This window comes from Echinococcus granulosus (assembly GCF_000524195.1).
Source record: "Echinococcus granulosus chromosome Unknown EG_S00008, whole genome shotgun sequence".
Classification (NCBI taxonomy): domain Eukaryota; kingdom Metazoa; phylum Platyhelminthes; class Cestoda; order Cyclophyllidea; family Taeniidae; genus Echinococcus; species Echinococcus granulosus.
In genome coordinates this window covers 366367-436954 of record NW_020170388.1, presented here as the reverse complement: position 1 = coordinate 436954, position 70588 = coordinate 366367, and the positions used below count along the sequence as shown (strand labels likewise).

Sequence of the window (70588 nt, the reverse complement as noted above, 5' to 3'; positions counted from 1 at the left end):
AGTTGAGTGGCGATACAACTTTCCTCACTCACTGAACAAGCAGCTAGTGATTCATTGCACCGGTTTACAATCCACCTGAAGAGCATTTGATAGATGAGTTTGGCAAGGGCATCTCTTGCTGAATTGGCCTCTGGAACAGTTAAAGGCTTGTGCATTTCACCCTCGACGGTGTGAATAATGCGAAAGCATAGGCAGTCGTAGGCTGGTCCTCCGGAGTTTGACTGGACAGTGCACTGGAGCAGCTGAAAGGCTTCTTGCAGTGATCGCTCTCCAGCATCCTGTGCAAATCAAGGAAGTATTTTGGTAGGGTTTTCCAGTAAATTAAGCAAATTTGTGACAGTCAGTCCAGACACCGTTCATCAAGTCACCGGCAATGGTGCCCTTCACCATGCAACACCCCATGTTCATGAAGTCGTGAAAGTTATAAATAAAGACGTGGATTCAAAACAAACAGATGTCTACTGGCACCCCCAGAAGACTGTGGGTACAGTAATGGATGATGTTTGGACAGGCATTTACTCGGTGGTCAAGCACTTCAATAGTGCGTACGTTTCAAATATACCTGCGTGTGTGTATACGTCTATCACTGACGATCTCGATCTCCGTAGTCATTCAGGGTTGAGAGTGTTCAATCAGCCCGTACAGCATCTGTCTTAAGACAGAAGTCGTCTGACTCAGGCTTAGCTTATAGTGGGGCTAAACTACACAAGAGGGGTGTTACCATGGTAGTAGTGAATGCATTCATTTAGAATAGCCCCATTTTGAGAAGCTAGTCTAAATTTTGCAATAGATTGACTTTTGCACGATCTCAGATAGCTAACCTCATGTATTACATAGTGTAACAATTCGGTTTTGAAGTTTTGACGCGTCCCCTTTACAGCCTGGAAGTAGTTCCGAATAAGATCCGCCCGTATAAGTTTCTAAAAGCGTTTCTCGGAGATTAGATCCTCACCAATGGTGAAAAAATGCAGTCAGGTGTCCCTTCTGTTGGAGTCTTCAAGACGGTGTTTGACCCTATGTAGGAGGACCCGATAGTGAAAAGCAATTCGTGTAACTAAACTTTCTTAAAGAGCGATGTATTCCTTTAAAACCATTCTGGTTACAAATTTGACGATGAAATTCAATAATCCACAGACTCAGAGTTATTCGTGAGCCCTATCGTGGATGTCATGAAGTACTCTAGAGAAGTGGGCATGTCTGTGCTAATCAAATTACCTTTCATGTATAACTCAAGGCCATTTTCATAATTCTGTGAGGATTTCCAATGCAAAAAATTTCAAAAGGAGATCAGCTTCTAATGAAGCATCATGGGCTGAGAAAAAACTTATTTGGAGGCGTATACTACATGACCGTTACAACGTACAGTTATTTGAGAACCGCCTTGTGAAATCCCCGAGTACGTGACGTTGCCCAGATGCAGAATAGCCGCCAAGATCGTGAAAACTGTATTCACCTCATCATCACTAAAGCCTAAAACAAGGAAAAGAGGAAAGGACGTTTCACGGAGGCATTGGGAGGGGGAGACTTCGAGTACTCACCCAAATCCTGCAGTGACTGCAAAGTGGTCGTAAAGTTCTCCAAATCACCCAACTCTATCTCCTCCCATTTGGCATAATGGTAGGTGGTAGAACGATCAAGAGCCATTTCATTGAGAAAGGAATGGGAGCTCTTTGATCTGGGATCACTGACAGCCGCAAGAAGTTGGTAAAAAATGTGGTAATTTCGCTCATTTTTGTCCTTAAGAGACAAGAAAACAACGCTCAAGTGAAGAATAGGGGTTGCCTTATGAGTCGCACACGAAGCTAGAGGTCTAACGGCTGTAATAATCAACTGTGCACAACACGTTTCCTGCTAGAGTTGCAAAGGAACAAGTCAGCACAAAGCCAAGGTAACATCAACACAAACAACTTCATCTGGTCAAGTTGATGGAGGCTCAAGGACTCAAAACATGTAAGTAACATCGGTTCAAGTGCCTCTCACTTGACAAGATTCACGATTTTATGTTAATAGATGCCATAAATGGAGAGGGAATACGTTCCACATATTTGCAGTGAGTCAATGAGGACATTCCTTGTTAGTTAAAGTGTTAACCGTCCTTCAAATTATTTAAATTACATTTTCTTTTCGGTATTTTGACCACGGCGAAAATTGGCCGAGAGGTCACTTTCTGCCTTAGGGTGAGCAAGATTACATGCCACGTAAAAAGTAAAAAAGTAAATTAGTTGTAATGGTTGTGTCTGTGGAGAAGTACTTCAACAACCAAGCTGACGGTATATTGCCCAGCACTTGCTGCTTTTAAGTACCCTTGTGCAATTGGGTGAACTTGCGATTCTGTGGGGTTCGAAGACATTAACGTATTGTTTATGTTATCTTTGAAAATGGTGGTGACTTTTCTGCTATTTCGCAAATAGCGGAATAAGAAACGCTGAAAGACTAGTCAGGAAGTTTCGGAAATCATTAATTTTATTCACCTATGGATTGTAGCAAATAAATTAGATGAGTATTTTGTAACGCTTCGATTGTTTGTTCAACTCTGCGTTTTGTTTACATAGATACTTAAGTCTTCGCAATTGTATTTCCACTCGTTAACACGACCAGTAGTTCCCCGACATTTTTATGTTTGTTTGGAATTCACGTATTTACTCATAATCTTCAAGACTTTACAATCATGGGCTGTTGCATGGTGGAGAGCACTGGAGGCCACCATTTCCTGGTGTCTTGGTTAATGATGTTTAAAACTGACTGAGTGACTGGCTGACTGACGGTGTGACGGTGTGTGTTGGCTATCAGGATTGGAAGATTTCTCACTTACATCTTCGTCATTGTTTGAAATGAACTCTTCTCACATTAACAGTGGTGAAGTTTTTTGCCTAGACGGAAGGTCAAAGTTGCGAAGGCTTAAGAGTAAACATGTCATTGACAACACTCAAACAATAAGAGCCAATTCTTCTCTCACTAACCTGTAGCACGACTCTAGATTTCTCCAGAAGGTACGTCTTTATACAAGCTCGCACAAGACGATATCCTACTTGACTGAAAGCGACCTCCAAAAACTTGCCGAAACGACTACTATTGTCGTTGTGGGTAGTCCTCGCGTTGCCCAAACTCTCCAGTAAGGGTGAGCTGGCCAAAACCCGTATTGGCATGGAGACTGTGTCCTTCTTCAAACTCAAACCTCTATAACGTCTCGTTGTTGTCATTGCTGTTAGGTACTTCAGTACGTGTCTTGCAGAAACCGTTTTTCCAGCACCGGATTCTCCTGATATTATGATGGACTGGTTCTGTTGCAGTCTGTAATAAATATCCGTACTGTTTATGAGATCAAACTACATTTTAAAGGGGAGAGCGAGGAGCGGCAGACCAGGTGAAATAACTAGCAGGTATTCAAGAAATCCAAACAATACCATAATTGCACTACACGCTCAATTAAGTGAGAAGTGTATCACATTGGTGACAGCCACCACACACTACCACACTGTCAGTCAGTCAGTCACAGGGGTAGCGTTTCGCACTACGTTCAGGCATGACAGCATGTTGCTCCTTTCATCTGCAACATTTCCTCAAAATGTGTTAAAAGCTCGTGATTATTCACGGTTTTTTAACCTCTCCGTTGGAACAATCGTTAAGAGAAAACGAGTCGCACAAATCAAACTTAAAGTTGCTTTTGCGTAGCTGGAAGTTCATACGACTGCAGACAAATACTTACCGCGACTAAACCAATAGAGATTCGAAAATGAGTCCACGAAATAACTACAAAGAACAGGTAAACGTGTGCACTTCCTTTAACATTTGGCATAAGATAGTTCCCTAGCACTAGGCTTGCATTGGAATTGGACAAGCGAACAAAGCACTCAAACACTTACAGCTTCATTCTACTGAGTGCCTCATCTGCAATCGCAAAAATGTGAGGATCTCGTCGGGTCTCGCTCTCGACGTCATTCTGGTTGTAGGCATTCATGAACTCCATGCCGTAAATTGGTAGATCTTCATAGGGATTTAGAACTATGAGAAGTAGTCCTAAAGTGTAAATGCGTATTAAATTCAACTGCGGCTAGAAATCGACAAATATGATGGCCAAAAGTAGTGTTGCTTTGACACAATGCGATGCAGCTGTTTCCCATTAAATGATGAAGTGCATACGCACAGCCTCTGCTATTTACTATGCAAACGTCATGCTTACATTGTTATGGTACTAATAGTTTGCAGTATGAGTTTTGTCTACAGACTGTTTGCTTCAAATGACATTTGAGACGCTTCTGATGTCTTAAAACCGAGAGATAATGTTGGAAAAACATAAAAATCATACAGACATTAATATCATACCACAGTAGGTGTAGATCTCGTGCTGATCGCAGAAACGGGTCCTCAAATTATGAAGTACTATCAAGTATAAAATAGAGTATTAATGGCTTAAGAAGATAGTTTTTGATAAGTGACTCTTGTCGTATGACTGGGCACGACGAAAGCAACTTTTGTGCACAAGAACCTGACACTTGCGCATAGGTTTCATTTTATGTACTTTAAGCATTATTGGGTAAGGATCAGGCTAGACAGGAAACCTAGGCACTACCAACTAAGCGGTTACTTACTAACGTATGTATCTCACTTAGATGCATTTCATAAACAAGAGGAAATAGACAAATTCTTCCCTAGCGAAATGTACTATACCTTCTGGTTCGTTGATGAAATCAAGACCAGACAAATCTATTTGAGGAATACATCCATATCCACAATCAAACAGTGACGAATTTTTGTTGCAAAGTGTGGTCAAATCAACGGCTTCTTGCTCATTTGAATCGAGCCACCGCACAGTTGCACTTTTTCTTTCCGACAAAATCCTCAAAATGGTAGCCGGCCTCCAGGTAAATTCGGATTGCGGTACCCACAGCAATGCACCTTCCTGTACAGACATTAGCAATGCGCAAAATAATCATAAGTAAACGACCTAAAGCGATTAAAAGTAGTGATTGTAAGTGAAAGCGGAACAGTGGAAGTTTTAGTCAGTTACAAATGTAGGAAAGTAACTTGTAGATTTGCGCAGTGTATATTTTCAGGCGAAGCTAGTATTAGGGGCAATGCTGCTTTCTGCGAATTCAGTAAATATTGGTGAAAGGATGAAAGACGTTATTTTGTACCACGTCACTCACAGAACACCATCACTAAAAGCGTACTGGGCTACCATAAAACAGAAGTGTCATATCTAGAAAACATGACCTTTCTCTTTCTGCAGCTTTTTACCTTACTGGGTGCGTTATTGACGTGCCAACATAAAAGCAACAACTCGCAGTAACCACCTTATGAGAAACAGGCATTTGAGGGCAGCTTCAATGACCTACACATGAAGTTATGCAATAGAGGCATGAAACATGCAAAGGTTCGACTGGGACTGGGCAATACTCCTCCCAGCAAAAGGTTTGACAATGGTTTTTGATTTCCATCTCTATTCTGGTAGTTACGCGCGCATTATAAAATAAAATAGCTAAAGGAAAAGAAAATATGTGACCACATTGCAAATGACTAATATTTGCATGCAAAGGCTCCGTTATATTAAGCAAAATATTGATGCAGATGTGAGGGTGCAGAGAATGGCACTGCATTCAAGCACTTAGCACCCACTTATATACATTTATTGATATTATTTGCTGAATCATAATGTGTCCTAACTTCCGGTTATGAGTTATCTGTTACGAATATCTTATCTAGTAAGTAAGTTACATCCGAGTAATGATAAGTCAGAAATGCATGAGACCTTATTCAAATATTTTGTTGGGTGCTTGACGTTAAGTACAGGGTGATGGCTCAGAGACTTTTGTGTCGATTTCTTTGAAACCCCTCTGTGATATTCTTTTTCGATTGTTTTGCTCCACTAATCTTACTATCTACGCCGTTGATTCAATTCGCGACCTTGCAGCATGTTTAGCTTTATTCCGTTCAAAACAACGTCAACGATTGAACAAACAAGTGAGTCTTCTTTAGTTTTTAGTCGCCACTTGCCTAGTAAGCGTCTTTTCGATCCCCTCATATCCAGTGAAACAGGTTATGCGGTGAGCGCATCCTGTGATTCAGGTATTCACCCCATACGTCATTGAGACTGAGTGCATCGTTCTTTCTGTATGTTAGGTGTTTCCTTGAGAGTTTTTTTTTGTTTTTAAACAAGTCAGCTGCGCCTCCGGTCTTAAAGGGGAAGTGGATACGAAATCGTAGTATTTGGTATATCCTGTAGTATAGTTTCACTAATCTGCAGTGGTTAGCATGTAACTTTGTTCCTTTTAGTTGAGAAGGCGGTTGGCGAAAAGGCTTCTAGGCGTATATTCTACTTCAATGAAATACGGGAACGTTTTCTTGCTTGGGAGGTGCCTCCTGAACGACAGGCGGAAATTTTGAGAAAAAAGCTGTTTGTTGCCGCTAAAACCCCAAAGCAGATCCTTCACCTAGTTGACCTCATTCTCATGCTCTTCAACCACTGTCAATCTGGTTTCTCCGATACCTTAATGGAATCGAAGTCGATAGAGCAGTTGATAACATCGCTTGTTCTGCTTAAAAGTTGTTCGAATGCGGCCAAAAAGCTTGCATGGTTAATTAAGGTAAAATTTTGCTCCATAAGTTTCACACTTTATCTAGCTCTTAATTTCCTCTTCTGAGAGCCTAAGCAAAATACCTGTTTATACAGAAGAAGTCAGTAAGGTGGAGATGGATGCATTTCGTCGTGACTCATGGGTTCCAGAAATGGTACGTATTTCATACTTTGCAGGATTGGCCTAATCCTTTGCTACCCATAAAATATAGGAAATTAAGTTAAAAGCAGGAGGTTAAGCACACCTTTGCATCCCTGCTACTATCCTTATTAGCTTGTGCCCGTTAGCGCGTGCCTGGGTAGGTAAACACTACACATTCAAATCATCATTAGGAAGTATTTCTTTGCTCATTCTCTCCTTTGTATAGATAATTTAAAATTTTGAGTTACTTTGCATGCTGTATCCTGCAGTCTTTTTTATTACCGATGGCAAGATTGGGGTCGGGACTATTCCTCTTACATTCTTTTATAGTCTTTGCATGATTACCACGAGCTGGAAAATTCGATCATCGAGAAATATGGAAATGCAGATAAGATTGCTCATATCATAGAAACCGTCGATAAATCCGATGATATAAAGGTAAGCTCACAGATGTGTGGCCTCAGTTATTGTTCTTTTGCGGCTTATTCTCTGCGTTTCCATAGATGATAGAGAAACAACGAAGTGAAGTAAAAGAAGTGGAGTGCTGCCTTATGCGCGATGGGAATTTTCTACAGGAAATTAGAAACTCGTTCTATATATCTGAATGGCCCAAATACCAACTAACAAGAATGTTAGATCAGATTCGCCGTGCGTTGTCCACCATCGACTGCCTACTGGTATGCTCTTCATCCAAGTCATTTTTTCCTCTTCCCTTCCGTGTAGTGCTGGAGAATGTGAGATTTGCCAGAATTTCCTTTATATTGTTCAGACTGACTGAAGAGGCTCCGTAGTAAATGTTTGCAATTGTTCTATCATACAGGCCTTCCTCTCCTCGCCCTTATAAGCGTCATCCCCTGCACTCACCTTTGTCGCTCATCTGTGCAGCCGATCTTTTTGGAGAAACCACTCACTTAACAGAATAGGGCTATGCATTTATTTTTTTTGCAGTGGGAGAGATGGTGCTTGAACCCACCGTCACAGATGCATCCTGTATACTACAAAAAATCCATTGCTTCACCTACTTTGTGAATTGAGTTGCAGGGTGGTAAATGGCCTAGCAAGAGTGTATTCCGTAAATCAATTTCCATTCATAGGAGCGTTTGGCATGGTTGACACTGTTCCTATTTTGTACTCTTTCTCCTGCCACTCCCCATCTTAGTGATGCATGTTCTTTTACCTGTGTTCATTTGCCCAAGAGAAGCGTAAACTAGAGCACATTCTTCAAATTGTTGGCTTATGTTCACAAAAATATTGCAAGCGGCTCCAAAATGGACGTCTTTTGGAACATTAACGTCTAATGTGGCTTCAATCTTTGATTGTCTTCTCGAAAAGCAGGAGATTGGAGTGATTGCAAGAAGTGGACGTGGTCCCGACAGCCATACTGTTGTGTGTCCACGAAGTCAACCATCTGCAAAATAGGCCTCCATATGTGAGGATTGCATTCCATATTCAGTTACTAAAATCACTACCCTTACTCATATGGATTTAATTCACTTAACGCTGGCCTCAGTGAAGCGCTGGAGTCTTCCCTAAACCTGTTGAAAGATGTAGGGGCCTGAATGGTGAGCTGTCGACCAAAATTACGTGCAATGAGTACCATAGCATCAAGACGGTAGCCGAAACCTCAGAGATTGAAGGCATCGTACAGCTAAGAATACAAGTAGACTCAGGACCGTTTGGTTATTCCTTGAGTTGTGTACGACTTGCGTTCCTTCTTTACAGGCTGCGTTGAGGAGTACCAGTATGTCGGTGACTTCATCGCCCTCCATGTCTTACGGAAGAAGTTATTTTAACAGTGTAGGTTATTGCGACACTTGAAGGCCAATATTCTACATAGTCGCTTCCCTTCAAAAATAAGTGATTTTTTGAAACGAATTGGGAAAGTCTAACAATACTTGCTGACAATCTATGAGGTGGTCATTAATCCACTTGTTTTTCTTTTCTGTTGAATAGGATGAGGCACGGCGGACAGGTAGCTATGGCTATTCCTCGGTGAGTATCTGATGTCCACAAATACCTATGAACTTCAACTTACTTCATCTCTGCAGACGAGTTTTTTGCTCGACACCGTATGCTTACGTTCATTTCCGCCTTGCGATTCAAAATGAAACTTCGACTTTGTTGAAATAGAGAGAAGGGGATTTGTCAGACAAATCCCAGCAATTCTAGGTTGGTTTGCGTTTTGTTAGACTTTCATCTATTGCTTAAAGTACAAATCCTGAACAGTTGGCTCCCTTCACTTGATTTCATCTTTCCGAAAGGTAGTGGCGTAGCAGCGTTTTCATCCAGCTACTTAAGATGTTTGATGCGCAGAATGCCACCATATGAAGCTCTTCTTTCCATGCCACTGCAATTCACCTTCTTTTGAATGTGTCCAAGTGTAGTGCATTCATTTCAACCGTTTGTGGGTCGTTCGTTCACTGTTAGTCTGCAGTTTAAATAACTCGAGAATGGTGATAGTTGTCTCGAATTCCTGTAGGGATTGGAGGCGTACGAAGCGAAGAAAAGGGAAGTCGTTGAGAAGTACACAACGACACGTGAACTTGAACAAATTATCTCGGTTATCGACACCACTGCTGATGTAGAGGTAAGCTTTTCAGTGGGGGCGACTTATGTTGCTCTTTATCACTGCTGCTTAACTCCACTGTTCTCTTTTTTCCTTCTCGCAGGTATTGCAGCAACAATATGCTGCCGCTCAAGAACTCCAACAGCGCCTCATCGAAGATGCGGCTGTTTTAAGGGATTTCCAAAGGCAACTTTGTCCCACGGCATCACCCGAGAATCCGTTAGAAAGTCTTCAAACTCAGACAAACACCACATTCACTGCTATCGAAAACTTGATGGTAGGTCATCTTACCACCCACAGTGTCCTCTGCATCCTCTTTCCTCTGCTCAACTTCTGCCCTGCTTTTCACAGAAAACACTAGAAGAAAGTAGTCAGCAAAGGAGGCCTTTGATGGCACCGCAGTACTCGGTAAGCGTTGTCGATCTTGAAAGTGTTCATACTATTACCCCACATAAGAAGCAAAGCTGTCAATGCAGATGCCATTTCAAACTCTTCTTCACTAGACCGGTGGATGTGCATTCAATGGTTGTGAAGGCGCCATGGTTGGTGTTGGTTTTTTTGTGTTTGGCTCAATAGCTTCATCATAGGTCCTAATCAGTGGTCTGTCACCCCTTAAAAACCACCTGAAATGCGTGCCATAGCATCAAGGTGGTAACAGAAGCCTCAGAAATTAAGGGCATCGTACGCCTAAGTGTGCGAGTGGAATCAGGTCTGTTTTGTTTTGCTTTGAGTTGTGTAAGACTCGCGTTCCTTCTTTACAGGCTGCGTTGAGGAGTACCAGTGTGTTGGTGGCTTTGGCGAAACGAATTGGAAAAGTCTAAAAATACTTGCTGACAACCTATGGGGTGGTCATTAATCCACTTGTTTTTCTTTTGTGTTAAATAGGATGAGGCACCGCGGGGAGGTAGCTATGGTTATTCCTCAGTGAGTATCTGTTGTCTTTTTTAGTGGTTTTTTTTTACTTTTTATATCTACATCATCTATGTAGAGGACGAAATTCTGTCTACATGTCCACTTTTTATGGCCTTCCCTTATTGCCTCTGTTTACATTACCGTGTCCATGTGGGTTACCACCCTTCACTCCTTTCACGCATCGTTTCAGTGTTGATAAGTCACTTTTTTTGCAATATAGGTGTGAAAAAATGTATTGTAAGCGTTGTTTTCATATTCCTGTACCATTCAGGCACAGTGCACACTCTTAACTGATAGGTGGATAATTGCTATTCTCGCCCTCATGAGGTTTGTTTCTCACCCTTATTACCACTTTTAGAAGATAGCCTAATTGGCTTGGCTTGTGGATATATGTGCTCATTTTATTGCCTACTTTATCATATGGTTTAATGCAAATCAACTTCTGACATAGCCGAAGTGCTGAATGTGTGACATTCTCATCCTTTCGACCCGTTGATGATTCTTCATAGCGTTGTCGTGTTCTCAAATTACTCCTAACTTTTCTGCTTCTTCAACACTATCCCGTCGTCCAGCTAAGTTGTTTGCAGCTTCTTGCAGCATGAAGAAGTATCATGTCTGTTGTAAATCAGTGTTTTGACATCAGTATCTAATTCACACACTTCCTGGTCCCTTTTGGTTTCTTTGTGTCTGGGAGTCTGGATACACCTTTATTATCGTTTTGTAGAAGGACTGGCAGAGTTCACAGTTCTCCATATCATCCAATCTTGGAAGGCCACCTGAAACCTGCTATTTTGTCATGTCATTTTAGGAACGACCCAACTCCGGTTGTGAATTGTCCGAGTACAAAATGAATACTGAGGTATGTTTGGGTGATTTCAGTGCTATTGCATTTGTAAGTGCTTTAAAAAGAGTTTTTTCCCACCACCAAAGCCAATTGGACACAATATGGGGAAATGAGTTTGTTCTGTCTGAGTGTACCCTACTATTTCACTTTTAGCCAATAGACATGAATACCTATCTCTGTCCTTTGTGTCAGCGTATTTTCCACTCCCAACGCTTACTTAACACCCACACGAGGCTAGAACACGTATGTCGAGGAGCACTTTTCCTCTTGTCTGCATTAATTAACTGTGCACCGCTGCTGGGCGACAGTATTTAGTAAAGTAATTTCATCTTCTTTGTAGCCGAACTGACGTGCGCACGCATTCCTTCATTCATACTTGTCGCGGTATGAAGAAAAAATTAGGACTGTAATTCTATATTGCTTTATTTTCACTTTCATATTTGACCATGGTAACACTTCCATCTAGCAGCTGCTCGACTCTTGTGCTATTAATATACTTTCTTCTAAAGTCCCATGCCTTCGACTGTGGTAATTATGGTGTTGCGTTGACAGTGGGATTGCTGAGCTCACTTGAAAATAAAAAAGACCTCAAGTTTGCTGCGCAGATTTGTGGCAGAGGTGTCATTGAAACGCCATTGGCTGTCGCGATCATCTCAGCTCCGAGTCCTGCGAAATGAGTGGAGTGTAATCGAATCATGCAAGAAAAACAAATAGCGTGTCAAATTTTAAGACACGGCCACCTTTTATGAGAATCGACACGTAGCTGAAGTATCGAATAGGTATGTTGTATTATGTATTTGGTTAAGTAGTCTTGCCTCCTCAAAAGTAGTTGACAGCCTAGGCACGCAGGTTGAAGAAGGTTGTCCATTCTTGAATGACATGAGATAGCCAAAAAGGGTCGTAGTGACTTGCAGTACCAATTGATGCAATGACTTGAACTGCTTAGGGACGCTTAGGATAAATACGGTTTTGTGTATTCATCGTGAAACATGGTATACGCCAGTCCACCGTATTCCATGCTACTTGCCTGGCTACTTTGATCTCGCATTGCACAAACTGCTGGTCGAACCTGCTGGACGTGACTTGATGTCGTCTACTGCTGTACGAGAACCGAGTTGAACGCATTTGCCGATCGTTGACTGCAGAAGCTTCTTGTCATACTTTTGTTCCCTACAGAAAGTGTGGTAGAAGAACATACTGCTCTAATTATGATTTATTCGAAGGTGGGTATGTGGCGTTTGGGAGGACCCTGCATTCTTAACAAAAGTGACGGATTGCGTGTTGTTGCTAGTTGCAACAGTTACTAAGTATCGTAGTGGGGGACGCAAAGGTTCGTGGTGGAACCTAGCAGGTAAACAGGTCCCACCCATATACCATGCCTCGAATGAATGCAGATGAGGTGTTGCCCTCCACCTCCTTCTCGTTGATTTTAATGGTTTTCGTGTAATTTGTGATGAAAAGGGATTTTTAGTCTCTACCATCCGTCACAATCTTATCGATAGGCGACTATGCATACTTTGTGCACGTCCATCACAACGACCGATTACGTTGGCGGTTTGTCTACCTGGCACACGATACACCTGGAATGTGTGTGTGTGTGTGTGGTGGAAAAGTAGTTTGAAAAAATGTCAGGGTGAGTCAATCAAGTGGCACAAAGTCCTGTTCTTGCAAGACAACTCAAGAGCTTACTTGTGCGCAGACCTTGCACTACACCTTAACATGGAGGGAGATAATGTCTCATTCTTCCGCCTCTGCATTTCTTCAGTACTTCTTCAAGTAAGGTTTATTATCTTGCCAATACACTGCGAGGCAATTTGCGATCGCGATATGGTAGGTGGAACTACGGGAGAGTGGAAAATTCTTGCGGTTATTGCTAACTATCCAATGGTGTCTCCTCCCTTCCTCGTAGGTAATTTTGGCACGCTCAGAGCTCTTTTATCCCCACAGCTAAAGCGAATTGAAACTGGGTGGATATTTGGCTGGCCGATGTTTGTCGTAATTACACGCACTGTTACGCAAACCCTCCCAATCCTCGCAAATCGTTTCAGTGCCCACTGCGGTGACATGAGGACACATACCCTAATACCTCCTCATCTCTGTGGCACGTTGCTACAGCACCTGATTAGAAGGTCGTATAAATGACGGGTCATTGCTGCAGAAACTGGAATGCTGGGCAGACAGTGTTATTTGCAAGGGACTTCTTCGGCATTTGCCAGTCTTCATCTTGATCATTTAAAATAGCCAGCTACAAGAAACTGTATCGCTTTCATTACCTGACAACGCGTAGATCTACGTCACTTCTGTGTAGTACATTCAACCCCTGTCAAGAACACTCGCCTCCTTAGATTCTCTTCAGGCAGATCAATGGGGTTGGAATCTCAGCCGTCATCGTTCCCTTGCGTCTCATTTAAACGTGAAATTTGTCTGCCACCCAACACTAATATCCCATCTTGAAGTTAAATCTACTCCAGTATATGACCCGTCGATGGTTTTATCGTAAGAGCATCATAGGATTCGCTGACCAGCTGATTCCCCTGAGCAACCGATGTGAACGGTTGAATGTAGCGAAATTGGGAATTGAATAGCTCCTCCGACGACAACAAGGCATAGGAAAGGCTGATGCGTTGCAGGCATGCAATGAAGGTCTCGTTCACAATACGGTGCTGGAAGCTCTGGAGACTGCAGAATCAGAAGTCGGAAAAGAAAATTGGGACTTCGATGATAGCGAACGTGTTGGATACCCAGTCAGCCACAGCTACTTCATCTGATCATCGCCACTGGCATTTCGCGTGGCCATCTTACTGTTTCGGCCGCATTGAATCTTTTTGGAAATTGAAAATGACCACAATGAATAAAAGACAATGATGGAAGGCAACATTAATGGGAAAGCTAATGTACAGTGGTGGTATCACACCTCATATGTTTGGCTGGAACTGCTGACCAAAGCAGCCTCCTATAGGCAAGACTTAAATGTAGTGGAACTTGTGCGAAACTCGTGTATAGAAGTGGGAATCGTGTTTCGACAATGATAAACATTTTTGAGTTTATCAGCGGAAAGTATTCATTTAGGGTCGGTGGAACTGCTACTTGGAAGACTGTTTCGTTCAGCAACACCTGCCACAGTCCCACCACCTAGAGTTTATGGTGAAGGTAGATAGCGAAATCGAGGATAAAAACAGATCAAGTCTAGTCAGGAACTGCAATTGATCAAAATATGCTATATAGTGATTCAAATTGTGCAGAAATGCCATGGGAACATAAAACTCACAGCTGCGTGAACAATCCGTTCTACAGGCAATGGCAATGCCAGCAGCCTACTGCGAGGGTGCCTCTAGTGATGGTGTCAACGTGGAGGTGGCTCGTGCCTGTGTCATGGCTACACTTTATCCGTCCAGTCGTTTGTGAGCCACCCGTAATTTTAATCGCGTTGACTGCCGCTTAGGACCTCGGTCACGTTCAACCCTCGTGCTTGCATGAAGACGACAAGGCACTAATGGTTCAAACAGGAGTACTAAGCAACCCAAATTTTACGACAATTACAAACAGTAATTAACAGGTAATCTCAACTCTCTGAGGCCAGGTCTCATTTTCGTTACTGGCCATTATGCAGAACTCGAAATTTGAACCTTGCCAAATGCCAAAATCGTCTTGATAGTAATTCCGTGGTAAGTCTCCTCGGATTACTTTTAGTAATCTACGTGGATAACTTGCTTCTCCAGTGTCTAGACAACCAGCCAACACCTTCAATACAATGGCAGAATTGGCGGGACATGAAGAGCCTGTGTAGTTAAGCAATACAACCCAATTATGATAATATGTTCAAGTATTGGGTGGTACTATTTTGGTCATCTGCTTAAGTGCTAAACCTTCCTATTAAGTATTGTGGATTCATTCATCCAAATCAAGGAATAGTTGCATTAGTGGTTAGTTAAACACAACTGGCGATTGCACAACCTCTCTTATATGTAAATTGACAGGTAAACCTCCTGCTTACCGCCCCCGCACAAGGTACCCACTTAATTCGCTGCGCTGATAGATGTGCGCGTTTGTTTTCTCACCTAGGAGTGGTTCATAGGCCCCATTTTTACGCCAACAACATCGTGTGCCGGAGTTACTTGCTGCACCTCAAGACTAATGGTAGGTTGCTTTCCATGTCATGCTCCAACTACTACAAATAGTTGGAAAGTTATGGTGACCAACTAACTGTCCTTTAATGTGGATTTGTGCCTTAGTACTACTTATTTTAGACTGATTTAATGTAGAAAAGGTAAACGAAGGGATTCTCCCATCTTTAGCGAAGAAATCTAAAAGTTGAGGCGCAGATGAATAGCTTCATACAGGGGAGTCGGTTGACTTTTTCCAACCGATAAGTGTTGTTGATGAGCGGATCCGTTTTATAACTCTATTTTGATCCTCTCATGTGTAGATGTTGTCTTTTTTGAGGAAATAAGATTACTTACTGTGCAATATTAATCAGTGTGATTCCCACAGAACTTTCAGTGAGGAAGTCAAACAAATGTGAGTGAATATTATTACATTGTAGACATTCATGAATCTAACTAGGCGAACAAATTAGTAATTTTAAGTGGAAGGTTATCCAAAGCAATCACTACTAAGTCTATTCCAAATCCACTTCACGACAACATTACTCATTTAGGATAATGCAGTATCAGTGCTGCCCAGTTCATCTAGTAATTGGACTGGTTGACAATGTTCTCCCCTAACACGCTATACCTAAACGAATGTGGGCAAAATAACCCTGTTTCTTCCATAAAATAGCCTTTATTTATCACGAGGGACGAGGAGTTTAACACTGAAGCCAGTATCAATGCGTTGAGCAGTAGGGGCGCAAAAGGGACTCCAAGCAGCAGAGAATCGGTTGCAATTGTTAAGGTGAGAGGTCTCTTGAGTAAGTTAACTGTGCCTAGCGGCCTCAACCGGTGGCGCCGAAACCTAAGAACGTGGAAGAACGCTCAGGATTAATAAAAAAGAGAAGCGTTAAACTGGTGAGCTTTCCACTCTACTCCTTACCTATGCAACCAATTATTTGCTTGCGTTCTTAAACTTACTTTCATTAAAGCTGTTAGTAACATTGTAATTTTATGAAGAAGCATACGTATTTGCTACAGGTTCGTACAGATCTTCTTTCTAAGGCATGTTTTAATCAAAGGTTGATTCACCCAAAGAGCCGTCAGCTCCTACAAAAATGGAGAGCAAACCAAATGAAGGAGTCGAAGATACGGAACTGCGAAAAGACTTCGTTTGAATCTGCGGTGAAATTTAGTTAACATATACACAACTGCATGTTTTACACCAACAAATAGATTTCTTTCCCATTCCACTTTGTTAATGGCCTACTGGGGTAGAAGGACTTCGCCACTTTCTTTGTGGTACTCAAAATCATTTAAAGCGTAAGAATCGGCCGTCACTTTTGCTGCATTGAAATTGCGTTAAACTGGTTTAACTAAAGTACTGTTGTTATGCCAATTGCGCCCAGTTTTCCCACAAAAACACCTACAGGAGAATTAACATTTTGAATATTCAACACAAAGGAGGATACCCATAGGGAGCATTTTGGATTTTCATGCAAAAGTTATATCTTCCCGAGTCTTTGTAGGGAATTTTTCTCATTACAGTGGATCACGATGTTCCAGATTAGCTTGCTTTTTAAGTGTTACAAAATATGTTGCAATGCTCGAGTTGGTTGGCTAACGGTCGGTTTCGGCAGAGGACCACTTTGTCTTGGCCATTGTACCTCGCTGGGTGGGCTGGCCTCCGGGCCATATTGGTAGCCCCAATACCTTTTGTGTGTCGAATACATGGGAATCTTGGGGCCCTGCATAATGCGTCATCTTTTGAAGCCATATTTCCGCGGATTGCATACATTAGAAATAATGCATTTACATTTGTACTAAGCAAAAGCTGATAGCTACATAACTAAAAGTGGGTAAAATATGGAATTATGAATTATTCAAATAATTTAAAAGTAATTGGAAACCCTAATACTATCATAAACAACTGCATCACTAAGTAGAAAATCTTGCACAGAAAGCCCAAAAACTCGCCTTTTCCATCTACATCGAGTGCATGTTTTCAATCTAATTGGAGTAATATAAATGGCCTTCCGAGATTATAGGTACTAATGTATTTTAACGCATTATTGCGTCCCCTGCCTTTTGATTAACCACTTCATTGACGTACTTTTGTATGTTATGCCGACCTAAATGGTGATTACAGTGTCAAATTAGCCCGTAAATGTAACTGTCATCTGGTCGTTGATTCCAACGTCAGTTGCATGTTTCCACATGTGATGTGTACATCTCAGTTACATTAGCACAATATCATTTACGCGGTCTTCTCAAATTACTAATCTTTGTTGTTCTACTTACAAACAACTGACCAACTGAGTGGTACTGTATTTGGCTCTAGTTACCCGTACATCTTTTTATTTTCCGATTGTAGTCTCCTTCACAAGTGTAAATCGTCCAACCTTCGGTTCAGTGGCAAATTCTGGCATTTTTCTCCGGATTTACCCTCGAATACCATGGAAATCATCTCCGGTCTCGAAAATAGCATTTCGCTTGTATTAATATTATCATCGATTATTGTCGCCGTGTTTTTAGTTTCACTCATCCGTCGCTTCATGTCCCCTTCCGAGTAAATTTTGTTCTTCTTGTCCCTGCTGATTATTTGTTTTCATGCCTTTTACTAATTCTTTTGGCTTTAAATAGCTCATTAATTCTTCTTAAATTCCAAAAACCCACACCTTTGCATCTTATGTGGTTCTACCATATTTACATTTAACTTTAAACCTTACTGAGGCCTTTAAATTCACTTTTCCTCCCTGCATTAGAATATCACAAATCCACCCCGAAAGTGAACAGACCGTTAACGAAGTTCGTCAGTCTCGAGCCACACGAAATCGTTGTACCTCTAACGGTGATTCCGCACCTTCTTCCAATATCGCAGAAGTGGATGACTGTCCCATCTGTCTGGAAGATCTCAAGTTCGCAGTCGAGACCAACTGCCGACATCGGTTCTGTGGTAAGTTACCCACACACGACTGGACAATCCCCTTTTTGATGCGTAACACTTCTTGGGCTTCCTTGCAGGTGAGTGTTTTTACGCTTATTGGCAGAGGTTTCCCCCATTATCTCAGCCGAATTGTCCCGTCTGTCGAAGTCAGGTAAGCCCTTGTTCAGTTCCTCCTTTTTCGACTTTTCGGCCCACAAAATGTTGTCTTTTTTCGTGCATCTCCCATTACTAAACTTGAATGCTTAATGGTACGGGCGCGTTTCAGTCAAGGCAGAACTTTTGGGCTATTAAAATATAAAAACATTTGCCAAGGGGTGAAAAATACACGTGTAATTTTCACAGCTTGACTTTATGTCTATACGCTCATTCCAGAGACCAATACTCAGAGAGCTTTGGTCTGGAAACACTTATCAGTGTGGCTGAATTGTCGCTAGACGACTTGCTACACTGTTGCTCTATTCATCATGCGCTAATTTTTCGGAGGTGTAATCATTCGTTTGTTCAGCACTCTCGCTGAACTATTCGCTTCTCGTGCAATTTTGTTGCATGACGGGTAGCTATGCGTCGTTCAGGTGATCAGAACCACACCCTGAATGTTCGCCCTACTTAATGACTGCTGGTTTGGGTTCGTCGCTAGCAGCCGTGTCACCACTCTTGCAACATTTGCACCTTCTAGCTACCTTACCGTTGAACGGCTGTGTTCTGTCATTTGACTCTGATTGAAGCCATATTTGGGTTCGGGTTTTGTGCCTTCGTTGATAAGAAGCATCACTTACCACCACGCGCTACTTTATGCGCGCATTGTTAATATCAACCACCATTGCGATTAACTGTCTTGACTAGACCGGCTGACGACATATGTGCTATCTAGCACGATCACTAACGTGACCAACCTCCTCTTTATCGCCATGGCAGTGCCCTTTTTCTGTATCTATGACCGTATAAATTTTGCCTTGAAGTAAAAGTCCCTCGCGAATTGCTAAAGTCGTATATTTCGTGTCAATTTTAGTTGCGATTCCTGCTCAAACGTTTCACACCCACTGATCTGGATACTGGTGACCCGGCAGAACGGTCCGAGGTGGAGTCGAGAGTTGCCGTTTTCAATCGTCGTTTCTCAGGAAATCCGGTTTCTGTAAGCGCTTTGGACGTGCCTACTTTTTCTTGTCTGTGTACAAACCCCTCAGTTCATCCTTCTTATTTAATTGAGTGGTATCTTACTATTTCATTAATGATATTTAGGCGTATTTGTATTGCTATCGCATTAATCCATAGTACTTTCAAGTACAACCTTCCGAAATTCTTTTCTTAAATCATGGGATTTTGCACTTTGAACTCGCTGTAAAAGGGGATAATTTGGCTCATTTAGAGCCTGCTATGCGGCTCTTTCGTCTTGTTTCTGAGTTCTTTGTTCATCCTAAAACGTTGGCGGTCGAAGAACAGCGTTTTTACGACTTCGTGCCCTATGAAGGTTGCTTGAGTTGGTGGTTTTGGAGATGCTGGTTTAGGCGTATTCACTAGAAGTTGGCTTGCCTTTGTGAGTTTAACCACATCGGTGCCATTCAGTAACACTCCTAACCTCTAGTAAGATGCACTTTTTAGAGCTTTAAGTATTTGCAGCCCAAATTTTAAATATGCTTTCGACGCAATATTAAAACTATCGTCATTTGGAGTGACGTTCTGAATTGGTTTGTGTCCTCAGAACTCGTAAAATCTGTTCTATGCTGTAAAATATGGTAATTTTGCACATTTTTCTCAATCTATGTAAAAACCAAGCACTAAGAATTTGATTCTGTAATAGGTAATTTCATTGCATACCTGTGTGGAACGAAAAGTAGTGGGCGGGTGCTCTTTACCAACTAAAACAAGTAGTGGAAGTTTCGACATCGGATAATGCCGTAGCGATGCATTGTCTGAGCCACTGGGCATTATCAGTAGCCTATTCCTTGCTCACGTCTAAAATTTTAAATCTGCACCGAGTAACGTTTTTATTCCCTCTATTGTGAATGTAATTCTCTATCCCTTTCTCCGTACAGCTTATGGACCAAATACGCGACCTTCCAGTTTTGCTGCGCTACTGCTGGCGTGTAATGTTTGAGGGGGAGGCAGGGATCTCGTGCCTCCTGAGACTACGTCTTATTGTTCTTTTCCTCTTTGTCTTCTTCTACGTCATCTCGCCACTGGATATCTTCCCCGAGTCCATAGTGGGTGTCTTTGGTCTCCTAGATGACTGTCTCGTCTGTCTTGTCTTCTTCATCTACGTAGCTGCCCTGTTCAGAGGACACCTGATCGCCGATGCTTGACCTATATAGATTTGTCTGGCTTTTTCCGCATCTATTCAGGCGTTCCTTATTATCAGTATAATTATTACTGCTTATGTTGCTATTATTGTTATTCGTTTTTTTTTTCATGGTTTCGCTACAGAATAGAGGCATTTATTCGTGGGTATTTTTAATTTTGTGGCTACATCCATAGTTTTGATTCCTGATTCGGCACCTCGATTTGTGGACAAAGTTCGTTGGTTCCTGGTTGATTGGGATTGTTTTGTAGCAACCATTCTGCCAAAAATATCTTTTAGGACGAAAAAAAATCTCATTAGTTAGATTGGATGTAGTGCATCCTCTTTTATCCAAGAAAACTCGGGAACTAACCACAGGGTCTTTGGGTTTCTTTCTACACACTTCTGTGAGTCCAGTTAACAGGGTTGGAATCACGTTTTTCGAGAGGTAGTCTTTAGCGTATTGTTTCGTTGGAATTGGTTCCATAATGGCTAAGTCGGATTTTCTACTGCATATGGTACTTACTGTTTGGAAAGAAGAATCGGATTTCCCTTACAGCACTCGCTTTTGACTCACTAGCATGAAATGGATTCTTCATCTCCACTCCACCGAATTCGTTCCAGAACCTTAAAATTAGCATTTAGCATATACAGTACATTTGTGCCAGTCTGTTTTCTGTATCTTTTGATGTTGGAAAATTAACGATATCTTTCCATGTTTTAGTGATGCCATTTTTGACATAAACCATTACGAGAATTAGGCCACAACTGAGGTCCTCCACCAATTGGATGTAGTCCTCCTGATTCTTTCTATCTTGGTAAAATTCCATAGCCTGCTCTAAAGAAAGCTTAACAAATCGCCTCTGTATATGTTGTAAATGGTCAGCAATTTTTCTGCCTTACGTTGGTCACAGTAATGCCATCCTTCATTAAGATATCAACTAGAGGGACTTCTTTTTTCCATGCGGCGGTTTTAAATATAGCCAAAGTTCTCTCTAAAATAATCTCTGGATAGTTCTTATTCTCCTCAAGCAACTCATTATTTAATGCGCTCAATTTTCCAGCCGTCATTACAATTTGCGCGTTAGTAACTAACCTTCGTCACCATAACTGCTGGTATTTTAGACTGTAGAAACACTTGTAATGTGTAAATAAGTTTGGCCTCCCATTATAATATCCTCCCTTTGTGCCCATTTGGTAAAGTTTGTGTTCTTAGCCCACTATGTAATTCGTAATTAACGAAATTACAAAAACGGTGAACGATTAGGGACGTTGTCATCATGGCAACTAACTGATCAATTGTGTCTATTTTATGACTTTGTGGCGTTTATTTACCGGTCGCATATGTCTTACTTTTTTGGCTTAAATTCTTCAAATCACATATTTGGTACAACCATGTGTCTTAACTATTTGTCCATTTATGATTTAATCTTGCACATTTAGTGACAACTCCCGAGAGCCACATTTTCTTCAGCTACTAATTAGTGCAATAGCACAGGTCGCATTTATCTGAAAGCAAGCCTAAAAATTGCGGTAACATTGGTGCACCGATTTTACTGCAATAGTTTTACATAGACGTAGGCATGCGCGCTTACGACCAAGCTTTAAGGTACGCCAACAATAAACATTTATTACCTGTCCAGCTTTTTACAACTACAGGGGTGATTCAGGTACTATATTAATGCTAGTGGTAAGTGGGCCCGGACTACAAAGATGACTATCATCTTTGTCGTAGCTACTTATTAGGCCCCCATTTTACATAAAAACAGCATTTGATGTTTATGGTTGGATGCAAACACCCTTAACAGATTAGTTAAAATGGTAATTGCTTTTACTAATTGCTTTCAATCTCATGTTCTGCAAGACGACCATTAAGATCCGAAGCGAAATTTGGCTGGAATTACTAGGAAAAGTTTAACCTGGAGCTGTTTACTGTTTTCATTTAAGAATACTAATTACATGTATAAAAGAAATGGTCACCTCTTTTAAAACCTAGATAGACGGCCAGGCAGCCTAAAAATAAGAACAAAGATGCCAAACAATGGCTCACAAAGCTACTTTAAATTAAGTCTTTTCTTGAATGGTTCTGTTCTTTGGCAAATGTTCCAATAAATAGCGAATGAATTACAAATACCTTCACTGACTTCCCCTCTTCATCCCAATTCACAGGTAGGACGAAACTGTAAATACAATGATTTCGGCACGACCCATTACTGACGTCGGGACCAGACGTCCTTTCACCTACATAAAAAGCTAGCAGCTGTAGTTTTTGACTCATAAATTGTTTTTGAATCGCGAAATACGTCGAGGATGGTGCTCAAAAAATGTTTAACTCTGCAGGCTTTCAGTCTGCGCCAAGTTTAGTACCACTTGGCGACAAAGTCTGCCGCCTATGTCTTTAAGCCTCCCCACCCTTCTATACTTTAACAATAACCAATCTTCCATCTTAGTGGTATGATTTATGATGAATTTTAGGGACACTCCGGGTATTACGTCACAAATTTCGCCGCAAAGCTTTGTTACGTAATAAAAAGATGCGCGATTATGATGAGGCACTTTTCACAGGTAAAAGCAATTTCAGTCACGTAAAACTGCAAGTAAGAGATTCACTTTCATCGTCTTTATTGTGCCGCCATCTCATTGCATTAACAACTTCCGTATCTTCATTTCACTGATCTGAAAGTTGATAGGTGTTAGTTTAAACAAATCAAACTGATGGAAAAAATATAACCCAGGCCATTAATTGCTTTTACCTGGTTTTCTTCAGCCAAATGCATCAATTCCCAGATTTTCTGACGAATATTTCCTTCACTGCAATGCTTCAAGTTAGTTCCATTTGCATCCGGCGCTACTGTTAATCCAGACTGGCGTTCACCGCTGTAATTGCATCTTAAAAGACTCATAAATTCTGCGTATTCTTCTTCATCAACTTCAGGGATGCCGAAATTAGTATTTCCTAACATTCGGAGCACGAAATATCAGGAAGTTTGTTTAGAGTCACGACAAAATGGAAGATTAGGCAGCTCTTGTCATTAAATAAATTTCTAACTAGGCACCTGTCCCACCCTCAACGGGGTCTGCTGTTTTGTTCGGGTCCCCCGGACTCTTGTTGACAATGTAGGCCTGGCGCAACTTCCTAGCCTCCTCCAATCGGAGACATGCATTTTCACCAAGCCACGACCTCTGTACTTCTCTCAGCTCCGCTGGTGTCAGCCCATAGGGCTTGAGGACAACTGACTCCTTCAAAAAGCCAATTTAATTGTCAGTGAAATACGGGGAGTAGAATAGTGGGATAAAGATATGCAATACAATAAAAGATCGAGTTAAGTCATGATCTTAAAGGTTACATCACTCCTTGCTGTAGCGTTCTACCATCATATCCTACTGCCAGTCCCAAAGACCACATACATGTCGTGAACCTGTCCGGGCCTGTTAAGTTTGTTCCACTCCACTCCAGCCCTACCCAATCTAGTTCAATCAAACTCTAACACCCTTCATCATAAACGCAGTCACCTGCAGTTGTGATTGTATGCGTGTATGCTATACCACGTGGTGTTGAACCAAATTCCACCTTAAAGGAGACGCCAAACCCATATCCGAACATTTCTACTAGAATCCACAGCATGCCAAGGTACGATACAGCATTTCCGTGGCGCTAACCTTCCAGAATTAGGCGACCATACGTCTGTTTGTCTATGACAGTCAAGATCATGATACTTTGTGTCCTACTCACAGTACACCTATCCGTGAGTGCTGTGATCACTCATTGGAAAAGTAAAACACCCGCCTCATTTTGGAAGTACGACTAACTCAAAATTGTACAAGAGATGAGTCTTTTGCTGGAATGTTGAACACAATACAAGCGCTCACAAACAATTGGTAGTTCGGACTGATGGATACAAAGACGCCTTTTCCTCCGGTTCAGTCTTACCGCCACATAAATGTTAAATGCTTGCATAGCTGACTAGATGAGGAGGGTAACCATGTCAAAGTAAAAGAAATTCGTTCTCCTTAAAATCTGCTATTTTTACTTGGGCTTACAACTAGGAAATGGGAATAACTTACTGGATTCGCTGCATTAAAGTAGACTCTGCAACTCCAACTGGGAAGCGTTGGGTGCTCCGGTGTGTGAACCCTCCTGACTGAACCGATTCTAGTCCTCGCTTTGCACGAGTCCATGTCACTTGAAACACGTGGTTTCTCCTCATAGTCCACTAAGTATGAATTTTACAAATGGCTTTGTCTTGTAATAACAGGACATAATACTTGACCTTTAGCCCAATACTTTTCTCGTTCCCACTATTCCTTTGTTATTAGAAATACGGCTTTGTGCTGAAACCTTGCGTCAAACTGTTTCTAACGGCCAGAAATTGCTACTTATTTAACTTTCTTGATCGCCCAAGAATGATGAAAATGAATTTTATTTCGTGCCATTTTTAATTGCTGAAATAACTTCCGGAATGGCACGTAGCTGCTAGTCAAACGTGCCATTCACTTTACCATTGCGGTCTACTTTAACCCTTTGTGTGACTGGAAAACTGGTGCTTTACCATACATAAATTGTCCAACTACTACTTCCTATGATGACAAACTTTAACTTAAACTTACTCCTCTTTGAAAATCGTGAAATTTGTGTTTTTTGTGCAAAACTATGCATCATAATTTAGCTATTTTCGGAGTCAAAAATGGTCATCGCTATCTCACACATGAATGCACAGATATGTGGAAGATTTGTCATACTGGTTCACTTGAAAACCCATATTCGTATGCAATATTTTGATTGTTTGTCTAACTCTTTGTTTTGGTTACGCGAGCAGAGGAGGCTCGTTGATTGTGCTTTTTCTCGGCGGCATGGTACCTAGGCCACGCCAGCAACCCCTCAACCCTAGTATTATGACTTCTGTCGTCTTCAGAAAAGTCTCGGAGCCCTATATTAGTGACAGCGATCAGCGAATCTGATCCTAAAGGCCAGCTATCCCAAATCATGTCATTAAAATAGTAAACCTTATAGTGGCAGAAGAAGAATAGCTGCCACTTATGGGGGGATGTGTGATGACCAAGAACAGAAGAGTTGAAAATGATGCCTTCCTTCGGCAACTACCTCTCTCCCGTATTCTGCAGGAATGCTATGAACAGATGAGGCAAAACTAGCCGTGAACCACATGGAAAAAGCGATTTAGATTTGTCTACAGTATGAAGGTGCCAATTAAGTGAACATGCGGTACCCCCTCCACCTCTCTGGTAGATGGATAGAACCCAGATACCAAAGTGAGAATAGAGCGGCTAGGTGGAATAAACGCAAAACCTCATCGCCAAGGAACAATTTTAAACCCTCCTTCTTACTAAATGCCTCTGCTTTGAGGCCAATGTTCCTATGTCAAGCGAAGAACATACGGGATGGCCATCACATTCACTCATCCTTAATACAGTTTCTAAAGAGGGCAGAGCTCCAGATCCTGTGAAACTGTCGAGAGGAATTAGTAGCATTGCATTCAAATATTCCCTTAGTAGTATACAAATTCAATGATTGGGGCGGTTTGTTGGTGGGTGGTTTTCTGACAGCATCAATCACGTTTTGATTGCTGACGTGAGAGGTTGACCATGGGGAGCGCCCGATGGGCGACGCTCAAAAGGGGGAAGGGAGGCTACATAATACTTTGATTGCTTGTTTAACTTTTTTTTGTTTACGCGGGCATTCAAGACTTGTCTCTTTTACTTTCACTGGGCAACATCGCCCCCTGGCCATGACAGGAGCCCCTCTCTCTAACCCTTCGGTACGTCGGTAATAAATAGTCTCTCCTTCTACTAAGTCCTCCCGTGTATTCAGGGAAGTCTCTTGGCTAATGTATAAACCAAACGATTGGAAGTTCATTTTAAGGGTTTTTTTATTTTGCCTCCAAACATTTTTTAAATTTAAAATGCCAATTCGAAGGCATACGCTTTTGTCAAAACATGGTTGCTCCTGAACTTCAAGCCCTGAAACATGATTTTGGAATCTTCAGATCGTGTAAATTGTCGACAAATTTTACATAATTTACTATATTGCTTATTTAGTCTTGGGGTTTTAAAGGCAAAATTATTTGATTGGGTTAAGGCCTTTCAGTCAATGGGAAATCCTCTTCTAACCAAGTTTTATAATGATGTTTTTTTAATTTAGCATTTAAATATGGACCAGATACCTCTCATTTCGTTCATTCTTGTCTCCTTTATTTTCGCAATCATTGTCCTTTCTTCCTCTGAAAGGTGCAGTTCATCCACCCTTACGTAGGCTTCGAGAATGTAGTGACACAGGGAATCGGTCTTCCGCGTGTTTGAATCAACTCCTTCAATGGGAGGTGGTTTCTACAAAATGATTTCATTGTAATTATACTCTAAATCTGTTTAAGAAAGGAAAATGGGTACTTTTTAAAATAGTGGGAATATATTTTCTAGAGCGACACCAGTGTAACACTTCATTTTCTCACGAAAATGTTGGTGCATTAGATTAGTTCAAGGCAAACCGGGACTTTGGATTTTACTTCTTAAATCATTCAAAGGTATTATGCTCCTCTTTGTCATCAATGCCTTAATTCCGGTCTCCTAAGTGCCTTTTAATGAATTTGAACAGGTGGATGTCATTTTTTCTACCCGATGAAGCAATTAAAGATTCTGCTATGGTCAAAAGTGGTAAGTTATCTTGATATCCAGTGCGCACCGTCGCTAAAAAATTGTATTGGTTTGTGATTGATTGCATTTTGTTCATCTTTTCCACGGCTATACTTGTCTCTTATACAATTCTGCCTCAGAACAGGTGGTTATGCTTTGATCAGGCGTCCGGGATGAGGCAGGCACAGCACTGCAGAACAGTTGTACTTCAATCTGTATTATCGCCTACCTCTAGAAAGTTTGCATTCTTGAACTGTTCTACTGATAAGCTATTAAGCGTGTTATCACCATATCGCGCCATGTCACGTTATGTAATGCTATTGTGCGCAATGGTGCCCTTAAAGTCGTCCGTAGTTTCCAATAGAAATGTGTGGATTCAGGTTACGTGACTCTCTTGAAAAAGGATTTGGTTCATCTGCACACGGTGTTGCATGCACGCACATATTCAACCTCAGTTAACTAGAGCTATGAAAAAAGGTGTATGAATTGGACTGGATTGAATTGGGTTGTTTGGAATTGGACTGGAGCCTGGTATGTGGGCTGGCTGTTAGGAGTAGTAATGGGATAGAGTAACAGGCAGGCTGATGGAAGGACCGATGGGTGGATGGTTGGATGGATACGGGATGGATGGGTGGATGGATGAATGGATACCTTTCACGTTTGCACTCACTTCTTGGCATTTCTTGTGATTATGCGACTCTTCCAATGCTTTTGAAGCATCTGCGTTTTGATATTCTGGCAGTCCTACATCCAAGATGTCGCTTTTCGTTGTGCCACCTACTTCTGAATTCATGTCCGGTCCAAGAAGGAGAGCTGGCATCAAGTGCACTCCTTCCGGCTCTTCTTGTGAAGCCGCAAGCTCACTTCCTTCACTGGAGCGCAGAATGAGCCGTGCACGGACGGTAGAGTTGCCGATCTTCAAGATCACGCTTACAATTTGCCGCAGCGAAACCTAGATCATGGATGAAGTTCATTCAGGCATGAATTTAGTCAGAACCCTGTAAAAGTTGGGGTGGTAATTCAGCAGGCTTAAATGTCATTAAGGCCGTCCAAGTACTTATTCTGTAAACACGGTTGGCATTGTCCGAAATGGCTGAGTTAGATCCAATTTAAGTCCGTGCCTATTTTTTACCCTAATTTCATGGTGTTCCATTTGTGTCACTTCTGGACATTTATCCAGACTCATGAATGTTCTGATGACTGATGACTTTCCTAATGTTATCGTTCATTCTTCCTTTTCTACAAAAGTTTTATAGATTCCTTTGTTTTTATAACCATTTCAAGACCAAGCTAAGCATTTGGCGCATACAATCTAATCTGCTGCACCTCTGCCACGTTTAAACTATGGGTCTAATTCAAGCTTCAAACACTAACTAAACATCCTTCTCAAGCTGGTAAAAACGGGCATTTGTAAATACAAGTATGATAGTGAAGGACATTCCGACTTGACTTCAGTGATTCCAGAAGCTTGATATCAGCGAGGGGGATTTTTTAAACTCAAGTTTGTTATTTTTAGTCATCAACGGCTTTTCAAAGAAAAATTAGTATAAAATAAGCAGTGATTTTGGAACCAAGTGACCTTTTGGTGATTGGTTCCCGTTCTCCTTTCAAATAGGTAATCTACTGGCCAATAAAAACTAGGAATCGCTCTGCCAGACTAGGCTGATTGGTAGATCGAAGTAGAACTTACATCCAATGAGAACCGAAAGAGTAGACCTTCTTCATTCACTTCCAGCACGCCATTGGCCTCCCAGAATGCAAAATTGGAATAAATTTTAGAAAAATTCAAGTCCCTCCAACCCTCGTAAAGGTAGGTGAATTGCCAGTTCGAGTTCGAGTTGACTTCGTTCCCCGATAAGACGTAGGCGAGCAGGGAATAGCCGAGTCTATTTACCTCAAGGGTTAAATAACCGCCTTTCTTCGATTTAATTTTTCCTCCTAGAATGCTAAATGAGAGGACATGCATTTTACCCACCTGAATCGTTATCAATAACAATGACACGGGCGAAACCTTCATCGCTTTTTAAATTAATTCTGATTCGTGCCGATTCTTCAGAAATATTAATCTTTTGATGGAAAAGTAGATTTAAATGCTGCTTCCTGACGCCTGATTGAACGTAATTTGCAGGTGCAGACCATATACATCCAACAGATTTAAATGAGACATAGGACATGGTGCCGGATTGCAATCTCCGTGTGAAGAAATTCGCATCATCGGAAAAATGGCGACAACCAAGTTGGCTTTGAATGCTTCTAAGGAGACCTGTTTTCTCCGATTCTGTTGTCTCATTGAGACAATCTAGAAGGTACCTCAATCCCTTGACTGAACGTTGAATGTCTGGTGATATCACTCTGTCTAGAATTTAATTTCCTCGTATCAGAATTTCATCAAGTAGTTGAAAAGAAGCAAACACAATAATGGATGTTAGACATCAATTCAGCACGTAGTCAAAGCACCGGGATCAAGTGAATTCGCCAGCAACAAAATACTTCCAAAAAATTGCATCAGTTGGTAAAGCAGCAGCTGGTCTAGTTTAGACAAATATGAATTTGTTCTAGTGGACTTTCTACCTTACCGTGCCACTATCTACAGGGAGTTTCGTAGGGGTCAGGAGAAGAAATTGCGAAATCGGTCGCTAAGGGTGTTCTCTTTCTCCAGACTGATTCACCAGGTCTCACTGCTCACTGTACTGCGTGCATGTCGCAGAAACTAGGCTGAAAGGCGGGACCACGTCCCTCCGACGATTCGGACCACGATCTCAGTAATTTCTACCTCTTTGGTTCGCAGGAGTTTGCCAGGTACTAGTTAAGCGCTCCTTTTATGAACAAAAAGCGTGTGGTCTAATCGAAAAATTCCTTACATTCATCTGTTCTCCGTTTCGATATAAGTAGCATCAACTGAATTTGTAGACTAATTTAAGGATACAAGACAAAGATGGAAATTCATGGGTGGAAAATTCTAAAGTCCCAAGATGCGTTTGAGCCCGATAATGCTGGTAATATGGAACAAGCATGGATAAACCAAGTAGTACCTTCTGAGAGGGGAAACTTGGCACTTCTCAAAATCCGTCTAGTAAAGTGGCCTCGGAATAGGGCTTGACAGCCAATGATTCCCCTTACCGCTGAACATTTTAATTCATTGCCATCTTGGAGGCTAAGAAATTATTGTTTTAAAAACAAATGAAAGATTTTTGCTTACCCAAACATCTCAGTAGGTGGAGATTTGTCTTCAACTAAAAATATTGGCAAAGGTGATATCAAGTGGGTAAGAAAATGTCGTCTAAGTTTCAATAAAGTTGGGTGAAATAGCCTGTTGTGAATTGTGAGAATATGCAACCTGGTTGCACGTCATTCCATTAGTACAGTCCTAGTTCCTTTGCTCTGCTCTACTCCCCTGTTATTTTAAAACCTTTGTTCGGAGAAATGTGATTGAAGATTGTCTACTGTTTTAGGGAGTGACTTGAACACGGCTTCAAAGCTGTACCCGTGGAAGCTAATCGTCACCTAGAGAAGGTGAAGTATCCGAGTGTGACACTCTTGGGTAAAATAAGTGGAGGCGAGTATGTAGATGACGGATTTAAACAATGTTCAAATTAATAATTAAAACAATTTGCTGATACTCAAAAGAATTCAGGTATTGGGAAAGGGGTGGAAATTAATAACCAGATGTAATTTACGAGGGAACTCTATAAATACCTTTAGCTTCTTTTAATTTCAATTCACCACTTGGGTCGATGATCAGGACTTTCCAACCAAGCTTTGCATCTGAAATTCCTATCGAGTCTTTATTTCTATTGTGTTTTGAAATCAACTCTGCTATATTTTCGTAAATCACCTACGAAAAATAGAAGACATTACTTTTTTCACGAAAAAATTATGCATTATGTCCTTTTTATGACTGATTCACCCATTCTTACTTTTTCTAGAATCCGAATTGGCTTAGGGGTAAAAATTTTCCCCAAAAAATTCAAAAATGAATCTCTAGCGTTTCCATAGCGGCTTGCTGTAGAATCGATCTTTTCAGCAGCTTCAATGAAGCTCCGTGCAATTTCACAAAATTTGTCAAGAAATCGACATCCATTATGGACGTTTTGCAGGGGTTCTTTTACTGCCTCCTGCATGCAGGTTTCCATTGGTCCAAGTACAAAAATCGTTCTTTCAGGATTGGTACATGGAGTGAAGAGGGTTAGGGAAACAGCCATTGGTGTTTCAAGGATGATGCGATAGCAGTGGCGTCCTCGTGGTAATCTTAAGCTCACCGATTGGCGATTCTCCATAGACAGCGTTGTGATTGGTGGCTGGCGGCATGGTGATAGCCAATCAGTAGGCTCCATTCTCACCATTGTACGGGACTCATCTTTTCGTAGGATAAATACGCATTTTAGCAAATAAATTCATTTCCGCTACTAAAGCCTTTCCACCTAAATGCGACACCAAAAATCCTGGTAATTATACCATAATTAAAATGGCTACCCATTTAACGAATAAAAATATTTACTATTTTCATTATTTCCATCAATTATTTCATATCTCATTCGCTATTTCATAACTGTTAGTAATGACAACCATTTGTTTCACTTGGCTTTGGATGCAGAAGAGCCTAAGTGGGGACATTTAAAGGAGGTAGAATTTAAGGCTAGCTAAGAGAAAAAGATAAAAGTGTTGTCAACAAATAATTAGGTATGCAAATGAACTGTCATTTGCATACCTAATTCACCTCTCGTGTTTGGTCTTTGTTTACGAAAGCGCAGTTTTAGTGTAAACAGAAGGCCATGGATCCTAACCGCTTCATCGTTAATGTAATGGTTAGCGGGGTCACAGAGGGCAATCGCCTGTCACTGCCCTATTACCTATGGTTCTAATGTGACAAAAGTTACTTTTCTGTCCATACTAAGTGCGTTGTCCCATAGCTTTGCTTTTTAAATCGCAGTCAATGATTTGAATGCATGAGCTGATGTGATCAGTCATTTAAAGACCATAAAAACACTTGTCACACATTTGTGACGCTGGGACTAAGTGGAAAAAAATAATGTGCATGTGATGCGGAAGGTAAATAGGCCACAAATCTGACTCCTAGCTTCAACATTTCAAAAATGGTCTCGTTAATTCGAGAAAAAGTTATAATGTACGGATTTAGGTTCTTTTGATGCATATCAATAAATTTTCTCTAAATGGAATAAAAGTGGCCCTGATTTTGCTACTTTTCTGTTATATTCAAAAATTACAACTACACATCCAGGATATGATCAGTTGGAGGTTTTAAATTAGCAAACTTTGATAATCAGTCCATTTTGACACTTCAAATGACCGATTTAGGGCTTTTCTATGATCAACAGTCTGACCATTACACTGATTCTCCCTAAATAAGGAGAAATCCAGCGATTTCTACTCCTAAATCCTAGTAAAACCTAACAGATAACCGCAGTAAACCTTTCAAGTAGACACAAATAAACAAAAATAAATAAAAAAATATGGCAATATTAGCCTTATTAAATATTTAATTTAATTTTAGACTTTATTCGTATGTTACGCCCCAATTTGCCTATTTAGACCAAGCGTCACAAATACGTAACACGCGATCTTCGCCAGTTTAGGACGGCTTATTACCCTGAATCGCGCAACAAACAGATTTAAAAATTTGAAGACAATGAAAGACATCAAAGATGTTCTTACTTTAAGAATGATCACCTCCTTATTTAAAGTTCCAGCTAAATTCTTCAATTTGGTCTAGCAAATGTTGGTTTTGTGTCAGCAGAATGAAACAAAGTGGCTGTGATAGTCACTTCTTTGTCACTTCTCTGACAAGACGTGAGTTTAATTATTTATTGTGTAAATAAGTGTTTATTTATGCACAGCCTTTGAAAATGCCCTTCTTACCCGAGTTCCTACACACCGTGGTGTGGAAGTCGATGATCACCTCAATGTCGTCTAAACTGTCCACGAAGAGGTAACTCTCTTTAGACGCCACAGACTCCTCCGTAGCATTCTTTAGAGAGCTTGTCAAGCAAACCACTTTGTTGAGCTTACCTTAACCACTGTTAATGTTTCGATAAATGCCAAATCTTTAGGGTTGTAGAAAATCTGGAGTTCGCTAGAAAAAAAGTAAAATTGGTGGTTAGGTTGGGCAAAAAAGTGTTGGGAGTCTCAAATCAACATGACAGTTACTTGAAGAATTTGCACACATCTTCAATGTCAAACCAGCCATCTAAAGTGACAGTAAAAATAAGTAAAATGGCGCGCAAATTCACGTCAACAAGACTAGAGATTCAAGACTCACTCATTTTTGAGGTTTCATGACCCTCCTACAACAAAACCAAGTCTTTACGTGAATGGACAAGTCTGTTACACAATTGACAAGTTTGTTGCAAGTGCCACAGACATATGTTATGTCTCCTTCAACCCTTTTATGATAGCTGGATGCACTGACTGCAGACCCTATTGGTAGATTTATTTTCCCTATGATCCTGAACGCCTAGCTTTGAATGAAAATAAAGAATTTTTCAACACATGGCAAAACATTATCAATTCAAAATGAGGAGATTCCGAGGTTTCCAGTTCTAGTAGACGTGGAGTATTAGCTATAGAATACACCCTCCTTTCACCGTCATTTCTTAATGAATGCCAATGTAACCTAAGGACAAAAAAACTGCTGAAACTTACATTTTCTTGAGTAATGTCAGGTTTCTTCTCTGTGCTTAATCCTGCCGCTTCATTTCTATTACTGAAAATGCAAATAGTCATCAGTCGTTTGGTTGATGCAAAAAGCTGTCATTGTCAACGTAACCACCCGCTCTCTTTATAGTAGATTATGCCTTCCCCTTAAAAATGCCCTTTTAAGCACTAAAATCTGTCTGGTGCGCTCTCTGATATAGAACAACTCTTGGCGTTATACCAAGGCTGTTCAAGTCGTCCAGGAACTTTACACCCAATCCTCATTTGTCATGGTACTGCGACGCCACTATCTACCCGCTTATCTGTCTGTCTGTGCGCCTGATTACTACACTTAATGGCCGGTGCCATGTCCTGCACCGGTCCATTCCAGACACCGCTCATTAAGACGACTTGCGACTGGGTCAGCGAGGTCGTGTATACAACACTGTGTAGAGATTACCCTGCAAAATAGGGCAAAAAATCCATGCGGATGATTTCATGTATGGTATAGGACTTTCAGCCGCTCAGCAGTGAAACTCTGCCATCCTGGACATAGTGGCTCGGGCTGAACCCACAACACATCAGTCAATTAGGGATCGGAAAATTCAGCCGAAGAGTGGAATGTGTGCCTCATCCTAGACGTGTTACTAACGCGCAATCACTGCCGGTGATGGAAGTGTACGGGAGACGAATCTTGCGGTGAGAAGGGTTACCAGACTGCATTCATTCGCAAATCTCCGCAATTTCGAAAAAAATTGGTGAATGTTGTGTGCCAGGACAGGCAGACTGCCCTTGGCGGGTTGAGCCGTACCGACAAAGCTTTCTATACCGTACTCGCCCAAGTATTTGTCAGATGATGGAGAGTAAGCAAATGTGGCAGGAGACAATGACAAAAAAATGAAAACAAATTTCCACCCCAAAATTTCTAATCTGACCTGAACTCTACCTTGAATAACCCTTAAAGTCCACCAAACGATATGCTTCATTTTAATAGCTCTATAATCCCAAAATTTTCAGACACTCTTACCCAGAGTTCTCATTCCTTAGCAGCCGCAAAAGAACAGATCTTATTGGTTCGTGTTCTTCGTCCTGCTTCAAACTTTTAGGAGGTCCACGTATCTTCTTCCACGCTGGAACAGGTGGGAGGTCTTCTGAACTAACGAGAGGCTGCTGTCGTCGAAACTGCAGCAGAACCTTCTGTGATTTTGCCTCCAAATTGGCCATGAAGTCTGCCTCCATTACGCTTCTCTGTGTAGACGGGAAGGTAACATCTCAACGCATCCAACCACAAGGATTCTGACAGTAAATACACATCTGGCTGAACTATCGAGCGCTTGAATTATTTGCATTTTGTTTTCATATAGAAGGAAGTTATTTTGCGCCTAAGGTTGCCATCACCTTTAAAAGGGCTGTATAAGTTGATCTTCAAAAGAATTAGACAGATTTGACCTGATTACTCACCGCCCTCAATATCTTGAGTAAACAAGGGAAACTTTGCACAAAAATACGTGAGATTTTCTCTTTTGGTTGAAATTTACGACTACGAAGTTTGACCAGTCTTTGTTACTGCCACTGCTACTGTTGCCATTTAAGTGGTGCTGACATTCATGTTGCTCCTCCAGACCTACTGTGAAATTCTGCTCAACGGAAACACTAACACCCATTTTCTACATTCAACTCCCTATAAAAAAGCAGTTTTTCGAATAAAGTTTACCGTGTTTTCACTAAGCAACACGTCTTTTGCTTTTTTTCCTCCGACGAATACAAATGGAGCAGAATTGACTGATCTTTCAGACTCGGCTGCATCAAGTTTATTTTCCTTGTTAAGCCTCTGCCATTCCGGTAAAAGGGGTTTCAAAAGGATCCATGTCTCCTTAACCAGATGATGGCTATATGAAGTAAATATACAACAGCTTTCCCTACCTAAGTCTTATTCTCTGAGATGGCCATCCGGTTAAACAAGTGAAAGCAGAAAAACTTTGTTGGGACCTGAGATAGAGATGAAGCAGAGGTGCGTTAAATTTACTCGATGGCAGCGACTTTTAAAAGAGCTTTGCAGAGAAGCGGTAGCCACAACTCGTTAGACTTGAGCCATGGCAGTATTGGTTGTGAATTTTCGTCTACCATGATGCGATCATCAATGTTTATTCGTCTCCATGCTCCCATTATGTATAATCTGAATGAATATTTTCCATTCGGATTGTATAAACAAGTTATTTTCCCTTTCTTATTTTTGGCTTGGGGATAAATGCACAGCCAGGGTGAAAGTGGCGGTCTGTGAAATTATTATTCCTGGAGTATAAACTCACTCGTTTCGTAAAATTAGCGTCAAAATATCCTCATATATTTGGTTAAAGGTACATCTTAATGTTTTTGGCACGGAATCAAAAGCTTCGGCCAATTCATTTTCCGCTGTAGATTTCGAAAATACAACTGGATTTTTAATAATTTCGCTGGGACGTAATTGTTGTTTGGAATAAGGAATCCTCATAGCAATGGTGTGCTCTTCAGCATCTTCGAACAGTTTCTTCCCTTTCTTTATCTACAACAGGATAGAGGGAATGCCAGAATTAGATAAGTTATCAAGGCTTACCAACGATAGAAAGCACAAATTCACAAAGCTAAAGGCATTACTACGTCAGGGTACCTAACAAACTAGCTATTTCATCCAATTATTATGCAGAGAAGCTAGGATTGTGTTTTAATTTGAGTACAATCATGGCAGTTGCCTTGGCCAGCAATGAAACGCATAATTCACATTAACTCAGTTAGCCGCATTAACTTTACTATTCAAGTGATATTAACAAGGTCTGCAGTTCTGTCATAATATATGTAAGTGACACACAAATAAGAGGATTTAATACCACCAAAAAACACTATAAATGAATTTGTAAAATTCCCTTTTTGGGTTGCTGAAATCCTTTCGTAGATTTCCAGAAATCGTGCGAATTTTCGTCGACGGCCCAGGTTTCACTTTCTATTTCTTTTTCAGACCAAACACTCCACATCCTCCCTCCACTGCCATTTAAAATAGTATATCCATGAGGTGTGTTTACATCAACCTTCAAGTAGTAAATATAAACGATATGAATTTTTAGTTTAGTTGATTAAAAATGTAGTTGCTATTATTGAAACCAAAACCTCTATCCACCAATAAATTTTGCATTTTAGGCAAATAAAGACGGGCTCTGATTGGTGGTGATTCACGTAAGATTATACAAATTGGGTTAATTTTACCCATAAATTAACAATGTAGCATAGTTGTCTACTGCTTTTATAGTAAACAAACTTTCTGCGCAACTGTGTATTAAGCTACGTCGACAATTTAACCCCTCCGGGTTGTGCTTTCTATCAATGGGATGATCATCGAGCCGGGCTAATAGCTCCCAACTCTTCTCCACGCTAGTAATATATGTTCCACCATGTTAATTCTAATGTATGCATCCCCTGAAGGACTCGCAACGCTACACTTTCTCACATCAGAATACTTACTGTTTCAGAAAATAGGGACTAACTGGATACATTACCGAGTAAATTTTGGCCCCCCATCCAGAGGCCAGCCTAAAGTTTCGGTGGTTCCCACTTATATAAGCTGATACTTGACTTTAATGCTAAAAACCTGGAAGCTATTAACGTACCTTGAAGTGAAAGCACAACTCCGAGGGACTGAATTATATGAGTGGGCAAAAAAGATCGAACCTCCCAATTAAGTGCCTGTGTGAATGTAGTTATTTGACGGGAGGTGGTCAGTATATACAATCATCGTGACTGAACGGGCCCCATTGGCTCCTGGGGAGGGAAAAAACTTCAAACCCCCTGATATAAATTTCCAAAAACTACTCCGCCCTTTACAGTGTGCAAAAGGGGAGGTAAGGGGGTGCATTTGCAGTACTTGCGTTGTTTTAATGTACCTTTCAAGGCAAGGTCGCAATTCAAATCTGGTGACAGGGTTGTCGTCTCCCCTAAGCTTTGAACTTATTCTCCCTAATAAATATGTCGAGATTAAATCCACCGGGCTGTCCTAAGAGCACTAGGAACAGAGAAGTGGAGATCTGTGCCTAATGGGATACTGATGTGGTTCTCATAACCTTAATTTGAATGGTAAATTTTCATATCCTAAACCTTTCTTCATTTAAATCCCTCTAAAAATTTTAACCATGATTTTTTACTTTCTCTAAGTTTTCTAAGTTCATGTTTAAAGCCACCTGACTTTGAGAAAAGCTTCACTTTATACAGTCTTGAGTTTATACGTCTCGTGTCAGATTTTCCACATCCCCTGCTTTCATAGGTCAGTTCCGTGTCTCCGCTTCTCAAGGTTGCCAATGCGTGATTGGCTGATGCTTTCTTAAATGAATGCTATTAACCAACGGTTTTCACCCGTATGTTCATGTGCTGTTATCTGTTTTCAAGCTTCCGTGATGGCTCTGGATAGACGCGTCTCTCTGGTTTTCACACCACTCTCAAATCGAAGTAATTGCTCCTTTTATAAAATATTTTTAGCTCTGTGTACTCCTGAAGACCGCACAGTCATTGTGCTTGTGGGCCTACCGGCGCGGGGCAAAACATACATGGCTCGTAAGCTTACGCGCTACCTGAATTGGATAGGCATCAATACACGCGGTAAGTTACTAAGCCTTGTATTTAAATCCATAGTTTTTAATGTTGGTGACTACCGCAGAAAGGCAACGTGTCTGCAGGGCCACGATTTCTTCGACGATACTAACAAAGAGGCGGCGAACATTCGAATGTAAGTATGGATTAGGATACTTTACTCCCCTTCCAAGGAAAGCTGCACGAGAAGCTTTGAGTGATCTCACAGAGTGGTTGAAAGATGACGGAGAAATAGCTGTTTTCGACGCTACAAATACCACTCGTAAACGGCGTGACATGATTCTCAATTATTGTCGACCGCATAATTTCAAGGTTATCTTCGTAGAGTCCATTTGTGACAATCAGGATGTCGTTCAAGCAAGCATTTTGGTGAGTCTTCATTGTAAATCATTGAGTTGTCTTATCGTTGAACTAATCTGGTTACCTGTTATCTTTGTAGGAAGTTAAGGTCAACAGTCCGGACTATATTGGTATGGATAAGGAATCTGCAATGCAAGATTTCCTTAAACGAATTGAGCACTACGCTGCCCGATATGAACCCCTTGATATTGAACGAGATAAAGACGTCCCCTTTATTAAAATTATCAATCAGGGTCAACGATATCTGGTAAACCGAATTGCAGGTACTTGATTCATCACCTACCCTACGCAATTTTTTTGCCCCCGAATGTGATGTTTAGCAAGTGGTGATGATGATGGCACGTTAATTATTTTTGGGGTTCGTTGCAATAAAACTGCATGCCTTAAGGGAAAGAAACCTGCAAATATGGTGGATGATCGTCTCTATACTTATGCCTTCCTCTTTTTTTGCTTTCTGAATGGTCGGGTTTGGTCACCCCGGGCTTTTCAGGCAATGTCTCCAGCCGAATTGTCTATTACCTGATGAATATCAACGTTGCGAAACGCACAATCTACCTAGTCCGAGTAGGCGTGCGTTTGTTTTTAACCAACCTCTTTCTCTAGCACGGCGAAAGCGAATACAATCTGCGTGGCAAGTTGGGTGGTGATGCTGATCTCTCCGATCGAGGAAAGCTGGTTAGTTTAATACCTCTTTCACCCTCTGCTGGCTTCACAAATTCGCTTTTTGACTTTGAAATTCTATTCCTAGTTTGCTCAAAAGTTGGGCAGGTTCATGGAACGCGAGGGTCTTTCAGATTTGAAGGTCTGGACCAGCCACATGCGTCGAACCATTCAAACCTCTGAGTTCATCAAATGCTCACGTCTCGAACATTGGAAGGCTCTGAATGAGCTCAGTGCTGTTAGTTTCTACCCCCTCCTTATCTACTTTGCTGGTTATGTTCACCTTCTAGTGACTTCATTTTTTACCCTCTCTCAGGGTGTATGTGAAGGCATGACTTATGATGAAATTCAAAGGAAATATCCCACCGAATTCGCTTGCAGAGATGCAGACAAATTCCATTATCGTTATCCCATGGGCGAGGTAAGTGAAATCGAGGCCTTTTTCATTTGATTAGCTGTGTGTTATTCGTTTGATTGGCATTTATAGTCTCTTGACTTTTTCATTTCGTCATCTATCTCTACCAGGGCAAACACCCAAGTCACTTTTATCAATTATAGTGCTTTTTGGTTGTCACCAACGTTTTTATTTGAATTTTCAAATGAGCGATGAAACGAATGTGATGCTTTCATAAAAATTATTTCAAGCAATTAAATTTTGTTGTTGAAATGTAACGTAAATTGATTTGATTTATGCCTTATACTAACACTGGTGGAGCGGCTCTACTGCATTTGATCTCCAATTTTCTTGTCTATCAAAATGCCATCTAGTCTTACGAAGACTTGGTAGCACGATTGGAACCCGTGATAATGGAACTGGAAAGGCAAGGTAATGTGCTTGTAATCTGCCACCAGGCTGTCTCACGATGTCTGCTCGCTTACTTCACTGAAATGGACAAGGGTAGGTAGCCTGTTCAATGAATGGAAGCGCTTGCAACGCCATTCTCTCCAAACTTTCATTTTTCAGCTGAACTGCCCTACATTCGCGTACCACTTCACACTGTTTTCAAGCTAACCTCTTCCGCCTATCGATGTATCGTCGAAACGATGAAGTTAGATGTCGAGGCTGTGGACACACATCGCAGCAAACCAGTTGTAAGTCCCAACTTCACATTTTAGTTTTTTAAAACTTGAACTTAATGTGAAGGTACTGGGAATTTGTGTGTCTTTAGCCCTGGTCTCCTGTTGCTCTTGATAGTATGCTCAGGGTTTTGTGTAAAATTTCTCAACCTACATTTCCACAAATTATGTGAATCTGAACTAGAAATCAGCCCGAGAACAATTGCTATTTTCGCCTCCACCTTCGCAAAACGTGACTTGAGCATAGTGGTTTAGAGAAATACGAATGATTTTTTTTTTCATGTCTTTTAAATAAGCCATGTTTGGGTGGGATCTGTGCGTAGGTTCCATCATTTTCGCGTCGACACGTACTGACGCTAGTCATTTGGACTAGGATTGAGTAAACAAAGCATAAATTATTTTGTTTATGCAGTAATCCCAAGGTAGTTATTATGGTTCTGTTAAATCATCAGCCAAATTGTTCGGTATCCAAGATGGTTCGCGGGGTTTCTCAGGAATTAGATATAACATAACTCCAGAAAGCCTCTTGAGATATTTTATTGGTTGAAATTATCACCAGCACGATTTTTCCCTCTCTCTCTCTTCCCCAGCAAGTCACGGACTTGGGGCGAATTCCATTCTTGTCAAACTTTTTTGCCTCTAGAAACAAGGGTCTTTGCCCTAGCTGCTTCGGTTTTTCGCCTCACCTTTACTTCCCGTCTGTTAATTCTACTTCATGCGTGACTGTTTGATGCCAAGAATAAGTGGTAGTTACGGATTTTGTTGAACTTTGGCACAAAATGCCAAATTTAGATTTTTTCACAAAAATGGGATGGTCATCTACATTTTACCAATATATCTGTTGATTTTGACTACAGAATGCTTGTCAGTGCTGCCTTTTATAAAATTCTTCATCAAGCAGGCAACTTCCGACTTCTAAACAACTTGCTCATTCCCGAAAAGACGTAGCTTTGAAGAAAAATTGAAGGTTTATCAAATTTTCGCTCAATCTTGAATACTTTTGTGCTGTCTCTTCATGAGGAAGGGAAGAAAACATGTTGAAATGCCACTTTTTTTAGATGGGATGCAGCTTTTTGTTATGAACTGAGGTTGTCAGATTGGGTTTATGGGCTTGGTCAAAGTAGCTGGAGGCCTGGCCGAGGACCCAAACCTTGAGGCTGTAAGCACATGGCTTCCTGTAGGCGTAAGCCATTGAAGTCACATAAATAGACAGGTACGTGAGGTCAGGGTCACAAACTTTAGGTGATATCTCCCCCGGCGAAAATATCAGACCTCTCATGAAACTAATTCCGCTAAACAAGCGAACGTGACACAGTTGGATGCCCTTCTATAATGTCGGAGATGTTGCAATAATTTGTCGTTGTTGTTGCTGGAATTGACCCTACTGATTAAATTTACCTGTCTGTAAATCGGTGAGATTACGAAAGCCTCCCACAAGCCTCTGATGATGCATTAACAGTGACTTATGGTTCTATTGGGGGACGAACAGTGAATACGGTCAACTATTAATAAAATATGAACTTGGATCATCATCTACAGAGTAGATTGGAATCAGTCATGCCTTCCCCCTACTACTCAATCTTTCGTTCAATCTTGAGTTGTCAAGTGGGCTAGGCTGAATACATTGTCACGGATTGCTAACTTGGAATTTGAATTTGAATAGTCTTGATACGAGCTCTGACGGGGTCACAAAAAGGTGGCTTATTCCCTTTATTACTTCACGACGCCTTTTTTGCATAAAAGCTTGAGAGAAGACGGGTGTGTGGCCTGCTGCCGATCTGGAATTGACATTTTTTTACCACTTTGAGCTAGTCATTTGAGTAAACATAGAATTACCCTCAGGGTAAATACTCCAGCATTTACCTTTGAAAGTCAACAACTTGTATCGTACTTTAAGGCTGTTTTTGGCCCAAGTTTTTGCCTCCAATATACTTCATGTCCTTTGAACTAAGCCTGTCACATGTCAGTGTCACTTTGCAAGTCGGCTTATTACGCTTATTGAAGAGGCCGTAAGTACATTCTCCAAGAGCTTGACAGAGGTTGGCGTCACACACAACCCCTTAACCATCTGTTTTGTAGCCACCAAATTTCCTCTGAGACCTTGATAGTGGACTTTTTAAAGTGCTGAAGTACTACTTGACCAGGTAGCCTCGGGCGGCTTTTTGGCTACAGGAAGCTTCTGGGGAAATGAAATTGCATTTTGTAATCTACAATCCTTTTGCTGCGAGGCAAGTTAGCCACAAACCCCACCTTTATGAGACTTTTTGTGTGTTGGAGCGAAGAGTTCACACCCAGATGCCTCTGTTTTGCGTCCTGAAAGTTTATTTCACATGTGAAAGAAAGGTTGCAATTAATTGAAGACCAGCCAGTGTAGTTGACTGATCAGAATCTCGATGAAGGTCGTACCACGGTGGTGTGTATATATGATGCAAGTATTATCAATCTGATGCACCTCCTTAAGCACCTTGAAGAGGACAATTTACTACCCCACCGAAGGCCTCTTTTCCTCACCTCAATGCCACATTTGTGATGACAAAATGCAAATTAACCTCCAACCTGGTGCTTTAATGAGCTAGTCGGAAGTCACTTCCTTGAAAAGGCGTCGCACCCGATAATTTATGTACACACCTAAACAATTGAAGGAAATGAATAAGGTGTTTTAGAATTGCAGATTTTGAAAGATCGCCCATTCTTTTCTAAATCGCCCTCTGGTCTTCGTGTTCATGCGGTGATTGTATAATCTCGAGTGTCTTAATTAGCCCTTCAAGGACCAATAAAATGTAGCCTTGACCACCTGCGCCTCCGATTGGGGGGGAAGGGGAAGGTAAGGCCGATTGGAAAGGGTACTGTAACCTCCTTTTCTAACTTCCTATTATTTATTTAGCAAACCGCGGCTGACGTACGTGCGTTTTAGTTGGATGGCGCTACCTACGCCTTGCATATTCACTTCATTTGCACTTCACAACTTTTTTCCCTCACCTTTACCTTAAAACACTTCCCATTAACGCAACCAGGTGTTTCAGATGAATCGGTTGCTTGTGATAATTTCTGATGTCGCTTTTTCTTGCAACGTTTCCTTCAGAATCCAAACGAAGTTAGAAGTCCCTTTGAGGCCTTGAAAACGGTTCCGCCCAAATACTAGTTGGCCTGGCCCTCTTCGAGGTATGGTTAACCGATTTTGTAGATTAATTAATACTACTTATTAATTTTAAGTAACCGTACTGCGTTCTGAATTTTAGCGGGATTTTTCTGCGACGGAGACATGCAGTGTCTGCACGACTGCCAAAGACTTGGCTGTGCATACTTCTCTTTCTCGCCTTTTTTCTTAGTATACTACTTTTGTGATGAAGCTACTGCTATTTATTAATATTAGCAGTTTGACAAACTTAGCTAGTGCTTGTCCTGCTTAAATAGGTAATTTACCGAATAATTAAGCTAGTCATTAAGTGATTTGACTATTTAGTAATTTAACTGGTAGTAACTATGCGTTTTGTGAAATCGACTATGAAAACTGAAGCTTAAATTGCACTATTTTTAACGCTGGGCAATAATTCAGTTGGGTTTTCATAGTTCAAATGTTTTATTGTTGAGGTAGCGTTCTCTATCTTTGGTGAGTTTAGGCTCCTAGTACTCCTTTAAGAAGAATGAATGAATTGATTAATTTTGTCTAACTGTTTTCTTTTACATTAGTCTGATATTTTTATCATAAAATTCATGATCATCAGCTCGTTAATTTATTGGTATTCTCTCGCCCATATTAGACTTGGACAAGTTGGGTGCCCAAAAATATGGCGTTGTGAAATGGGTTTATCAATGGGTGAGTAAATTGAGATGATATTGACATCGAATAGTACTAAAATGTCCGAGTGGGGTGACTTGTAAAAATCTCTGTCTAATGTCGGCACTTTGTACGGGGATCGCCACCCCTACCTCCATCTTTTTGAGCCGGTCCAAATTGCTCTGTTCATCTGTCCCATTTTCTGAGCTTTACCTTGGTGTGGCAAACTTGCGTGACCTCTCTTTTGAAAAACTGTCGGTTTTAGTGAAGATAAGGCCGTTCATTCCAAGTGCCTGGCTCATTTTCGTTAATCTCCTCGATAAGTAAATGTTCATTCAGATCATTAACATGGAGTTATTTTAATTCATCAGTGTTGTACTGGTCACACCTAAGATCTCATGGTTGGAGGTAGTGCCACGACTCGGTAACGCCTTATCCATCACTTCAAAACTTGAAATAAGATCTTGAGGTGTTTATGCCGCACACTCGCGATAACGACCTCTATCCGTCAACGGGAAACTTATAAAGTGTGCGCAAATAACTTTGGAAGTTTGATCCACGCGTACAGGGGGTATAAATTTCGACCTCATTTCAATTTATACCTCATTCATATTGGTGTCCTATACAGCCACAGCAAATAGACAGAATTGTCAGAATCGAGATCATCGCCGTGTCCACTTCATGTTTTAGGTAAAGGCACAAGAATTGTTAATTTAAGCCCGGTTGGTAGTCAGTACTCTCGTCAGGCAGTGATATGCCGTCCAAGCACTCTCCTAGGATTGGCTGCAGTGCTTCAAAACGGTTCTGAGCTGTACATTCACCTTACGATGGATCAACGTGGTCTGATTCGTGGCTGTGCCAAATGAGACAACTTTGACAATCCCTTTCCAATTGTCCCTACACTTTTGGTGTACTGGAAATTAAAAGGAAATATTAGTTTTTTCCGTAGTGAGCTAAGATAACATATTGCTTCCAACTTTTCAATTGAATCGACTAGGATACTTGGGGATTTTTTCCATCAAAGTGCGACCTAGATATAGCTTTGCATCTGCCCTCCAATCAGCGTCCTCTAAGTTTGCCCTAGAGATGGCAGAGTGACTTAGAAGCATAGGTTACAGTAGCACATCTCCGTGTTACCAGCGTGAAATCCCGGCTATCGATGTATTTGTCCCTTCTTTAAACAACCCTATTCAAGAAAGCGCTGTGAATAGTGTCCTCTGGCCTCTCCAAAATCGGTGAGCTTGAAACCTCCATAGTTTGCATCAAATTAATGGTGGGGGGCACTCCTGTCCACTTTATTTAAGGCGCCAGGTGATATGAGATGAAAAAAAATCCCCCTTTTCCTTACATCTCCTCTGCCCCGTAGTGTCTAGTCACCGCTTGTAAAAAGTTGCTCAGTCCTTCACAGCCGTCTTGTCACCTGCTGTTTGTGTTCCTGTTCTTCTCTCACCTTCATGTCTACTCCGTTTCGCCTCTGGAGGTGATAACACCAACTGTTCATTTATTCATAACAAGTTGTGATATTCATTAGACTTTTTTGTGCTTCCAATTGACATTATCTGCTAGTCTAAACACAAAGGTGCTTCTCTTTTTTGGACTTAATAGACGAGGCGGTATTTAACAAATTTAAGTGGCAATGACATTGACATATTTGGCACCAGCGTCACAAATGTGTGACGTGTTCTTTAACAAATGCTGGCAGCTCATTGGCCCATATCGTTCCACAACTGGATTGGTTGAGATTAGACCAATCACATGGGTGGAGGATACTCCTAATCCGCGGGTAATTGCATTGCCAACTTTTTCAGTAGCGACTGGATCCTGATACTCCGAGTATTTGCCGATTGTGTTGAATCTTTTACACTTGTCGTTCCTTAAAGTCATATGAAATACTGAGCTACTGATCTCAATACAGTAAACCTCAATCAACATCAACCCCTCTTTGAAATACTTCAGTCAAAGCAATCACCTATTCTTCAACGTGGGGGTGGTTCCAATAACTTTTTTGAGTCATACTGCGGTGGACTAACACCCATTTCGGGCCGTTCATTCGAAATTGCGAGGATATTAAGTCTCCCGAAATTCGGTTACTAGGTTAATGGCATGGGCACTGCGTTTATTCAACCTCACTCGCACCGGTTCGTATTAGTTGTAGTAGAGGATTTATCATGGAAACCCCCCAATGATGGAAAGCAAAGGCTAACAAAAGGCAATGTGGAAGTACTTCGTTTTTGTGCACTCCCGACCACCCATGAATTTTTAGACTCCGGGTGGTGTCATCCGTGCTACCGGTTTTTAAACTCTTCTATACGTTTATAGCAAAGCTATCTTCAGACTGGTACTGAATATAACATCTACAGGGGTACCTTAGGTACAAGGTACTACTGAATTCATTTTTAATCGGCCACACTTACATTAGCAAGATAGAATCCTTCGTAAGAAGCTTCGTTCAAATCACAGACTTCTTGAACTCTGTACTACCTAAAATAACTTTAGTGTTGTAATCAGAAAATGGGAGCTTCGGGCAACTTTCTCATTGCTTACAAATCCACCGAGGGAGGTTAAGGCTCCCGCGCAGCCAATCAGATCACAACTGAGCCTGGACAATAGCCATTGCTGATGTGGACAATTGTCTACTCGACTGGACGGGTGTGGTAAAGTGGAGGGAGGAATGAAATTTATCAATCCTTATTGAAATGCTGTGTAGAGTTGCCATTTTATGTCTACCTATGGCTATGGCACCATGTCACCATGCCAAAAAGTGATGCTAGGAGGGGGTAACAATGGACTTTGAAGAGATTTTGATCCGTCTTCTAGGCGAATAGACGGTTCATTGATGGAGGTAAGATGTCGAAGCATTTGGTGGTCATCACCTAATTGCGTCCAGTCTACAACACCGTGGGCTTATGAAGGACGCGGACCGCCCATGGTGTATTCATTATTCAAAAATTGCGTTTTTCAGGTCAGCTTAGCAAACTGTCCTGTTGATTAAACAATGCTGGAAGAGAGGCGCTTCAAGACCTATTTTAGGCTATCTACCCATATGCACTTCTTTTTCCTTAGCCGAGTCGCTGCTTGGTTTTTGGCGATACGATATCGTTGACAGTTGAAACGATTTGAAAGAATGAATTACGAATTCCATTGATTCACCTTCTTAGAAAAGATTGTTGCTCAAAAGTCCCTGGTGTTAGATGTTAAAGACGTTAATGCTCACGAGGCATCCTCTAAAGGTTATTCGATGTAATCTATTGGGAGTTTTAAGGTAATCTCGCTTAGGGTGGAAGTGCTTTGAAGCCTCTTTGGCTCGTCCATTACAAACTCAAAGTCTTACCTCAGTCATCAAGGCCACGGATGAGTACGTGGCGTCAACAAGTGTTAATTTGGAAGCAGCAGGCAAGTCTGTGTATTCAAAGCTCTAGCCACTACATACTCAGAGGAATGCCGACTGCCACGATCTAGATGCTCCAAGGTGTCCTCATAGGTGTAGCAATCCGGCTTGCCAACTGACGCGTCACACTCGCGTGACGCATTTAATCAGAAGGATACAAAGTGTATTGAAGGGAGGAACAAAATCCAAAACAGCTCTAGAAGTGCAATATAGAGTGTTTATCCCCATAATAAACTTTGGTACACTTGTTCATGGAGCGTCTGGGGGGTGACGGTTATCAATTTAACCACTACTGGCATAAAAAGGTGGAAGACGCAATTAATCTCACACCGACAGCAGGTCCCACGCCTATTTTATGGTTTCAAACACTGCTAATCTATGTGTCACACACACTTTTATGCCGACAGTTGTCACAAGGTAATTAAGAGCAAGTGTTGCGCATATGCGGCGGCGCACTCAGGTAAGACCTATGGTGGCGCATATATGTGACGATAGTTTTTAGCATAAAAGAGGGTCGGAGTTTAGTGTAAGGGTCACTTTAAAAGCGTTTAGATGACCAGTTTAATTTCCGTTTCAAAGAATATTTTTTAATTTTTAATTCGAGAAAAAATCAGTCACAAATGTGCATCGATTAACATCGCGTCACGAATGCGTGACATTTTTTCGTGATGCAATTTACAACTTATTACATTAAATTGTTTGTCTCCAACAAACTGAATTCAAAACATTTCTCGATCTGAAAACACCTGCATTTTTTCCTTTTTTGGCTATCATTCAAATTGGTAAGTATGGAAGTGCAAGCGTTTACGTCCTATAAGATTAGCAAGGCGTCTGGATGGTAGTGTTGCTCCTCTTTCCACTAATACCCGTTTGTTGAGGGAGTTCTTGAAGTTCATTCACCATGGCTTGGTTACAGTTCAAGGATAAACCAATTTCCTACCTATGGAGTCACACTGTGAACAAAGGCTCAGTAGCTTCACTCAAGCACTAACAGGAGCCTGGGAAAAGAGGCTGAAAGCTCTGCCTCATCGCCGGAAAAAAAGGAAGGGGAAAATTGGACCGTAAGTATGATAAAATCCCACACACATACACACACGCACAAATACCAGTTGGCGCAGGCTGATCACATCGATGACTCTGCCGTCTGGGATAAATCGTTTGGGCTCGTGTGTGTGTGTGCTTATGCATGTCACCTGTTGCTGCCGCATCTCATCCGGAACAACTGTTCGTTGCAATTCGCAGCTCTTCTGCGCACTAATTGCCGGCTCTCTAGCACCCTAGTCACACCTTGTTACCCTGTCAGAGATAGATAGATAGATATGGCGCCTTTGTCGGGAATTCGGACACCCACTAGATGGTGGGTCTGTTTGATGACACCTCTAAGTGACCGGTACAGCAGGACAAAGCATGTATTTACTTATTTCTGTTTCCTCCTCAAAACTGGCTCCTCATAGCTGCTTTAAAATGGATTGAGTCCGCCCTTTAGACATCCGAGGTCGTTTGAAGGCACTGATGCAGGTGTCTCGAGTTTTAATGAGAAGTCTTGTAGTAGTATTGTGTCCCTCCCACCATTTGTACAGCCCCTACTTTTAAGAAACAAAATCCAGTTGTTGGTTTTAGTTAAAACTAACTTTTGTAATTGCAAAGATTAGAAGTTTAATCTTTAAATCATTTGTTAAAGTTGATTTTGTCTACTTCTACGCTCGCAGTTTCATCAATTAACGATTCCTCCACGCATTACCTCAACGAAAGATTTCCTAAATTTATCAACAAAAGAGTGATTTGTTCATTACTTTATCTTCAAAAATCTTGAAGTGATTTATAAAAACTCCCTTTTTAAAGAAAGCCCACTCCCCCCCCTGCCCAATTTACCCACTTTGCAGTATTTGACTGGCCGGCACATATTATTTTTTTAACTGACCAACATGTAAACACTTACTGGGACGTTCAAAATAAGACAAAATATAATTACAAAAATAACGTATAATTTCTTGTGATCCTCAGCCTTTTTTATTCCGAAAGCTGCAACACATTTTGAGGCCTGTCCATTATCTCAATTAAATACCTTGTTTTTTGAAAATGATAAAAAATGATTCACCTAAAGCTTAAAAAATTTTAATTTATATTTAATTTTTGTTGTAAACTCGATTAATCCGGTAATAGTAAGATTCAGGGCAACCGCTTACTATTAAGTAATGACAAACATGTCGTACACACGCGCCACTAGTGCTAAAAGGAATGGTCCGCCAAAAAACGTATTCTTGTTTGACATTTTTTACAATTTGGACTCGATTGCCTGTCATGTAAGTAGAAGTACAAGACCCTAGTATGCTTTCGCGCCAATTAATAGCATCCGGGGTCCTTAAATGTCCCACCTAAATTGCCTCCTAAAGACGACCTTAAATTAGGGTACAAAAAGTGTGACTAAAGACCCCCTACATTATTATTTAATTTACTCAGCAACGCACTTCTATAAAAATGCTTTCTGTCAAAAATAATTTTTTTTCTTTTACAAAAAAAACATCGAAAAGGTCTAAGAAGATAAATAAATCACTTTTTAACATGCGCTCTGCGATTACTCTATGAATCTATATCGCACTTTAGACAGTAAAAAAATGTTAAATCGTGGCTTAAAAAAAGCTGAGTTTTTGAGTGTCCTTTCATGACAACTGCAGTCATCACCTACTTCGTAACTCTGGTCCTCCACCATTGCGGGGGAAGGAAACATGAGGCAAATATCTTATAAAGGCATTTGAACATGTAAACCATTAGATTTTTTGCCTATAGACTGCTTCTTTACAGGTTTCCATAAAATTATTTCAGTATTTAAGGGCGAATTATCTAACGATGCCTTGGTTCACCTCGCCATTTGTCTTGATAAAGAGCTGAATGGCTTCCAGAGACTGTGGACTAGAGAAACACCGTGATTGAAGTAGTCATCGAATTCGGCAGGCTAAAATTTTGTGCCATTTTAAATGCCATAATCCTGAGCGGGCAGGCATGGGACCGACGTTCTCCAGCTACGGTCATTACCTCCACAATGGGATATCCTCTTGTGGGTGGGTGCAAATAAGAAAGTCTGTAGGCAGCCTTATTATCAGGTAGCCCGAGCAGGACTTCTTGTTGATGGCATGAAGTCCGAATTGCAGAAGATTGATTGTCTCCGTGTAGTTTCACACCATTCCTTCATATTTTAGCACAAGCTGTTTGCTAGGAGTGTTAGGTGGTAGACAAAATCATCCACTGCCCCATCATTGATCTCAGCGACCGCTACAATGGTGATTTTCCCAAGCATGACTGTTTCAGCCCTCGCACAAATCGCACCTGTTGTCTCTGCGAACACCTGACGAGCAATGTCTCTGCCTTTTCCTCTTATTGCATGTTCTTGGGCATACCTTTTTCCAAACCTGTGTTTTGTATGCGCAGATGCAAAGAGCCCTCCTTTTCCGAAAAGAACAGGTGTGTCTGTGTGTATGTGAAAGTGTAAGCATAAGTGTGCTAAGGACCAAATGACAGCAGTTGTCATTCCCTCTTTTGACCACTTGTTGGAATTACCCATCACCGCAGCCGCTGCTACTACCGCTGTTTTAGCACTGCAGTGGGCGATGTCTTGACAGCTGTGGCAGTACCTCCCTCCCTCGTCAGAAACCTTAAGGCTTTGTACCTCTCTCTTGCTGTCAAATAGCTCAGAACGATTAGGGTTCAGAAGAAAATGGGGTTGAAGCATTTCCCACCTTAGACAAATTGGTTATACCATGTAGGAACCGTACTTTGTTCTTCCTCCTTCAGAAATAAAGGTACTACATAGCTGGAAAGGGAGTCATAATGTGATCCGCAATTGCCAATTTCTGGGAATGCTTGCAAAATCCCGATGCCCTCTCATTCTTATGCAACCTCAAGCTCCGTTAATTGTTCATTAAATCAAATAGCTGCTCAAAAAGAAAACCAAATAACGTCGTTTTTCTTAGACATGATTTTGAAAACGCCTTTATTTGTCTACTTTATTGTTGTTAACTTAACCGATCTGTGTGCGGCACAAGCTTTTTTAATCTGTTAGCATGTACTGTTGAACCACTTGCGCGTCACGTATGTGTGACGCTGGTGACGAATATGTTAAGTCAGGTTAAATTCCTTTCCACGAAATCGGTCATAATAAAATCATAAAGTTTTAGGGAATGTCATGCTAAAATGAGGCTTTGTGGCTGAAGGAAAGGCTGAGGATTTTAGTGAGAATGATTGAAATATGAAGGTGTGTCTTATGCAACTAAAATAAGAAAAGCAGATTTCACGCAACATACACGGAACCCATTAGAAACCATTTCTAAGTACCAGGCAGTATAAGATTTGGCGTCAGGGTCAAATGTGATATCATCGTTGTCAACCATAAGGAGTCGCATCACATACGAATTGACTGAATTTAAATCAGTAGTACAGAACGGGGTTGAGATTCTCTGTCTAAGACCGATGGGCTTTAGTGGTTTAAGTACTGTAATAATTGGCACCATGGTAGAATAAGGAAATTCCATAGCCTCTTGTGATATATTCCCCTGCGATATTCTGGTCTTGCTGGTGATCAGAAATAGTCAAGGTCATGACCTTCGTTCCGAAGGTGTTACCTTAGGAACCGAGCACAAATAAAGTGGATATGTACATACAAAGCCCTCGATTTCCTCTTATATCCATACCCACTTCGCACTGACACGCGATATCACCTGTTGCTGTTCTGATAAGTGTGTTTAACTGTTCAGGTAGGGAGAATGGGACTGGGGTCCACTCCATCCCCACCTAAACAGGTGACGCTCGTACCCCTGTAATCACCCTCATCCTGGTATTCACTATTTCTAGCAGCATCATCGTCATTATTGTTGCTGCATCTACTGATGTTACCTCCATCACCCCACGCCTATTTGGCATTTCCTTCAAGCGCCTGTTCGAGGAGAGGCAGAGAGAGGTAGGGGGGAGGCTTGTGTCAAGTTTTGCGTGTTCTTTCACAATTAATGTGTGCCTGAATTTGTGAATTTCTTCGTGTGTACTAGAGGGTGCACTGATTAAAATGCCCTCTGTCATTACACTAATACCATGTTCCTTGTACAGAAACGGTGTCCACTTTCGCAGTATGGATTTAACCCCTTCAAGAATTCGTTTTTCATTATTTTAGCCTTCCAGTTGTGTGGTTTTGAATGATTACAGTAGATGCTGCAAAGGCTGAACATTATAAAACCGTTTGTTATTCTCCAAAGTTTACTTAGAGGTTGTTTTGGAAGTAGAAATTTGGAAGTATCTGGAATAGGCCGTCTTTTGAAAAACTGAGGAAAGGTCTGTTTAGCCATGAACCCAGAACAGAACCTTCAGACGCGGTGTTGTAGCTCAGGTTTTACAAGTTAGACATGAAAGGAAAATTTTTTTGCACTAATTAATGACCCAAGGAAGAAAGAGATCCCTGTGGATGGCAAAAATCTTGGATTAGTGTTATCGGAGCACCGTCTCTACCCTTTAGCAATTCGGCATCTACGCTGTTGCCATGAGACCCTGTTTATGTCGCCCATGCTCTCAGCTCTCCACCACCTCTGTGGTCATGTCTCGTAATGCCATCAGGGGTTATTTGCGACTAATCCAGATGGAATGGTTCTTTACCCAGCCTTTGGCTTGAACCGACTGAGAAAGTTCACCTCGGACGAGCTTACAAGCCAACGTCTTATTAGTTGGAAAAACTGGTATTGACCAACGTATAGTTAGAGTCAAGGCGAGTAAGATTTCTGTACTTTTATTTGAGGAGACAATTTTTCTGATGCCTGAAAGATCACCAAGCTGGACTTCTACCTGTGACCGTATGGGTGGCCACTTGCGCGTGTGCGTGGGTGCGCGCGCTATAAATCAACGAGGAAGGAGTGGAGGTAAGGAGGGAGAGAGAATGCGAGAGAAGGCTAAGGGTGCAAGAGCGAGTTGGATATGACGGGAAAAACACGTGGGGAAACAGCAACAGCCGTCGCAAACAGTCATTAGTTGGACCCTAGTGTGCCAGCCAGCCAGCTAGCCAGCCAACCAGCCACCCATCAACATACACACACACTTGCACGCACAAATGCATTGACAATGGAGGGAAGCACAAATTCCTGCTAGGCGCATGAGTTCCTGCTACAGCATCTACGCAAATGCGGTGCAACAATTGTTCTTACCCGTCACTGCCCCTCGCTCATGTTTTACGTCCGTGTAGGTAAGAGGGAGGGGAGAGTGGGAGTACGAAGCAGGAACAGGTGACGCCTAAAAATTCCCTCCGCTAGCCCTCCCGCTCACAGGTGTGCAGACGTGTGTTCGCGTTTTGCAAGTTCTCCTGCTGCTACTGCTACTGCCATGACTACACGAGTCTGGCTTTTTTACACACTGCAACAGTAATTAACAGCTGTCCTCTCCACCGCTGTGTCGGTGTTCCCTGGTTGGTCGCATTTCTTCCAGTGTAGACGACGAAAGAAGAAAAAGGGCTGACTTTTGATGCCAGTGGTGACGGTAGCTACCTCGCCACATTTGTGTGCTCACAATTAACTCAAGGTAGAGGTGTTCGATACCTACTTAAACTACGACCGAGTTTTTTGTCCCCACCGAAGTTTAATCATCACCAGCTCCGTTTTGCAGGCCCGAACCTCTCCTATGAATGACATCCGATCAAACGGACATCAATTATAGCCTTCATGTGATCGATTTTTGAGTGAATGATGGCAACATTTGGTGGTGGGAAGTGCGAGGTAGGTCAAGATGAGGAGATTAATATGACTCCACCGCAGTCAGGCAAACGTGTGTGTGCGCATAGGATTTCACTACGCAACTGTTCAAACGGGTAGAATCAATCACTCCCTTCTCCTTCTCTTCCTCCTCCTCCTCCTTCTACAGCACTTTGTGGCCCTCTTTTTCAATTAAACCTATAAATTATACCCTGAGATGCAACAGGCAAGCCCAGGTGCCTGCCTGTGTGCGAACATGTAAGCTGCGTTTGTGTGTGTGTGTGATGTCCACAGTCAGGTGGTTGAAACAGTTGCCGAAGCTTCTCTCTCTCGCGCTCTCCCGCCTTCCCTCTCACTCTCTCTCTCTCACTCACGAAGGTGCAAACCCACACACATACCCACAGGTGTGGACATGCAAACCGCCCCTCTTCACCGTCCCCACCCTCTCATTCATCCAATAGCTTGAACAGCGCACCAGCCAGCCAGCTAGCCAGTCAGGTAGGCAAGTAGCCATTACGTCCCATTGCATCGTTTTCATGCATGTCGGCGGCGCATGTTTTGGGGATAAATAACCACTCGGGGTGCGCCTGCATTGTGGGGCTCGAAAACGCCACCTCTACAGCCCTCTGGGTGGCAAAATTGCACAACTTTTTGAACTGCTTAAATACCTCCTTCCATCACTGTTTTTGTGATCCGTGATGCAGTGGTTAACGCGGCTCGACAAACCTTGACCGCGCGAGCAGTGAAGGGACTAATCAAGCTTTTCGACTTCCCGTAGACAGTCTGACATGCGATTTACACAATTTGTTTACGAATGTTGAGTTTGAGAGGATATCCAAGGTGTTATACCACATATTGACAACTCGGTTTTTGACTTCAGCCATTGTAGATTCACCAGGATGGACTGACGTACTGCATGCCTGGCATTCGAACGTCGGCTGCAACATGATGGGAACATAAACGGACACCGACTTCAACTGGTAAAAGGAGACTTTAGAATGGGATCGACATTTCACCTTTTCAGATGAACTGGTCCTTTCACAGCGGAATTCCATAAGTACTCAATAAACAAGTTATTAACTTCGGCTCTGGTCGAGGCTAAATGTTGCGAACCCTTCCCTGGCATCGGCAAGACACAATTCTAGGCCCCCCAACACGTTTGCTACCACATTCTTAGAGGCGAGTGGATTACTATGTGGAGTTGCTTATTTGACTAAATTAACCACTGTTTAACAGCCAAAAAAGTGCGGGTATACTCTAGCCAAGACATCATCCGACATCTGCTTTGACGGTTTTAGCTTGACCCCTCTGTGTGTGACGCAAATTGGTTTGCGCAGTTGGCACAGACCGGCAAATCAAGTGCTTGTCACATATATGTGCCATGCAGGTGATGAACGTGTTAAGTCAGCCAAATGATCCTCTCCACAAAAATTTGCTACAATCCACCACGGGAGCCGGCGTGCAAAACTGGGGTTTCATGGTTATAGGAAGGTCTAAGGAGTCCAATCAACGAGATCAAAATTAAGCGTACTGCCTAAAGCTTATATTCTAAAATTAAATTTACGCGATTTCTGAACAGAAGGAAGAAGAACCATGGAGCTGAGCATACATAAAGGCCTCAATTTTTCCTGTCCGCTAGCGATATGACAAATGTGAGCTGTTTATGGGAGCCACCGAGCGATCAAAGCTAAAATCCCGCATTTCAAAGAGATTGGTTGGTTGGTTAGGGCGCAATAAAATATGGGCGGGATGTCCTTTGTCTGGGGGCAATTACATTCCTGATTTTTGGGTTGGCACCAGTTTAATTGGTCCCCTCCCAAGTACAAGCGTTAGTGGTCTGGCCTCCGCTGAGGCCCTAATAGATAGTCAAGGGATTCTTCTCAAAAAAGGAGAGTAAGAATTATCAAGTGGAACTCAGTGAAAGGACCACAAATACTTCTTATTCAAAAAAAAACAATCTCTCTGGCTGAGTTTTATTGGGGCATTCATCCAGTAGCTATAAACCGATTTTACGCACACAATCGACCCTGAAGTCCTCGACACTGGGAAGATCGTGGACAGTCAGCAATCGCCACTTCCCAGTTCCGGGCAGTTCTGAGTCAACAGACCACTTGGACAACCCATCGAGCCCCTAGTAGCTCAAAAGAGGTCCTTAATTAGCATAGTCAATCAACACACAGTACTCCCAAACTGCCACCCCCGCCTTTTCCCCTTGCCAAGTCAAAGACGGAATATACGAGAAAATCAACGTCGAGTTCCAATGAAGCTAATAAAAGTGCCAAAACGATTAGAGGAAGCTAATTCAATTTTGATGCATCCCCGTGCGGATTCGGTAGAGAGACCGACATCCAAAGGCGCACTATCGACAGTCGGTAAAGGGATGTGGATAATTACAATGGGCAATGAAAGAGGCAGACATTTGAAGGCATTGAACTTGAATATACTAAAACCATTACCTAATTTTTTTTTATAAGGCCTCATCTCAACGCACCTCCTGGGGCGTTCATTCGTCCCTTAATCGATTGATAAAAATCATAGACTTAGCACACTTGATCAGCAAGGAATATCTTCAAAAAGCCTCTCTAACTCATTCGCTCATCAAATTACAAACAAAACTCAGGAGAAAATCGACGCTGGGTTCCGCTGAAGTTGCGAGGAGTCGACTTGTTGAGGTGGTGGCGAACCGGTGGACAGCTGGGTGGAACATCCCGAACGTGTGTGTTTTGTCAGGAGGCCCATTCTCGAGAAGGTCTTGCCACACTCCTCACAGCGGTATCGCTTCACCTCCGAGTGCGTCTGCATATGCGCTCGCAGATTCGATCTATCCGCAAAAGCCCTCTGACACACCCGGCAGGCAAATGGTTTTTCGCCTGTCAAGAATCATCATAACCACCTCGTTATGTAATGCTCAAAATAACCAAGGGAAGGAGTGAAGAATTATGAAAGGTCGACGCACCTGTATGCGTCCGCAGATGACCATTCAGGAGCCACATGCGAGAAAACGCCTTCCCACAGATGTTACATTTGCAGGGTAGAGTGTGCGTCCGAATATGCATCTTCAGTGCTGACATGGAGTAGTAGATCTTGGCACAAACGTGACAGGTGTATTGCCGTGAGATTGCCGATGAAGACGGTGACAGAGATGACGCATGTTCGTCAGGATCTGGACTTTCAGGAGATGGTGGAGTTAGCCTTCCACTGTCCACTCTAGGACATTGGTTCTGGTGCCGTTGAAGACCCGTCTTTGTGACGTAGCTTCGTCCGCAGAAGGTGCATTCGAAGCAAGTCTTCGTCGGACGCGCATTCTCGTCTGGAATTTGGCCCAAAAGATGGGGAATGGAAAAATTACTATATTTGGGGGATTTCTCTTTTGAGAGATCAATGGGAGGCTGCTGAGATGATTGATTTGCTTGAACCGGGGGATGGAATGCAAAGGTAAACCACGGTGGCGGTGGTGGCTGCTTGAGGTTCTCACTAGAAAAGTTCCGGAATGATGGCGGTGAATCACCACTGGATCCTCCATCTGCTTAAATAACGGAATAAGAAAAAAATCAGGTACCGTGGAATCCCTTAATAATGGATGAAGTGCAGTGTAATCAACTGGCGTGGGAAGTGAGTTTTCCCATCCCACGAAAGTGTGAAAAATGTCTCGCTTACGTCCTCCCCCCCCCCCCCCCAAACACCCCCCCTCTGTCCTCCACTCATCAACAATGCAGCTACGATCTCCGATCAGATCAGCGAGTCCCAATGCATTCCCCTCAGTGGTTATTGTGGGACAGACGGTGGGAGGATGTAGGCGATGATTTATTGATTCTGTTGTCAACTTACCGCAGGTGCGGCTTAAATTTGCATGGCAGGTGGTCCCGTGAAGGGTGCTCGTGTACCTACCCCTTCGCATGGCCCTTTTCTCTCCGGTCTAGACAAATTTTGAGCTGTCGGTCCGACTCACAAATCTCAACGATATCGACAGATGGCCACGATCATGAAATCCCTTCCCCATATGCTGCTCAACTTCAAACCATAAAAATATACGCTCGCAGCTCACCGATTTGTTTGGGTACAACTTGGGGCTTGGAAGAATCAGAAGGAACTCGCTTAGAGAGAATTGTCAGGGCGTGTTGCAGCAGGGAGGAAGCATTGAGTTGTTTTTGAAGCACCACCTCGCCCATTTGGGGGGTAGGACCGACCAGGGAGAAGGCATTATTCCACATCATTTGAAAGACATCAGGTTGTTCGTTCTTTACTCCAGGTAAAACATCCTTGGATTCGAGGGCCGACCACATTTTGCTGTGGCCACGTAAACCATGCGAGTGCTATTTATAACGCTTCTGCTGCTTCGCGCGGCAACCTCGACCACTCGCGTGCAAGCTGTTATCTGATTGGTCAACGGGAACAGGAGTTTGCGCGCGTATGAGTTCACGCCACATTATTGTCCAATCAGCAAGGCCCTTGTAAATGTAAATAGTCAGGAAGAGGTCGTACTTCTGTAATTTCTTGGTAGTATCCTCAAGAATTGGTGGATGCAATTATCTCTTCCGAGTGGATTTGTCCCTATGAGAGTAATTAGTCAGAATGGACAAATTTTGGATAGACCTGCCAAACAGCTACTCACTCTCCATGGTATATTAAACCCATTTGCGACAGCAAAACTGCGTAGACAAAATTCTAATGCGCGTTGTAACACGCTTCGTACGCGGTTGAACGCACTAAATGAGTCGATTCACTGCGCTGGGACCGGGGCTTCACTCTGGCTTCAAGGCACTCGGTTATCTGCACTTTTTGTTGATTTAGTGTTGTCTGGTACGCGAAACGGTTGTATTCACTAGTGTTGGTTCAGAAAGTATTGAATCCCCTAGTAAAGCGTTTTGAGGACCAATCTGGTTCACAATTAACGGCGAACAAATGCCAATGAATTTATTGACTATATCCTCTGGCTTACCGTTAACACTTTCGTTGTCAGTCTCACATATAGGATACCGAGACTTTTCCATGAACTTGTAGTCATACTAGGATAACAGCTTTTTTGTTCTCTTCTTAGATTTTGAGAACAGACTTTAAAGTCTTTTAGGAGGCCGAGGGGAAGCTTGACCACCACTGTTCCGCCATTTCATTGTTCTGAGGTGATTTTAAATCGCTGGTAATTTTCAGCCGCCGCGCAACACCTAAAATAAAGTGGCTATTATCAGCCAAGACCATCTTGTACACCTGGATTGCTATTTTGAGCTCACCCGATCTGTTTACTGATAAAGTACTCATGTCACGCATTTGCGTCGCCAGGCTCAGGAGGGGGAATTGGACCGCCTTGCAGATGCAATCATGGTAGTGTTGATCTAGCACTGTTTTGGTAGAAAAGAAATTGATCAAATATGCCATTCAGCTACTTTTTAAGTTGTAAATTCCTGCTGGATTTGAATTAGACTAGTATATTGTTAAGTCGCGCAGAACTTGGGAAATTTCGACTAACCAAATATTCCAGTACTGCGTAAAGTTATCTTCAAATTTTATCTGCAGATAAAAGGTTCGTTTTTTGTCTAAATGTGGAATTATTTTTCCAAAGCAGAAGGGTTATCAAAATTTGTGGAACACCAATCGGAGGTAAAGAGACAGAAATTCATCCGCGAAGTCATTACACTACTTCTCTCAGATGCCTTCTCATTTCCATCTAAAGCAGTTTAACTTATCGCCTATAGAAGGAAGAAGCCATCCAAAAACCAAAGGCCATTTGAGTCTGCCAAATCAGCGCAATAAACGGCCTATATTCTTTTCAAAAAACCCAAATTTTAATTGGCTACTTCCATGTCTGTCCTGATTCTGAATCAGTGGCTAAAATTCATGGAAAGGCTGTTTTAGTTCAAGAGCAGTCCATTACGGAATTTAACCCCCAAGCCATCCCACCCCTCTCCCATAGAGCTGGTGACAGTTGCAACAACGAGGTCAAAGGTGCCAAAGGCACTACCAAAATTTAACACTTGGACGCACAGATAGAGAACGAGGGGAGTATAAATGTGCGGCCCACTTTTAATGCCCTACGTCAAGCATACAGAGGGAGAGGAGAGTGAAACAGCTGACGCCGCTACCTTGTGCGTGTGTGTGTGAGGGTTTGTGTGTGGTGTGGTACGTTAGTTAATGCAACTACTTTCGATCTTCCCCCCCCCCCACCCTCTCCGCCTCGATGCGAGCGACAACACAAATGGGCGATTAGTGCAGGCAGACAAGAGGGGAGGAGGTTTATGGGAGAAACTTCAAGGTGAACTTGGGGTACCTTTCTCTCTCTCTCTCTCTCTGCACAGACGAAATGAAAACGCAACGACCCCGCATCTATTAGCGACAGTTGAAATAAACCCTCTCCCTTTCGCTCCGCGAATGGGTAATGCTTGTTCACTCGAGACATTCGTGCGCGCTGATCTGAGGGAAAAGAAAAAAGTAGAGCAATGCCATCAAAACTCAGAGTCCATCGGTGATGCAGCAGAGATTTGAATAGCCTCCTGTCACACTGCGGTTTTCACCGGCGGTGACCCTGTCAAATGCTCACATTTTGGGCCTTGGCCCTTCGATGCATAAAAATAATGATGTTGGTGGATTGGTTCCCTTTATATTTTCCATATTTTGTGTTTTGAGGCCAATGAAGCCCAGAAGTAGACTCATAATGACTTATGCAACGTCGACCTAGTGTATGTTGACAATTCGACTCAGGATCATTGTCAGAGGCAATCGGAGGCGCAAACACGTCACTGACACTTGCTACATCGAATGGACAGCTTTTTAAAGCTAAATTCTACTTTTCACAATTTAACAAAAATACCCACTAATCTACCCGCTTTATTGTTTTCATCACTTTGTTTTCGATGCGCGGTTTGGCACCATCAGTCAAGTTTAATTGATTGAGAAGACGACACTTATTTGTGACGAAGACATAGCACAGACAAATTGTGTGCACATGGCGCTGGAATCACACGCATTAACCCTAGGGCTATTTCAAGCTGTCCCGGTTGCTGAGAGAATAAATAATTAGGGGGTAGGGCGCCTTGTCCTCCAAATTCACGAAGAGGTTTTGCCTATTCCATGGATTTACAGGTGTACTTATCAATGAAGATTAACTGAAAGGAAGGGGTTAGTAAAAAATGAAGTCAGTACTATTCTCTAGGAAAGGATATTTAGATTAAGATTAAATAACAGTTTTTAATACTTCGATTGTTTATTTAACTCTGTGTTTCGGTTTTGCGGGCACTTGAGGCCCCGCCTTTGTTCCTCCGTTAGACGGCACGGCCTCCAGGGCATGCCATTAGCCCCCGTCGACCCTTCTGTACGTCGGCGTTACATATTCTGCCCGAGTTTTGTGTCTTCTTCCGCCCTCAGGAAAAACTCGTAGCGCTGTTAGTTGACTAATAAATGCAGCATTGCCAACACACCGAGCACTGAACTATTCATGAAGGCGCAGCATTCAGTTGAGATTTTGCTGTTTTGGCCCGAGTCAGAATTAAGAGGAAGAAAAAGACCGGCCGATGAGCAGCATCAGTGAGGATGTAAATCTTCAGAACAGGGTTGAGTTGATTAAAAGGGACATTTTATTGAACCAAAACAGCGCATAAAAGGGGAACCCATCAACTTAATTTAAAAGAATTTTGACCAAAGCAGTGCTAAAAAATTTAAATCATTTTAGAATATTACGTATCAATTTAAACTCAACTAATCTATTTGCAGCCCGATTTGGGACGATCAGTTAGCATTAGTTGAGGAACACTTGTCACGTATATGTGACGCTAGTAGATAAGGTGTTAATTACCTTCGTTCCACATATAAAATCACGTACTTATAATATTTTAATTAAAAAGCATTCTCTAACATCGATTTCACGTTGAAACTACCAGAATCTTCAAAATCATTGCCATATCTTTATTGCTTCAGTTGAAGGTGAAGTGCTTGTTGTTTCAGGGGACTACCAGCCAAAAAATCCGGCTAAAATTGGTTTAAAGCAAGTAATCAGAGGAATAATAAGTCGAGGAAAACATTAAGGTGCCTGTAAAATCAATTGGTCGAAGAAGTGGACCTCCGACATGCCGTCGGGGTCGTTTCATTCCAGACATCTGTTATCCACTTAGGAGCGTGTTTTAGCAACCAAAAGTTGTCTCTGCCGCTGTGTTGATGTGTGTGGAAAATTAACAGTAAAATTGAACCCACCTTGGATTGGCGGTGAAGAGTTTCGCCCAATTGGAAGGTAACACGTTCGCTACACCAGTATTATGTATGTGATATGTGCATCCCAACACTTGATGGTACTTGGTTGTCATCAATCACAGTGCCAACAGCTCAGTTCAGTCCTGGGCTTGAGGATAATCGCACTTTCTTTCTTGCTTTTGGGACGGAAGTGGGATTTGGCAGTTCGGTGAGGCAATTGCTAATTTCATTCGGTTGTGTCGGCCGAGTTTCTTTTTTGACTGCTAGGAGGAACGCGGTGACAGTAACTGCCACTGGAGCGGAGAGTCGGCAGACTGAAAATTAATTTGTAAACGTACGGGCATCTACTTGGGACTGTGACTCTTGGGGGAGGCGGACAAGGGTGAAACACAAAGTTTGTGAGACATTTTGGTCTGATAGAGACCAAAAAGACGCTATACTCCCACACACACACATCTATCACTCTAAAATCATGTCCACCCTAAGTGTTGTTGTTCCTCGCTCTTTGGTATGGCTATAATTCAAATGAGGATGCGTAAGGCTTGATTTCTTCAACGCCTTTGTAATTTACGAGCACTGCCACTCCGAAAGCCGTGATTTGAGGTGAGTTATAAATGGCATGTGAAATGGTTTCAATCCACTAGGCCTTCCAAAAGGTTTGGCATTACTGTTAAACACAGGAATAGATAATATCCTCAGTGGCACTTTCTCTACCAAAGTAGTGTGAACGTTCCAGTTGTTGTTTTATCTAAAACTGAACTCTTCGTATCCCATGAAGGTACCGCTCACAAATCCAACTCGAAAAGTAAACATAAACAACTTTACCTCCACTGTCACGTATGTGTGACGTCCCGACTGGCCTATACAAGGTTAGCACCACATTTATCTGACATGTGTTTCTTACCTACCTTCGGTACGAAATGTCATTGGTAGATTGATGAAAGAGGTTGTTTTTGCCTTAAAGGCAACTCCTTAACGTAGTCAATCTTCTTTTGACAGCCTGTTGGTGAAAATGTCGAGAAGTTAAAACAGCGATTTAAAGATTGTGAATGGCGTGAAATGGCAGTTCAGCCATAAATGATTTGCTTAAGGGGGTTGAAGCAAGTAAAATTCCTATTGAAGACTATAAACTAGGGGAAATAGTATTTTATGGCTTGTAGACATCACAAAACTTGCCTTCAAGGTGAAGAGGATGAAAACTAGACACGATGATGTCAGCCTCCTCAGCCTTCTTAGACTCGACCTTTTCAGTATTACCAGTCTCACCAGTCCTCCAACCCTTCAGTCGACCAAGGCTGAAGCTATCAGTGCCCTCGAATGTTATTTGACGCCTTTAGGAGCTAACTCGGACACCACATTAGTGGCAGCACGAGGTCTACCACATTTCGCCTCTCACTAATGAGGTAGAAACCTTCCTTTTTAAGTCATCTCAAGTCCACATTATGCTTCATACGTTGCGAGACAATTAATTCGGATAAACCATTGAATAGCATTAAGGTGAAGATTCTTTAAGACAAACCGACTTACAAGAAGGGTCCGTAGAGTGGCAAAAGGGTGGAGGAGGGAGAGTGAACCATGCAATGCCTTTCGCAGATAAGACGTGCCTAAGAAATCCATTCATTATTCATCTCTGCGTGATGTAAATTTCACTTGTATCCTGCATACCTGTCTTACCAACACAGAAGAGTAATTTCAGCAACTACCGATCTCTATTTGATGGTCTTCAGATCATCTGCACTACCTTCCTCCAAGCCCTTCTGCGTACTCCCAGACGCAAACATTTATTAGCGCCTTCAGGACGAAAGGGTTCATTGAAAGAGCTATGCTTTCGACAGGTTTTGCAACCTTTTAACGTCATTAAGTGGGTTAAAGTGTGTCCAGTTAATCCTCCTATGCTTAGTGGTCAATTAGTGCGTAAATAAGATTCACTGCGAGCCCTCGCCCGGGCACTCACCTCGGGCGCGTGCGTCCGTGTGCGAGAATGTATGCCAGCGTGAATATGGAGTCCGATGCCAGTTTTTGTACAAACCGTGAAACCACCTCACCGCATGTAGGTTCTCACCGCAACCCTTCGGGTCCCGACTCCCTCACCAAAACACATTGCCTTACTGTTCCGCGCATGTCCGGGCAGGTTTTAACGGCTTCTACATCTGCTGGAAGGGAGGAAGGGGGTGGGGTGGATGTATGTGGTGGATCGCACAAGAGTGAGCACCACCCAATCGTTCCACCTACACCCCCTAACCCCCCTCCCCCCTCGCCTCCGACAAGGCAATGCTCAAACTCACTACTCCCAAGACGATGCGGAAAGTGGGGGGAGGGGGCGGGAGGGGAGCCTTTATCTCATCCCCCTTTCTAATTAGTCTCATCAACACGCGCGGCTTGATCGGTGCAGCACGGCCAACTTATCTACCAGCAAGTTGAGCATGCGCAGTGGTGGTGGTGGTTGTGGCGACAGACACGGTCAGACGGTCATTAAAGTTACCGCCACATATTTGACGTACCATTGTGAAGCGCAGTGGACTGAGTATAAATCAAGGGGGGAGGGGGAAAGAGGGAGGGAGGATACAACTCGACTGGTTAGGGAAGCGAGGTGGTAGGAGTCGAGACAGATTATGGTGTGCGTGCGGGTGGGTGGGTGCTTGTACACGTTTGAGAAAGGCCTTCGCGCGCACGTTCACCCACAGGTGCTGTGATTTGCACACCAAGGCTGAGTCAATCCTCCTCACGCGATGGCGGTTTTTTGGGGCTAGAGGTTATGTGATGAATGTCCACTAGCGGCGAGGCCGGTAAATTCCCCCTCCCCTCTCCCTTCTCAAGGTTAACAAACCACCTCAGCATCTGCCCCTAAGTTATATTGGGAGACAAATATGGGAATAGCTGGGAGACTATGGCGTCAGGTTGCGGGAGACGGACAAGGTGTGCAGAGTTAAGTCAGTTACATTGTTCCCCGGCCTATTTTGGGCGTAGCCCACGCCGTGTTTACAGCTTTCAAAGCACCTAGGTTCCTGTTTTAATTCACCAGCTCGTAAGATCTGCCCCACTTCTGTCATTTCACCTGACATCCACACAATGGCTCAGGGGGACCTTAATCCATCAAGGTATTTCCAAAATCGACTGTGCCCGATTCACGGGGAATATTGTCTTCCTCTACCTTTGAGACTATCACTACAAAAATTAATTAGTTGAACACTCTTCTCGCAGATGTCTGTTCCTGTTTACTCGCTTCTCAAGGCTGAGAAATCATAAAACACAAAGACAAATCGTGAGATCAGACGTCTACCCAATTTGACCTCAAGTGGTGTGTAATTTATTTCCATCTTAGTCACACGCACATACACACCCACACACACACAAGCACACACAGACCGCACATCAACCCCAGCAATTTTCTACCTCTACTTTTCCTGGTCTTCTGCGTGCCTGGTTTTGTAGACAAAGCAAGATGAATCTGACCCTCTTCTTTGTTACCATTTTCCACTCACAGGTGCCTCGTATTTCTAGTCAGCACGGTAAAAAGTGACGCTTTTGAGAGAGGATGTCAAGGTTACCTGTTTCAATCGGTCATGGCCCCAATTAATAGTAAATAATAATGCTAATTTTCACATCAAGGTGCCTACTCGTCATTTTGAGCAGTTGATTTTCATATGTCTGGGAACCTGAAAAAAAGCGACACAACGCTGTGTGGGGGTTCGGGATGATAGGCAGACCACAGCTGCGTCAAAACTTTAACTCCCAGAGTGTGATTGAGAAAGGAGGGTGGCAGGGGAAGGCAGGGCAGGGGTTGAGGAGGGGAAGCGAATGAAAATGCGGGTCTGTACTCGCCCCTTGAGGTCTCTGTTCCTCTCCGTACCTAGACCAACGTCGTTTACACCTTCGCCTCCTGAAACTAGTTATTGTCGCATCTGTATTTACGCGCCCTCTTGACTTACATGCATGCCAAATCCCCCACTCAAAGCATGCCAGAGTTCATGATTTAATAAGGTTGGATGGTGGGCGTGGCGTCTCCCTCTAATCACCTATTGACAGTGTTGAAGAAAAATTCGTGGTGTAGGAAACTAGTGCCCTGATTTGTGAGGTGTGCATTTATGATAGTTAAGGTAACTCTCTTCAGCCGATGACTATCATCAATGATCAGTCAAAAGGTCGTGTCTCAATGATATTGAGGAAATGCGTATGGACAACTCATTTCAGCACCGTCGAGTCGAGGTTTGTCAAACTGCTTCTAACGGTTTTTAAATTCCCTGGAGTTCCTATTTAAGAGCTTGACTTGATCTTTCAGAGCTCGAGGGTGTCAGCTGGTGACAGTTCGTTCGGCTGAAGAGCGAGTGATTAGCTACCAATTCGCCAGAAGAGAGGCCAGACATTTGAAACAAGAATACGCGATCAACTTGGTGGGAATGGAGATAGAGGAGACGTGAAATTAAACGGGATAATTAGACCCAAGACCCAACTCACTTCTACTAATCCAATTAAGTAGAACCGAAGCCAGTGGAGAAAAAAAACCCCCTACAAACACTGTAGAAGAGCAAAAAAAGGGTAGGGAAAGGTACCAGGAACAACAGAAACAAGCCAAACATACAGACAAACACAAGGGGTGGAATATTTCGTTCACACGGCACCGTTCATGGTGGCCTCAGGAGGCAACAGCAGAAAGCCGAGGCAGGAACAACAGCTGACGGTAGGAAACAGGAAATCACGAGAGGCAGAAAACGGAGAGCGAAAAAAAGGAGAGGGGAGAGAGCTAAGAAATGACAGGAGGGCAAAAATGGAGAGAGAGCGAGAGGGTTTACAAAAATTTGACCCAAAAACCTCCAATGGTGGGTGAAGTAATTGGCTTGGAAAATTGGCTTGAGAAGAAAATATGCAGAATTTTCACGCCTCCTATAGGCAGTCAGGAGCTTTATTTGTGTGGCCACGTCGTTCAAACAGGAGACTTATCAAGGCTCTAAGTGATTGTGGAAGTAATGACATATTTACCAAGGAAGGGCTTCTTCAAATTCGGTGAGTTCTTTTCCCAACTTATCTTTTCCTTGAAACTGGACATTGGAATGGTGTAGTACTCGAGATACCTCCGCAGACAATTCAAACTCCACGAGTTTGGTAGCACCTCTAGCACGCGTGCACATAAAGGACAGGATGGAGGAGAAGTAATGTTGGTGAGATGTGCAGTCCTACACCTCCAGTGCATGGGTGAAACTCGAGAAGACTGAAAGTGCCCACGTGGCCTAGTGGTGCCCTTTCGGATCTAACACTTCATGTGACACATGAAACCGTTTAGTTCGGCACCAGCCTCCACCCTTACAGGCCTGGAAAGAGCTACTTAGAGATCTGTAAGAAATAAAGTGCTGGCGATGTCATAATTCGGGTCCCTGTGGCTAAGCTACCACATTTGAGCCCCCACAAGCGGTGGCTCGTGTCTTCCGTGCTAAAACCTATCACGCGAGAAATGCAAACTATCCTTGCGCTTCCACATACAGAGCCACCCGCCACTCCTTCCAACTTCTAATCGCTGCTCAGAAAGCAGCTTCACACCGACCTGCTTCACTTCGCCATCGGTCAAGAGTGAAAAACTGTCTGCCTCTCTCCCTTGCTACATCCAAATTCTTAAATGTTTTAAATGATTATGCTGTATTCGACGTTGCACAATCTAGTCAAGTGACGGGAGGTAAAGCGTCAATCAGATGCCCAGGCTGAGGCATAAACTCCACACTCTAGGTAAATTTTAACGTCACCGCCAGCTAGTCCAAGGCTGCGGACGGGAGAAGGTCTGTAGTTGAAATCGTCACTGAGTGCCGACAATCTTTAAGACGCTTCATACCATTGCTGAGGGGCTGAGTGTACCACCAACATTATGTACCGAACCTTGCTGGAAGATACCTACATGAGTGTTTGCTAAGATTTACGTCTTTGTGCAGAAGAAACTTCAGCGCTACACAGGCTTTTGCCCGCTAGGTGGATTAACGGCTTTGGACTAAACCAGCATACCCCTGACATGTGTGCCGACACGTAGACAGGCTTGAGATCTACTACGGTGTGACCACTACCGTTACAATAGTACACCCTGTTAAACCGATTTGTCGAACGGAACTTCTCGGTTTAACCTAGACGCCTCTCCAGATTCAGTAGTTGGAGACTGGACAACAAGCCGCGTAAACTCACCACCTGATACCGACCCGATCTGCGCATCTGTGTTAAAACGCTACTCTTCCGGGTTGCCATGATGTGGTGTGCCTTGGATACTGAGCACCAGAGGTCAAAGATATAAAAATTGTGCCATCTACCGACTGACACCCATGCCGGGGCTGCTTGTCTCATGCTTCTGCGAATACCAGAAACAACTACTTCCAAAATCTTATGGCTTACGGATTCGCCTGTGTACTGGCGCTCATAGTACCTTCAGGGCTGGAAATCTCGCTCACGCGGGCATTGAAGTCTCCGCGGGTTGTACTCCCGTCCTGTGGCATGACACTCGAGCCGTACTAATGGCGTCCCACCTCTTTTGTAAATTCCTACCTTGGGTTCAGAAAAGAGTCGGGCGCTAAGGCATTTGCTGTGTCCTTACCGGCGCGTAGCTTGGTACGGGAACACTGCAATTCTCGGGGAATAAACACCCAGAACAGAGGCGTTGTTAAATCGAACCAATTCTACAGACGCAAAGGAGATAAATAAGCCACTACAACCCGGTGGTAAAGTTGTACAGTCGTGCGGCATCGACGTATCTCAAAAGGAAGTCAATCACCACAATCCGCCATTGCGTTTGGCGTTGTATTGTCTTCAGCTTAACCAATCGCCTTGCTGCGCGACTCATCGCAACCACCAATCAACATAGAGGGATAAAGAACACAAGGCACTGATGCGGACGTGACAAGTGCCACTGTTGGCCAGCCGATTAAGGTCCTCTCGACAGTTAATGTGACTATTTAATCCCAAAATTATTACTTCTTTTAGGGAAAATTAAACTTTTTTGTTTTTAACTCAAATGTCCACTTGGCGTAAATTAATTCGGTTAATTTTAAAAGGAAAAAAAGTAAGCAGCCAGTTGACTTCTTTCCCTTTTCTCTGAGTTGCGAGCCACTAAGACCACCACTAAAGAGGACACGAAAAGACAATAGTTACCTTTGAGCCATGACAACCAGTGTCACTGTCAATAATGACAATGTTAGACTTACCTAGGCATCTTCCCTTTCGGGTCCTCCTTCCTTCTCACTTCTCAGTTTATTTAATTGGAATTCGGTTGAAAGGAGTCGTTTACTTGTTTGATTGTGAATCTTCCTTTCCTGCAAAGGGTAAAGAAGTTCAAGAAGATTCCGGTGGGAATAAGGTCTCTGCGGTTAAGGGAGTATTGTGGGACAAGCGCCTATTTTAAAAGCTAGACGCCGCTGCCAAAGGACCACTTGTCATAGGCCCGCTTGAGGAGGAAGACCTTTGATTAAACAAAAAGAATAAGTTGGTATGCCAAAAGTATGCAATCTTGCAATTGTTCAAAAAGGTGGATAATGTGTTTAGATGAATTAGCCTTTCTAAAGAAATGCTTTGACAGTTTGGTTAACTCTTCTTTCTGGTTACACGGGCACTTAAGGCTCCGCAACTGCACTTCTACTAGTTGTTACGGCCTCCATGCCATGCCAGTAGTCCCCCAGCCTTTCCGTACGTCGGTGGTACATTTCCAGCCCTAATATTAAGACTTCTTTTGACTTCAGAGAAGGCTTAGAGTGCTACTTTGGTGATGGTGGCAACAGAACCCGATCCTAAAGAACAAACTCCTTGATTTCCATTCCTGAATGCTAAACTATAACCTGACGGAAGAAGGGCATAGGCTGCGGATGGTCAAATCTGTGATGATCCCTAACAAAGGGGTTAAAAATAATGTCAACCTTCGGCAACTATCCCCGTCCCATGTTCTGCGGAAGCCTTATCAACAATTGAAGCAACGTCAGCCGTGAACCATCAAAAAGGTCCGCTACGGAGCTGTCTACGGTACACGAATAATGATGTCAAGAAAGTGAACACGTGATACCTCCTCCAACCCTCAACTAGGTGGACAGAACCCAGAAAAATATGGCTAGACAGCAATGCAGTGATAACAAAATGGCAAGGGTGAACGGATTAAATGACACTGCTCTTTTAAACCCATGTTCTTACGACTAACGATGGACATATGAGATGGCCAGCAATTCAC

At 42.4% G+C, this 70588-nt stretch overlaps 10 protein-coding genes across 10 annotated transcripts in view; 4 read left to right on the top strand and 6 right to left on the bottom strand. All coding sequences in view use genetic code 11, as the record gives it.

Moving 5' to 3' along the window:
- EGR_01946 (Myosin-Va) overlaps nt 1-4912 on the bottom strand; it is a gene marked incomplete at both ends in the record, with an annotated part of 13136 nt that extends 8224 nt beyond the window's left edge. The window contains 8 exons of the mRNA XM_024491195.1: nt 33-278; nt 822-920; nt 1364-1470; nt 1539-1737; nt 2961-3291; nt 3864-4017; nt 4324-4380; nt 4669-4912. Of these exons, the coding sequence (XP_024354338.1) occupies nt 33-278; nt 822-920; nt 1364-1470; nt 1539-1737; nt 2961-3291; nt 3864-4017; nt 4324-4380; nt 4669-4912 (1437 nt within the window). The remainder of the gene's footprint in view (nt 1-32; nt 279-821; nt 921-1363; nt 1471-1538; nt 1738-2960; nt 3292-3863; nt 4018-4323; nt 4381-4668) is intronic.
- Nucleotides 4913-5912: 1000 nt separating this feature from the next.
- EGR_01945 (hypothetical protein) lies at nt 5913-11191 on the top strand (the record flags this gene model as incomplete). The annotated part of the gene is made up of 8 exons (XM_024491194.1): nt 5913-6066; nt 6274-6584; nt 6622-6729; nt 7047-7154; nt 7220-7393; nt 9196-9303; nt 9386-9559; nt 11003-11191. The coding sequence occupies 8 exons, from the start codon at nt 5913-5915 to the stop codon at nt 11189-11191; spliced, it is 1326 nt and encodes a 441-aa protein (XP_024354337.1).
- A 3144-nt stretch (nt 11192-14335) lies between these two features.
- Nucleotides 14336-16304, top strand: EGR_01944 (hypothetical protein; the record flags this gene model as incomplete). The annotated part of the gene is made up of 4 exons (XM_024491193.1): nt 14336-14407; nt 15818-15931; nt 15967-16044; nt 16209-16304. The coding sequence occupies 4 exons, from the start codon at nt 14336-14338 to the stop codon at nt 16302-16304; spliced, it is 360 nt and encodes a 119-aa protein (XP_024354336.1).
- Nucleotides 16305-17582: 1278 nt separating this feature from the next.
- EGR_01943 (RING finger protein) lies at nt 17583-20373 on the top strand (the record flags this gene model as incomplete). Its single annotated transcript, XM_024491192.1, has 5 exons — nt 17583-17695; nt 17892-18082; nt 18151-18224; nt 19083-19205; nt 20107-20373. 5 exons carry the CDS (start codon nt 17583-17585, stop codon nt 20371-20373), a joined length of 768 nt encoding a protein of 255 aa, XP_024354335.1.
- Nucleotides 20374-20533: 160 nt separating this feature from the next.
- EGR_01942 (Nucleoside diphosphate kinase) lies at nt 20534-21419 on the bottom strand (the record flags this gene model as incomplete). Its single annotated transcript, XM_024491191.1, has 5 exons — nt 20534-20641; nt 20722-20840; nt 20875-20975; nt 21006-21211; nt 21252-21419. 5 exons carry the CDS (start codon nt 21417-21419, stop codon nt 20534-20536), a joined length of 702 nt encoding a protein of 233 aa, XP_024354334.1.
- Nucleotides 21420-22985: 1566 nt separating this feature from the next.
- EGR_01941 (hypothetical protein) lies at nt 22986-24527 on the bottom strand (the record flags this gene model as incomplete). Its single annotated transcript, XM_024491190.1, has 4 exons — nt 22986-23024; nt 23102-23304; nt 23405-23588; nt 24414-24527. 4 exons carry the CDS (start codon nt 24525-24527, stop codon nt 22986-22988), a joined length of 540 nt encoding a protein of 179 aa, XP_024354333.1.
- A 4086-nt stretch (nt 24528-28613) lies between these two features.
- EGR_01940 (hypothetical protein) lies at nt 28614-35810 on the bottom strand (the record flags this gene model as incomplete). Its single annotated transcript, XM_024491189.1, has 12 exons — nt 28614-28655; nt 28684-28931; nt 28969-29349; nt 30690-30828; nt 30911-31350; nt 32871-32979; nt 33021-33084; nt 33159-33198; nt 34023-34105; nt 34672-34892; nt 35359-35533; nt 35671-35810. 12 exons carry the CDS (start codon nt 35808-35810, stop codon nt 28614-28616), a joined length of 2082 nt encoding a protein of 693 aa, XP_024354332.1.
- A 2252-nt stretch (nt 35811-38062) lies between these two features.
- Nucleotides 38063-44996, top strand: EGR_01939 (6-phosphofructo-2-kinase/fructose-2,6-biphosphatase; the record flags this gene model as incomplete). Its single annotated transcript, XM_024491188.1, has 13 exons — nt 38063-38114; nt 38145-38391; nt 38429-38624; nt 38695-38878; nt 39106-39179; nt 39219-39290; nt 39364-39513; nt 39592-39696; nt 40044-40173; nt 40240-40367; nt 43435-43493; nt 43592-43680; nt 44821-44996. The coding sequence occupies 13 exons, from the start codon at nt 38063-38065 to the stop codon at nt 44994-44996; spliced, it is 1662 nt and encodes a 553-aa protein (XP_024354331.1).
- Nucleotides 44997-56850: 11854 nt separating this feature from the next.
- Nucleotides 56851-58517, bottom strand: EGR_01938 (Protein escargot; the record flags this gene model as incomplete). The annotated part of the gene is made up of 3 exons (XM_024491187.1): nt 56851-57104; nt 57191-57544; nt 58280-58517. The coding sequence occupies 3 exons, from the start codon at nt 58515-58517 to the stop codon at nt 56851-56853; spliced, it is 846 nt and encodes a 281-aa protein (XP_024354330.1).
- An 11261-nt stretch (nt 58518-69778) lies between these two features.
- The window catches only part of EGR_01937 (hypothetical protein), a gene marked incomplete at both ends in the record, with an annotated part of 11350 nt that continues 10540 nt past the window's right edge, over nt 69779-70588 (bottom strand). Inside the window, one exon of the mRNA XM_024491186.1 lies at nt 69779-69832. Coding sequence (XP_024354329.1) covers nt 69779-69832 — 54 coding nt within the window. The remainder of the gene's footprint in view (nt 69833-70588) is intronic.